This window comes from Manihot esculenta, chromosome 2, assembly GCF_001659605.2.
Source record: "Manihot esculenta cultivar AM560-2 chromosome 2, M.esculenta_v8, whole genome shotgun sequence".
In the NCBI taxonomy this organism is placed as follows: Eukaryota; Viridiplantae; Streptophyta; class Magnoliopsida; order Malpighiales; family Euphorbiaceae; genus Manihot; species Manihot esculenta.
Window position 1 is genome coordinate 19,400,725 of NC_035162.2, and position 72,089 is coordinate 19,472,813.

At 31.6% G+C, this 72,089-nt stretch overlaps 3 protein-coding genes across 8 annotated transcripts; 1 reads left to right on the forward strand and 2 right to left on the reverse strand.

Annotated features, from left to right (window-relative positions):
• Positions 1–4,373: 4,373 nt before the first annotated feature.
• Positions 4,374–31,623, reverse strand: LOC122723138 (disease resistance protein RPS2-like). Of its 6 annotated transcripts, none has more exons than XM_043954391.1 (9): positions 31,437–31,622; positions 31,203–31,269; positions 15,932–15,987; positions 13,245–15,864; positions 11,714–12,277; positions 11,058–11,576; positions 9,400–9,943; positions 5,551–5,679; positions 4,374–4,698 (listed from the first exon to the last, which is right to left on the reverse strand). In XM_043954391.1, exons 4-9 carry the CDS (start codon positions 15,846–15,848, stop codon positions 4,670–4,672), a joined length of 4,389 nt encoding a protein of 1,462 aa, XP_043810326.1. In that variant the 5' UTR covers positions 15,849–15,864; positions 15,932–15,987; positions 31,203–31,269; positions 31,437–31,622; the 3' UTR covers positions 4,374–4,669. The 6 variants fall into 6 exon arrangements, with proteins under 6 accessions (XP_043810326.1, XP_043810327.1, XP_043810332.1 ...); XM_043954392.1 differs by having other exon boundaries at positions 31,418–31,622; XM_043954397.1 differs by lacking the exon at positions 11,058–11,576 and having other exon boundaries at positions 31,437–31,623.
• Positions 31,624–42,646: 11,023 nt separating this feature from the next.
• LOC110607673 (receptor-like protein 56) lies at positions 42,647–53,333 on the reverse strand. Its single transcript, XM_021746822.2, has 11 exons — positions 53,300–53,333; positions 53,089–53,163; positions 51,049–51,195; positions 50,079–50,948; positions 49,775–49,955; positions 49,554–49,681; positions 44,342–44,580; positions 44,080–44,156; positions 43,731–43,981; positions 42,862–43,206; positions 42,647–42,765 (listed from the first exon to the last, which is right to left on the reverse strand). The coding sequence occupies exons 1-11, from the start codon at positions 53,331–53,333 to the stop codon at positions 42,647–42,649; spliced, it is 2,466 nt and encodes an 821-aa protein (XP_021602514.2).
• Positions 53,334–57,049: 3,716 nt separating this feature from the next.
• LOC122723067 (secreted RxLR effector protein 161-like) lies at positions 57,050–57,606 on the forward strand. Its single transcript, XM_043953815.1, has 2 exons — positions 57,050–57,259; positions 57,382–57,606. The coding sequence occupies exons 1-2, from the start codon at positions 57,050–57,052 to the stop codon at positions 57,604–57,606; spliced, it is 435 nt and encodes a 144-aa protein (XP_043809750.1).
• Positions 57,607–72,089: the final 14,483 nt, after the last annotated feature.

A 72,089-nucleotide genomic window follows, 5' to 3' on the forward strand; every position in this document is an offset into this window, starting at 1 on the left:
GAGCATCATGATTATCACACCAAAGTTTCACGGGTGATGCAACATCCATACCAACTTCCTTTAGCATATGATTTATCTATAGAATCTCACAAGTGAATTGAGGCATGGCCTTATATTCTGACTCGGCACTGGATATGGATACCGCATTTTACTTTTTAATTTTCTAAGACACTAGATTTCCTCCAACAAATACACAGTAACCTGTAGCCGACCTTCTATCACTTTTAGATCCCGCCCAGTCAGCATCAGAAAGAAAACTCAAGTGCAGTATGCCCATGATCACTATAGAGTATACCGAGTCCAAGAGTCCATTTTAGATAATATAGAATTTGTTCTAGAGCAATCCAATGTTTCATCATAAGTGCAAATATGAACTGACTTACAACGGTTACTGCAAAAATAATATATGGCTGAGTCATCACCATAAGGTAGTTCAACTTTCCAACTAACCTTCTATATCTATCTGGATCATTATAAGGGTCTCTATCATCCTTCGTGAGACATATATTAGGAATCATTGGTGTGCTACATGGTTTAGCTCCCATCTTTCTAGTTTCTGCAAGTAAGTCAGGGATATACTTCCTTTGAGATAGGAAAATTTCCCTTTTACTCCTCAAGACTTCAACTCCTAAGAAATACTTAAGCTGACCCAAGTCTTTGGTATGAAAACTCTCATGCAAGTAATTTTTGAGAGAAGAGATATATGTACTATCATTTCCTATAATGAAAATATCATCAACATATACAACAAGGAGAATAATACCAGTATCTGAATTTCTATAGAAGACTGAATGGTCACACTTGCTTTTTTTCAATCTAAATTTTTGAACAACTTCACTGAACTTGCCAAACCATACACGAGGACTCTGCTTCAAACTATACAAAGATTTCTTCAAACAGTAGACTTTTCCATATTCCCCCTGAGCAATAAATCCTGATGGTTGCTTTATATACACCTCCTCCTGGAGGTTACCATGTAAAAATGCATTCTTAATATCTAACTGGTGTAAAGGCCAATGCTGAGAAGCAGTTAGGGAGATGAACAAGCGAACTGAGGTCATTTTTGCCACAGGAGAAAAAGTGTCATAATAGTCAATGCCATAGGTTTGGGCATAACTTTTGGCGACAAGACGGGCCTTAAGCCTTACGACGGAACCATCTGGATTGACTTTGATAGTAAAAACCCATTTACAGTCCATAATATTTTTGCCAGAGGATAAATCAAATAGTTTCCAAGTATGATTTTCATCTAGAGTCTTGATCTCCTCAAACATTGTATCATGCCATCCAGAATGGGTCAGTGCCTCTTTAACTATCTTAGGCAAAGAAATGGAATCTAGATAGATAATTAAGGAGGTAGAAGAAGGAGACAGGTGATTATAAGACAAAAAGTTATAGCAATAGAATAAAAACAGATTTACACTGTCGTTTACCTTTACAAAAACTAATGGAGGGGTCAAGGTCACTCAGTAGTGGATCCGATGGCGAAGAAGATTCTGGTGCAGGACATATATCATCAAGTACTGGTCTTCAAGAGTAAACTTGAACAATTGACGGTTTAACAGGAGGCTGAGTATTATGAGGAATGTTACCATCAGATTGTACAACATAAGGCATACTCGAAGAGGTCACACCATCAGATATGATTCTATAGATGAGCCACTCATCATCCTCCTCTTGATTAGGAGAGATTTGTGTAACAGGATAAAAAGAAATTTTTTCGAAAAATGCTACATCTGTTGAGACCAGATATTTGTTGAGGTCTGGAGATTAATAACGATACCCCTTCTGAAGGCGAAAATATCCCAAAAAAATACATTTCAAAGCTTTAGGTTCAAGTTTAGTCACATGAGGTTTGACATTCCGAACATAGCAAGTGCTGCCAAGAAGTCGTGGTTTTAGAGGAAATAATAGTTTCTTAGGAAAGAGGACATTATAAGGAGTATTATCATTTAGTATTGTAGAGGGGATGCAATTAATGAGAAAGCATGCAGTAGAGACAGCATCGGCCTAAAATTGCTTAGAAAACTTGCATTTGAAACAATAGAGTCCAAGCAGTCTCAAGGAGATGTCGATTCCTTCTCTCAGCTATCCCATTTTGAGCGGGTGTATCAATACATGACGATTAATGAAGAATACCATGTTGAGTCATATAAGCCTAGACTGATTCTGACATATATTCTTTAGTATTGTAGCTTTACAAAATTTGCACAGAAATATTAAATTGAGTCTTGATTTCAGAACAAAAGGCAGAAAAATAAGAAAACACTTTCGAACATTGTTTCATAGAATAAATCCAAGTTATTCTAGAGTTATCATCCACAAAAGTGATAAAATATCTGAATTCAGTCTTAGATCCAACCGGACATGGGCTCCAAATATCTGAATGAACTAATTCAAAAGTAGACTCAATTCGTTTATTGACTCTAAGACCTAAAGAGTTTCGATGATGTTTTGCAAAATCACATGATTCACATTCCAATGAAGATACCTCATGAAATTAGGGGCATAGCTTCTTCAAAACCAGTAAAGAAGGATGTCCCAACAGACAATATGCTTCAAATGGAGACACGACAATAGAGCAGACAACAGATCGAGGTACCCATGCATCCAAAATGTAGAGACCTCCATATACATGTCCTTTGCCAATAATCTGCTTTGTCACAAGATCCTAAATGGGACAATGATCAGGAAAAAAGGAAACACAACCAATTAGCCCTTTGGTAAGTTTACTCAAGAAATTAAATTAAAGGCAAGATTAGGTAAACTTAGCACGGATGATAGGGTAATAGAAGGAGTGGGTTTAACAGTCATAGAACTCTCAACATTATAGGTTGACCCATCAATTATAATAACAGAAGAAGGTACTTTATGAGATCAAAAGTTAGTAAAAATATGAGGATTACCTGTCATGTGATCCGTGACACCAAAATCAATGACCCATTTATACAAAAAGGAAATAAGATAAGTTTTACCTGTTTCAGCCGCTACTGAAGGCATTGGGATAATTTTAACAATATGGGTCTTACTATCAGAAACCATTTCAACCAAAATCCTATACTCCTATACCCCTATACCAGAATGCGATCCAAACCAAAAATACCTCCACCCAACATCCAAATAGCAAATGGACCATAGATCTGCTGAGGGGACTTCGAGGTGAGTGAGAAACAAATAACCCTATATAGGTAACCTAAAAGGAACCCTAAGTCTCCAAACATAACAGAAAAAGAAAAATTCAAATCTCTACGGGAGAGACTCTGATACCATGTAATAAAATAAGAAATAATTGGGCAATTTTAGTGTATATTCTATATTGAAATATGTATATATACAGATTATAAGGCTTTATTAAGGCAACTCCTAAGAATTCTCTATCAATTAATTAACTTATGATTATGTAATCTCCTATAATTATATACAAATTATATTCACACTCTAACATTAATGAATCGGTCCCTGTATTTTTAAAATCTTACTCTTAAATCTCTTTATGGTCAGTCCATCCTCATTTATTATAATTTAAATATTTTGATCCTTCATTTTTTATTTGAAAAAAATACTTAGGTTTTCATTAACTTTTATCTATAATATCTCATTTAACTAATTTTTAACACTTTTTGAGCTTCAATTTCCATTCATTAAAATACTTCTAACACTTATAATTTTAAAAATTTTATAAAATACTTACAATTTTAGTTATTTTTAAGTGGTATCAAGTAACCTTTAAGTAAATTGTAAATTTTTATAAAGAGTATTTTAGGAAGAAATTGTACTTTCAGAAAAATTTTGACCATACACTAGTTTTGAACTAATGTCTATAATGGATGAAATAACTGTAATTTTAGACAAATTAAATGTAGAGGGATTTAAAAATTTAGTTTTAAAAATATAAAGACTAATCTATCAATTATACTAAAATTTAAGGATCAATGTGTAATTTATATAATATAAAATTCTCACTTATATTGAAAAGAATTTAAGTGTTTATGATGATATTTTAGGTATTTGAAATGTTTATTCTCTTCTGACCAGTTGACTAATGAAATTATGGAGAGAAAAACCTCCAATTTAGACGGAATAATTATATAGGAATTTAAGTGTTTGATTTTAAAAATACAGAACTAATTTATTAATTATATTAAAATTTAAAAATTAAAATATAATTTATCTTTTTTTATTCATAAACAATAAAAATATTATCAGAATAGAAATTAAAAAAAACAAAAAAAAATTGAACCAAACAATTTCACGCGCTATACAACTAGTAACCACAAAATAATAAAATAAAACAAAGAAGTTACCTTACTAATGATAGACAATCCATATGAACTATGGACATAATTGTCTGTCGTCCCATTGAAAAACTAAGAAAAAGAACTAAACATAGCATGACAATAACATGAACAAATCTTTCATATGTCTTTAATAGCAGCAAAGCTATTTCACACCTGCCTTAGAATTTCAAGACTCAAAAAATAAAAGCCAGCTCCAGAATTTATAAGCGACTTATGAAATTTTGTTGATGAGAAATCACGGGAGAAGGAAATTATTTAGTTTTTTCAACTTCAAGACTGAGAGAAAAAAAAAATCCTAAATCTTCAATCTTCATTGAACACCTTGATCCCAATGCTATTCTCCATTAAAAGCAGCTTCATCACTTTCCTCTTCACCACTCAAACTCAGCTACCCTTCTATCTGAAATTTGAAATAATCAAAATCACCATTGCCAGTGGCATCAAGTTCTTGTGTAACAAATAAATTATTTATCATATTTAATTATTTATAAGATATTCCTGAGATTATACAAGTGTGGGTTATTCACCAATAAAACTAAATTCACAATTTCAAAAGACATATGATAACTAAAGAAAAGCAATGCTTAGATAGAGGAAGAGTCAAATCTATTCCCCTTCTTTAGAATACAATTTTTTTTCTATTTATAGAAAAATTTTTTTGTTTGAAATAAATTTTAAAATGATAGAATTCAATTGATTTTATTTTATTTTGAACAAATTAATAATAAATTTAAATTAATTTATTTTTTATTATCCTTATTATTTTTAAACTAAAATATAAATATTTATTTCATAAATAACAATCATTTTATCATATTGAAAATAATTTTGAACACCATTATTAATATTTTGCAATATTTAAAATATGATCTTTACATTACTTTTTTACTACTAAAAAATTACATTAAGATGGATAATTTAAGAAAAAAATAAAATAAAATTGTCCATATCAATTATAAATATATTAAATATTAAATTAAATTAAAAAAAATAAACAAAAAATAGAATAAAAGAAGAGAAAAGTGGAGTTCTTAATTAAGTAATTTTAATGCAAATAAATTTAAATAAAATCATTTATTATAAAATTCTTACAAGATTTACTTTTTAATTCAAAATCAATTCTCACAAAAATTTTAAAGAGTTCTTATATTCTTAATTTTTCTAAACACAAAAATTAAAAAAAAAAAATAATTCACTTGAATTCTCTAAAAATTTACCATTCTAAATAAAGGCATGAGGAAATGAATCATACCTCTTAATAACTCACTCATTTTTGCATTAAGGTTTGGATCAGATCCCATTAATTGATGCCGCCTTTCATTTATCATAACCTTCTCTAGCTTTGGCATGCTTAATGATCCATAGGAGAATGTCTCCATCCTTTTTGTAACGACCCGGAAATCCGACCCGTTACCGGCGCTAGGATCCAGATCGGCTTAAGGCCGCCGGGACCCGTAGCAAGCCTACATACATCCTGTGTACCTGTTTAATCCCATACATGATCAACAAACATACATAAGAATAAAAACTTTTCTTTTCCTTCATACACCAAACTCAACCTGTGCATGCACTGTATTCATCATATACATAAACATTAGTCCCTCTGTGGGATTTCATCAAAGCCTCAATGGCAATATATAATCTGTGTTGAGTTGGTTCACATATACATCATAAAAAAAAGATCATGTACATACCAAGGGATTAACACATACTATGGTCAAGCACAACTCTATCCTCAATAACATAGTTACATAACATAGCTGTTCAAACTTTACATTACATTCTTATCACATGTCATGTCCACATACTCTAGCTATTACATACATATAACTTGACTTCACTCTAGCCGACTTCTTGATCTCTCCTGTACCTGCAACTCTGGGGATAATGGGAGTGGGGTGAGCTAAAAGCCCAGTGAGTAGAAACTAAAAACATTTGTTTTAATTCCACCATTTTTTGGTATATTATTATTCATTTTTATTTTTTATTATCAAATAACTTTTATTTTCATTTCTTTTCTTATTCATGCTTTCATGTATGCGTCATAACACAAACATTCCACAACAAGGATGAACTTGTCACCATTTAGCCCCTATCCTTCTTACTTATACGTGCCGGGGGCGTAGAGCCGTAGCAGGCACACCCGGACTTCCATAAACAGTCATAGTGCCAGGGGCGTAGAGCCGTAGCAGGCACACCTGGACTCACATAGGCTATCATGACATACAAGGGCTAATGGATCATTCAATGTTCATCCACATCAACAACAAATTATGCAATGCAACATATTCGTGCATTCTAATGCAAACAACCTAATATTGCATGGCATAATGATGCATGGGCAATGCTTTATGATTCATTCATTTATTCATTTACTTTAAAACTTAAGGGGTGTTCCACTCACCTGGTAACTGAAGCTTGACAACGAACTCTGAACAACTATCTCACAACCGGGGGTCTCGGTTCCTCGGGTCCGAACCTACACAGGTGGACTCAAATGAGGCACCAAACATACATGAACGTGACTCTGAAAAGCTCCCCAAAAACCCCCTAAAACATCCTGAAAACATCACATGAAAACATGCAAGAAATGGCTGAACAGGGCACTTTCGGCGGCAGGTTCGGCGGCCGAAAGTCCCTCTGCAGCCGAAAGTCATGCAGGTTCGGCGGCACTTTCGGCGGCCGAACCTCCCAGACAGAGACGAACCTTGAGTTTCGGGGGCAGGCTTCGGCAGCCGAAACTGCCTCCACAAGGGGGTTCGGCGGCCGAAAGTCACTTTCGGCGGCCGAACCTGAGTTTCTGCCGAAGGGCAGAAACTTGGCTCCCTTGTGTCCACAGCCTCCAAAACGCCTCAAAACCTGCATAAACTTGCTTCTACTCATGCATACACATCATACAAGTTCCTAGGGGCCTCAAACAAACATATACCCCTTCTACAACATTTCAAACACACATCAAACATGCAACATTGTTCAAAAATCACATAAACCTAACATATGCTCAACTAATTCTAACATGCTTCTCTACCCCTTAAAACTTCATGAAACTCATTTAAAACATACATTGAGCTTAAGATCGGCTCTTACCTCTTGAAGATCGAGAAAGAGACGACTCAACTAGGAGATCCAAGCACGAGAGCTCCTGAGTTTCCAAAGCTCCAAAACTTGCCTTTAAAGCTTAGAACTTGCAATGTGGGTTTAAAACTCAAGAAAGATGGAGGAGATCTAGTGAAAGAACACAAGATTTGAGGAGAGGGAGATCGGAAGCTTGCTGTGGCCGAAAATGGGAGAAAACCTCGCCCATTTCGGCTAAGGGTCCCTTTTATAGTGGCTGGCCAGGCCACGTTCGGGGGCCGAAGGTGCCTCCGTATGCATGCAAGGTTCGGCGGCCGAACTTGGAGTTCGGCGGCCGAACCTGCATTTCCCTCACTCAAAACTTTCGGGCGCCTAAAGTCCCTCCGAAAGCATGCATGTTCGGCGGCCGAACCTCAAAGTTCGGCGGCCGAACCTGGGTTTTCCTCCAAAGATTTTTCATGTAAAAACTCATTTAATTCTTACTTAAAAACATGAAATACATGAAAACATTTCATAAAATCATGGTTTTACCCTTCTAGAGATTTCCGACATCCAAGGTCCCACCGGACGGTAGGGATTCCGATACCGGAGTCTAGCCGGGTATTACATTCTCCCCCCCTTAAGAACATTCGTCCCCGAATGTTCCTCAACTAACATATAAAGCATGGCATAATGATGCATGGGCAATGCTTTATGATTCATTCATTTATTCATTTACTTTAAAACTTAAGGGGTGTTCCACTCACCTGGTAACTGAAGCTTGACAACGAACTCTGAACAACTATCTCACAACCGGGGGTCTCGGTTCCTCGGGTCCGAACCTACACAGGTGGACTCAAATGAGGCACCAAACATACATGAACGTGACTCTGAAAAGCTCCCCAAAAACCCCCTAAAACATCCTGAAAACATCACATGAAAACATGCAAGAAATGGCTGAACAGGGCACTTTCGGCGGCAGGTTCGGCGGCCGAAAGTCCCTCTGCAGCCGAAAGTCATGCAGGTTCGGCGGCACTTTCGGCGGCCGAACCTCCCAGACAGAGACGAACCTTGAGTTTCGGGGGCAGGCTTCGGCAGCCGAAACTGCCTCCACAAGGGGGTTCGGCGGCCGAAAGTCACTTTCGGCGGCCGAACCTGAGTTTCTGCCGAAGGGCAGAAACTTGGCTCCCTTGTGTCCACAGCCTCCAAAACGCCTCAAAACCTGCATAAACTTGCTTCTACTCATGCATACACATCATACAAGTTCCTAGGGGCCTCAAACAAACATATACCCCTTCTACAACATTTCAAACACACATCAAACATGCAACATTGTTCAAAAATCACATAAACCTAACATATGCTCAACTAATTCTAACATGCTTCTCTACCCCTTAAAACTTCATGAAACTCATTTAAAACATACATTGAGCTTAAGATCGGCTCTTACCTCTTGAAGATCGAGAAAGAGACGACTCAACTAGGAGATCCAAGCACGAGAGCTCCTGAGTTTCCAAAGCTCCAAAACTTGCCTTTAAAGCTTAGAACTTGCAATGTGGGTTTAAAACTCAAGAAAGATGGAGGAGATCTAGTGAAAGAACACAAGATTTGAGGAGAGGGAGATCGGAAGCTTGCTGTGGCCGAAAATGGGAGAAAACCTCGCCCATTTCGGCTAAGGGTCCCTTTTATAGTGGCTGGCCAGGCCACGTTCGGGGGCCGAAGGTGCCTCCGTATGCATGCAAGGTTCGGCGGCCGAACTTGGAGTTCGGCGGCCGAACCTGCATTTCCCTCACTCAAAACTTTCGGGCGCCTAAAGTCCCTCCGAAAGCATGCATGTTCGGCGGCCGAACCTCAAAGTTCGGCGGCCGAACCTGGGTTTTCCTCCAAAGATTTTTCATGTAAAAACTCATTTAATTCTTACTTAAAAACATGAAATACATGAAAACATTTCATAAAATCATGGTTTTACCCTTCTAGAGATTTCCGACATCCAAGGTCCCACCGGACGGTAGGGATTCCGATACCGGAGTCTAGCCGGGTATTACACTTTTACAGTTCCGAAACTCCAATGTTTCTAGAAATGGAAATTCAAGAGCATAAATCGTATTGCAGAAACTGTTGAGGTTGGGTAAATCCTCAAGTGTCAGAGACCTTAGTTGAGGGAACACAATTTTTTGCATGCTAATTTCTTCATCCTCTTTTCCAATAATTTCCTCCATCCTCTTGCACCTTCTAATCTCTATTGATTGTAGCTTTCCTACAAGTTTGGCCGAGCAAATTGAGAAAAGGTTTATTAAATTATCACAATCTTTTACAATCAACTTTCCCAGGTTTTGGAAGGCTGTGATTTCTGGTGGAATCTTGAACCAAAGGTGCTTCAAATTTGGTAAACTAGCTAACCATATCTCTTCCACTGAATTGAGCACTCCATTAATCAGCCCTTCAAATGAAAATATTACTTCCACTGAATCGCTGCCGTTAATCATAAGGTGTTTCACATTTTGCAACTGTTGAATCAATTTGGATGGAAATGCACAACTTTCATCAATATTGCTAACAGATGGATCCCTCTGATTCTTTATTAATGAAACCTGCCAAACCAACATATATATTTTATAAAAATACAAAACATCATTTAATAATATGATTCACTTTCATAAATCAGTAATTAGATTGGTAAATTTTCCTCATAAAACAACATAAACAGATAATTTTTTTAATAATAAAACTAAAATTTTAATATTAATTAGCTAATAAACTAAATTGAATTTTAAAAAATTAACGATAACTTATATTATAAAATTAAAATATGGACATTTGAAATAAATATTTTTATTTTGATAATATCATTTTTTGTCATTATTAAAGTCAATTGTGTACTTTTTCATCAATTATAATATTTTTCTCTTCAATAATTAAAACATTATAGAAAATAAGTTTTAAATTGAATTCCACACATTTTAAAAGTTACATGCATGATTTTCAATATTATTGAGTATCAATAAGTTAATCTATCAAAAGTTGTATTCAATATTTATGCTCATATTCCATGCTTAATAATATTAAAAATTATGTACATAAGTTTTAAAAATTAAAAATAAAATACTGTTAAAATTAATTTAAAAACATCATTTTGTTATTTTAATATATGTTAATAAAAATTAAAATACATTAATTTGATTTGAAGTTATTTTTCACAAATTTTTAATTATTAAGAAGCAAAAATAATAAACTAATAAAAAAATATGAATGAATTTAATAGACATGATTAAATAAAAATATTTAGTTCAAAGGACTATTTTATTAATAAAATAAAACTTTAAAGCCTTAGTATATATTCAGTACTAAATTTTAATATTTTACCTTTATCTTAAAAAAAAATTATATAAATATGAATTTGTGTAAATATTTATCTATTTTTTTATATCCAATATAGCAGAAAAATAATTATACTGATAGATATTGAATAAATTTTTATAAAATATAAAATTTGAAAATATATCATGTGTGTTGCATAAAATAGTTATAATATGTTACTTAGAAAATGTGAATTTTTTTATTTAACTACAAAAATATAAAATTTTTAAATAAAAATAAAATATATAACTGATTTGAAAATTTTAATAAATGAAAATTGAGAAATTAAATAAATACTAAATTCAAATTCACATTTATTCATTTCAAATAATTATAATTTATTCTTACCTCTTTGCTGAAATTATTATCTTGCTTTTTCCTTCCTCGTGGTATTAATGTGGCACAAAAGGTAGTATCAAGGTGATCAACCTCAGCACTCGTACTCAATGTTGATGATTCTGGAATTGAAACGCAAAATGTCTTCATTTTCCGACATTCACAAAACCAAAATTTTTCTAACAAAGACCACTCAAGAGAAACATTATTATCTTTGCAAAAACCCATCAAATTTGGCAGATCTGAAAGGTGAAGATCAGTTAGGCTAGGAAACAATACTATTTTGCTTCTTCCCTTATCTTTTGCAACAATGTATTCCATCTTCTTACATGACAAAATGGTTAAGTGTTTAAGCTGCACCAATTGTTGAGCTACATAGAGAGGAAAGGCTGCTTCTTGAAAATCACAGTGACAGATATGAAGCTCTCGCAAATTTAATAATGGTGAACTTGGTGGAAAAAAAAATGTAGAAATCATTTCCATTGGTCCACTTTTCATTTGAGATGTGCTTGGCTGCTCCATCTCCATATCCTGCCAAATTTATTAGGGAGATCATCTAATTCATTCATTGCTAATGTAGGTGTAATTAATGCTTCTAACTCCCAAACCCTAAAGTAAATTTCAACAATTTCAATGGCATTACGTTATGAAATTCAATGAGTACATACCTTTTTCTTGGAAACATCTTTTGGCTTTCCTCTTCTTAGTAAGCGTTGAGCAATTGAGCTTGTTGGGAACATGACTTTGAGCTCACTTTGATTGTAACTTTTGTTCAAAGTTGATGAGTCTGGAGTTTCACAATAATGTGTCTTCAGTTTAGGACAAGACCATATCTTCAAATATACTAATGAGTACAACTCAAAAGAAATATCATTGTCCGCAAAGAAAGCCACCAGCTCTGGTAGATCATCAAGATTAAGCTTAGTTAGATTAGGAAACGCTATTTTGCTTATGCCCTTGTTTTTTTCTTCTTCTTTTGCTTTTGCAACTATATATTCCATCTTACAACATGCTGAGATATTTAATTCTTTAAGCTGCACAAATTGATAGGCAACAGAAGGATGAAACAGTGTTTTTACCAAACCACAATTACGAAAGGTAAGCTTTTGCAACTTTGATAGCCGTAGCCAAAGAGAAGAAAAAAATATAGAAATCTTTTCTACTGGTTCAGTTTTAGATTGAACAATTTCCATTCTATTGTTTATTTCAGATGCACTCGACTCTTCTATATCCTGTCAAACACGAATATATATATATTAGCCATTGAAACAAAAATTAAAACTCAATTTATTCTATATAAAATGAAAACAATTAGCAAACGTAGAAGGTATGGATGAAAATAATTATAGAAAAATAACATATATCAGTAATGGGCAGATAATTTTGGGTAAATTTTTTTTTTTTAAATGAGAATTTAAAAATCGGAAAAGTAGAATCTGAAATATCTCAAATTTACTCAGATACATTTACCATCAAACTAAGTCTGTGAGTGCAATTTTGAGTAAATTTATAATGTGTCAAGTGAGTTTTATGAAATAATAATAAAGTAAATTATGCATTGGAGACATATACCGATTAAGGTTTTATTTATATGTAAAAAATAATTTGTATTTAAAAAATATTTTTTATAAAAAATATTTTTTTAAAAATTTTTTTTAATGAAATACTTATTTTTTATTATTTAATTTTAAATTAAAAAATAAAATTTTATTAATAAATTTATATATAAATGTCTTGATAAATATTTTAAGATGTGAAAATTGATTTTATTTTTTTAAAACTAAAAATTATTTTCTTGGTTTATTTTTTTATTAGAAAAATATTTTTTTAACTAAATTTTTTAAAAAAATGAAAAATATTGTTTTAAAAATTATTTTTTTTGAAACAAATAGAGCTTATTAAAAAGTTTTAATTTTTTTTTTCAGTCACGCTATGAAGCAAGGGATTAATATGTCAGTGTGAGGGCTTCACATGAAAAAATTTTCTCATTAATTTGTCGCCAAGTCATATTAGTGATAAAAAAAAATTATAAAAATACTATGTTTTCTTCAAGGGATTACTCATACATATTTAAAATAATGAAATATTTTTTTAAGTAATAAAAATAATTACTAAAAGTTTAAAAACAAGTAAAATTATAAAATGGTCTTCATATTTAAACTAAAATTTTCTTTAATTATAAAAAATATAAAAGCTTACCTTGTAGATAAATCCAATAAAGTTTGGAAGGTCATCCAAGCAGAGAGTTGTAAGTGGCGACTCAATCTCATCATTCACTTTGTTTCTGTAGAAAATTCCCTCCATCTTTTTGCACAAACTTACGGTCATGCTGTAAAGTTGCCTCAACTCTCTAGCCATGGATAGTGGAATAAAGTACTTCAACTCATCACATCCATATATTTCTACTTTTCTTAAATTGCTCAAGTATGAGAGGGGACTTTTTGGAGACTCTGGAATTCTCACTAGTGCATCAACACATTCATCTCGCTTCAAATACGCATAACTATTATCTTCTATCTTATTTACAATTTTCTTCAAATTTTTCACTTCTTCCAAATACAAGACTTCAACTTCCTTCAACAAAACACATATCCCACTCCCTTTAATATCACTTGCATCTCCTTTAAGATGCAACACATTCTCTGAATCTTTGTGCACAGTAAAAAGCCTTGATTTGCCTACAAAAATGTGGAATCTTATTAAGTTTCTAAAGACTGAATCTTTAGGTGAAATGTAGGCATTTACTACAGTAATATGCAATGCAGTTATATGATGAGTCTCTAGCTCGCTGAGGCTTGCATTGGTTTTCTCTTCGTCTTCCTTCCATTCCCATTTCATCATATATCTACGTGGAAGATACAACTCTTCTAGTTTGGACAACCTTGATAATACAACTGGTGGAATGTATCTAAGGTTCTCGACCCTGCGCAGGTTTAGCAACCTTAGATTTTTCAGTAATCCTATTTCTGCAGGCAGCTCTCCTAAGCGATAACTACGAATTTCAAGTATTTCCAGTTTAACGAGAGCTCCAATTGTATGCATCTCGTTTAGCCTACCATTCAAAAGACATAAGGTTTGAAGATTCTTCAAGACATCAATTGATTGTGGCAGTGATGGGATACGGGAGGCTATAGATAGAACTTTGAGTTCTTTCATCCCTTCTAACACGTTGGTTGGCAGGCGTTCTAACTGACAATCATGCCAAAGCTGTAAGAGTTCAAGCTTCGGACACTTTAAATGATGTTTAAGTTTTTTGATGTCTTCACACAGAAGTGAAATTGCAGTGCAATTTTTGTACCCATCATCATATTGCCACTCATTTATTCTAGCTTGACTTTGTAATGTGTGCCACTGCTTATTTCTGGAGGCAAGTGACATGGCTACATCACGGACAAGGTCATGCATTTTGACAGACTCGTTCCGTTTGTCATCACCTTCAAGCAACAAATTTGACCCTTTGAGCATATCAATAAGCTTATAGATCCTATCTCTTCCTTCATGCACATATTCAACACCTTTAAACAGCCTTAGGCCCATTCCATATTCAAGCAAATCTTCAACCAGAATATTGAAATCTTCAGGGAACAAGCTACAAAGCAAAAAGCATGACTTGGCCTCTTCATCTTCCAAATAGTTGTAACTTAATTCAATTGCAGAAAACACCTTTGCCTTCATTCCTGATATATATTCCAGCTTAGAATTCTTTAGATGTCGAAGCACATCATTCCAAATGTGTTTGTTTTTGTTTTTTAATGCCTTGGAAAGAGTTACAATGGCAATTGGTAAGCCTTCACATTCATTTACAATCTCATTCACCGTGTCGAGTAAATCATAGACAATTGAGTCTCCTGCTGTCTCTTTGAAAAGAACGAGAGCTTCTTCATCATTCAGAACTTTCATTAGGAAATTTCTTTGACTTCCCAAACTAGAGCACACAAATTCATTTCGTGAAGTCAACACGATTTTGCATCCATTGCTCCTGCAACCTAAAGGAACTCCAATTTCTCCTAAACCATCCTCCTTCCAAACATCATCCAATATTAGAAGGATCCTCTTATCACAGTTGGTAAGCCTCTGACGCAGTTTGCTTGCTCTTACCACCTCACTTTCATCATTCTTGAGTTCCAATCCCAAGCAAGATGCAATTTCATCTTGGATCTTTCTGAAGTCAGGAGTATCAGACACGGCTACCATAGCAAACTCATCAAACAATTTCTCTGTTTCCATGTTTTTCATAAGCTGCTTTACCATAGTGGTTTTACCGATACCACTCATTCCGCAAATCCCAATCACACAAAGATCATCATTCTTTAAGGCCATCAAGATGTCATTTAGAATTGATTCCCTTGATTTAAAATTCTTGATGCGTTCATCACTGAACCATAATTCTATCTTTTGACAAGGATCAGGATAGGCTATTTCACCAAAATTCCTCGCTTCTTCGAGCAAAGCAAGCATATTTTCTGTCATCTTCTTAGCTTTTCTACTGAAGGAATAACGGTTCAAACACTTGTTCACGTTCATTTCATTTTGAATGAATTCTTTACTCCTCCTATCAATGCCATCTGCTTTCTCTTGCCAACGAATTACAGAATCAACAACAACCTGCAAGTTGCTTTTGGCGTTATTCACACGTAGCCCCACCTCAGTTCTCTTGTCATCCAGTAACTGAAGCTCCTCTTTCAAATTCTCGATGTTATGTTTGTAGTAAATCAGATAATAAATCGGTCGCCAAATAGGAGCCACCAAGTTTTTAGCAATTTCACCAGCAATTGTACCTCCAATGGCAAGGAGAACCTCCATTTCTCTTGTTATATTTCTACAATTGCACAACAAGAAAAGTAAAACACAGTTTAAATTAAACAATAAGTATATTAAAATCTTACAAAATCCAAGGATGGATTGCTAATAGATTTGCAAAGAGAAGTATGCGTACACTAATCTGCAAAGAAAATGAGCCAATCGTTTAAAAACATTTTATTTTCATTGAATTTGAACATTAAAAGCAACAGATAACCAATAAAATAAACACTAGTTAAATAATAGCAAAGATCAGGAATATCATTGATCTCCAAATTAATAATTACCAGCGACTGAAATTAATCTTTAAAAAAGAGTTAAGGAGAAGAAAGCCAATTTTTTTTTATATTTTCTTATCCTATTCCCTTTAAATTTCAGTACTTTTGTAGTTTAATGTATCTTGTGTTGAAATTTATTACTTGAGATATTTTTGAATTAAATTGAAGAATCAACTCCTTAATTTTCCTAATTTAAATTGTGATATCTTACTTCATGGTACTTGAGTTGAAAATTAATCGCGTATTTGCTAAGTTGGTTGCTTACATATTGCATATTTAGCTATGCATAAACCACAAATATGCCCTAATCGTAGTTCGATTTGGTTTAGTACTGAGCTTCTCAGTGCTAAATTGAAAAATCAAATCGAACTAAATCAGTTAAATTTAATTCTACAATTAAATTGGTGTGGTTCAATTAATATCTCATAGAATTTTCAATTTTCAGTTTAATATTTTTTTTAGTTAAAAACCAAAAAATAAAACCAAAATGAAATTAGTAAAATACATGTAGTATATATATGTAATATTTCTTTAAAATTTGCGTTTTATTTTGTTGAAAAATTCCTTGATGAAAAATTCAAAATCTATGATCCTGAAGCATGTGATATGCACTATATATTTTGCATTTTTAATTATTACTTGGAATTGGATTGTTAGATTCTATTGTTTCTTTGATAAATTCAAATGATATCGAGGTTGTATATTTGTATTTCAATTTGATTGAGAATTGAACACAAATTCACAAACTATATATATACATTTGAGTAAATCGGAGAGATCTCATGTTCTACTTAATTTCCATTTCAACGATGAAAAAAAATTATTTAAATTTTTTTTTGTTTATTTAAACCCCTAATAAATTTTTTATCTATTAAAGTCCCTAACTTATCGATAATGAACAATTAATTCAAAACATCTATTTTTGTTATACCTACTGTTACTCATCTTTACTCATTACATATTCCTCTTTCCCATGGCAAAACTCTTCCTCTCTAAACCATGGTTATCAAGTAATAGATTTCTCTCTAAACATCATTTCCATTCTCAATCAAATATTCGTTTCCTTTAAAAATCTCAATTTCCTCTACAAATGCCAATCCTCTCATCACCTTCACCAATAACCGATCAGTTGTCATCCTTGATCTCAATAACCATCGAGATTTTCATTTATGGTCCATAATTGTCAAGTCACCATTGCTCATTGCTCCCCTAACCGCGAATGTGTCATTTTTGCTAATGTCTTTAATACTGTCAAAATTTGAAAGTTTATAATTATCATGTCTTAAAGAAGAAATTTAAGGTTTTATCTAATTAGATTGATTGTCTTTAGTAGTTGCTTGATGGATTTCGTCTATTTGGTAATGCTTTATTTCTTTCACCTTTTCAATCATAATATATTTTCTTTTTCTCAATTCTTTCTCTGCAGTTTTTTTCTTTTCTTCATAAAAATTGATAAACAACTTTCTTGCTAAAGAAAAACACTTTAAGTTCTCAAAAAGTATAACAACGAAAGCATAACAATTCTTTCTCTGCTTAATTTGATCTCCTTTAATTATAATTAAGTGTTAATTATTTATTATCGATAACTTAATGTCTTCCATAAGTCAAAAAATATTATTAAGATTTTAAGTAAACAATTGAAAATTTATCAAAGACCTTTAACTTATATAGTTGTTTCTTTGGTAAGCTTAAATATTGAAATAGAGTGTCATCATAATTTGATTTTTATTTAAAATTATGATATTGTCTTACAGTAATTTTACTGTTGGAAATCTTGATTGCATATGATTGCAAATTTCACTTTTTATCAAACCGAACTGAATTATTATTTATTAGTTTGATTTGATTCGATTATGGTTCAGTAATTTAAGATGATTCAATTTTTTAGTTTTTTAAATTTTGTTCGATATGGATCCAAACCGATCGAATACTCTCTCTTAATTTGGACTATGAAATAGACAAGAACCAGACTAGTCAAATTCGAAACCAGAATAAAGCCAATCCCTTTTTTGAATTAAAATTAAAATCAAACTAGAATCGATTAGTTTAAACTAGCAAATCCGATTCATATTCGGTTTGATTTTTAAATTTTTAAAATAAAGCATACATAAATAAATTAATTATCAAATAATTAATTTAAGTTCATTCTTTTTTATTTGTGAAAAATATTATTTTTCTAATTTTATTTGTTAAGTATTCACGTCCAAATCTATTTATATAAATAATTATTTTAATATAAATATATATTTTGTAATATAATTTAGAATTTTTCTTTTATATATTTTTATTTAAAAATAGATTATAATTTTTTTGAAATATAACTTTTTTAAAAAAAATTATTAATTAAAAATATTTTTTATATAATTTATTAATTAAAATATATAAAATAAAATAAATTCAAATATTAAAAATATTAATTGAGTTCGACATGATAATTTTTATAAGTAATCTACCTGTTCGCGTCCCTACTTTTTAACTTCGATGATAAGTTAGAAGTATATGTTTATAAAAATATTAAATTATTTAAAAAATTAATTTGATTAATATTTATTTATCTTATAAATATTAAATTAATAATAAAATTATATAGAAAATATATTAATTATTGATATAATTAAATTTATATCTTTATATAAAATGTAAGAATTATAAATTCAATTTTTATAACAAATATTTTTTTCCTATTTTCATATATTTGTAATTTTTTTATTTAAGGTAAATTATTAATAGCTCCTTATTTTGTTAAAACTAACTATATAGTTCTTATTTATAAATCACACGATTAAAATATTTATATATTTTATAAAATTAAATTTTTTAATCTTTAGCTAATATAAAATTTAGTCACAATTAAATGCTAAATTAATAACTATTAAAAAAATATATATTTTTAAAAAATAAAAATATTTTAAGAATAAAAAATAAAAATATATAAAAAATTAAAACGAGTAAAAAAATGTGTTGCACATAAATAAAATTAGTATATATAAAAGAGGGAAGAGGAGTTGTCGTCCCAAAACAAGTATCCAAAAGGGAACAAATAGAATATAAGGCCAATTTTTTAATTTTTACTTTAAATTTTATGAAAAATTATAGTTGAGCAAAATTAATAGTTTATTAAAATTAAAATTAGATAAAAAAAATGAATATGACTTCCCTCGCTCTCCCGATTGAAAGGACCTAGTTGATTCCAATCCTTACTCTAATCGCGCCACAAAAAAGGTGAAGCATAGGGATCACATCCCTTTTGTGCAATTTGATGTGTCTTTCAAAAACAAAGTTATAGGAATTGCATATATGGATCATGGATCGTTTGCATATATGGATCATGAATCGTTGAAAGGTGGGCTTCAAAGCCCTTGAGACAGGTCTCAAGGAGCTTTGGAATATGACGAAGTTCAATCTCCTTGATATAGGCAACGACTTCTTTTCTAGCCAACTATTCTGATGATGAAGGGTACTGCAGAGCCCTTGTAAAGGGACCTTGGGTGATGTTAGGAAGCTACTTATAGATTCAATCATGGCATCCCTCCTTTGATGCTTCGTCCAATGTTATGGAATCTGCAGTGGTTTGGATCAGATTATCTGTCTTACCCTGCATCTTTACAATAAGAAAATGATCCACAGAATTGGCTTGTCAGTAGGTAAGCTTGTTAAAATCGACGAAACTACCTTTGTGGCTTTAAAAGGAAATTATGGGAGAATGGTTGTGTCGATGAATCTCACCAAGCTGCTTTTCTCTAAAGTGGATATTAGGGGTAGGGTTCAGTTGATTGGGTATGAAAACCTACCTCAGATCTGTTTCCAATGTTAATGGATAGGACATTCTATACCTACTTGTGCTTTCAAAGAAGGTTGCTCTGAGAAATCTAAAAGCTCAAATGCAAAAGAGTAGACTCCTCTGATCCTGAAAACCGCCTCTGGGGAATGGATTGTTGTGACTAGCAGAAGTGCAAACTAGAAAGTTTCGAAGAGCATCAATCAAGCTGGTAATGGATCTCGATTTGATTCCTTAAGAGAAGATGTTGAGATGAAAACTCTGGCTTATGAGAATCAATCAGTTGACGCCCTATTTGTGGCTAGTATTAAGCCTATCCCTACAATGGATACTCGCGAAAAAAGGAAGGTCAAATCTGCTAAATAGGCAGACATACCTCGGGTAAGGGGCACAATCGAAGTAAAAAGGATAAGGTGGAGATCCCAGAAAAAAGATATGCTCCTTCAGACCAACACACTAGCAGATTCCCCACGTACAACAAATCCCATGTAGAATCCGCATGCAAATATCTCTTGCATGAAGACTTCCTTAGACCCTAGGAATCATTCTGTCATTATTGTTGAGCCCTCGATGAAAACTGTAAATAAAGAGGCCTTTACCCAAAGCCATAAGAGTGGGACATCGACTAAAAATAAGAACATTATTGCGCACAATAGACCGCCAGACACAGGCCTTAGCTCCTATTCGATTCCTTTTTCCTTCATGCCAAGCTTGCTCTCTAGTGATGGGCTCTTATGTAGGAAGCTTTGCCATCCATCTCGACTCAGCTAGCCATGGATGAGGAAATGGGAGAAGACCAAAATGGTGACAACGAATATATGGATCTGGTCAACATTTGTAGTGATTTTGAGAAGGAGCCGTTAATGGATCTTCACCTACGGGACTGAGGTTTGGTTTCATTGGTTTTCATTCTCTCTTCTCTTACATCTTTAATATGTCCATATTTATATGGAACTGCCAAGGAGCAAGAAGCTCTCCTATCTTTAATGCTTTCAGATTATTTATGGAGAAATATTGGTCGGATCTAGTCGTGTTGCTGGAACCATGAATCAGTGGCGATAAAGCAAATACGTTTATAGAAAAAACGGGTTTCCCTTATTCCCACAGAGTTGAAGCTTAGGGTTTCTCTGGGGGTATATGGCTGTTGTGGATAGGAAATTGGGATATTCAGATTATTCTCAATAACGGGGAATTTGTGCATATGGTTATTTTTTAGAACAATACATTTCTCATATATCTAATAGCTGTGTATGGGAGTCTAGTGGCTCATTCAAGGAAGCTTCTTTGGATAAATCTACAGTCAATTCTCTTGCTTATGAATGGGCCTTGGCTTTTAGCCAGTGATTTCAAATCTCTTCTAAAGTCTAAAGAAAGAAGGGGTGGCTCATCCCACAGGATAAGGATTTCTTGTGATTTTGCTAACTGGTGTTACAACTCTCATCTTATTGATTTGGGTTATAGGAGTCCCACGTTTACTTAGCAAAAAGGTACTCTGCTGCAATGGTAGGACAGAGCTATTTGTAATGAGCAATGGTAGTTAAGGTACCCAGAAGCCTGTGTTTTTCACCTCCCCTGAATTCAAAGTGATCGTAGACCTCTTCACATTAAGTTTCAAAGTTTTTTGCCTGCTTTAGGTACTAAACGACGTTTGGATTTTAGGTTGTCTAAATGACTCATAATGATTTCCACTCCCTACTGAAAAATAATTGGATCCCTAATGAGTCAGTTATGAATAATCTCGGCAATCTCACGGCTAAGTTGAAATATTGGAACATGAGTACCTTTAGGAATGTGTTTCGACAAAAAGGCCTGCTCTTTGCCAGCATTAATGGAATCCAACATACACAAGAAGTGAGATTCTCTGATGCCCTTCAAAAACTTAAGCTTCATCTTTGGCGAGAGTTAGATATCATCATGCTTCGAGAGGAGATCATCTGGTACCAAAAATCTAAAGCGGATTGGATTCAATGAAGGGATAAAAATAAGACGTTCTTTCACACCAAAACTTTGATGAAAGTAAGCTTGCTCGCACCATTTTCTGTTAAGCACATACTCGCGTGTTCTGTTTTCTGTTTTATTGATAAAGCACGTAACCACGTGTTTCTGCATGTTTTTCAATTTGTTAAGAGTCTGTTGCCCACGTGTGCTGTAATTCGAATCTTGCGGGATGTGGCTTCAAGATCGGAGTAAGTTTCATTTTCAGTTTGTAATGGTTGATTTGATTCAGTATAAATAAGAATAAAAAGCTGAAACAATGTGATAAGCTAATTGTAGAAGAAGGAGGTTACACTTTGCACAGAAAAATTTTGCACATGCTCGTAAGTTTGTTTTGAGAGAATTGCTGGAGCTCGGCAGTTCGACTATTGTGTTTGCACAAGAGAAGAAGAGTGCTCACACTCGTTAAAGCTGATCTGCTGCAGAATTACAGCAGGTCGGAGAGCTCGGCAAGGTCTGCTGCAGAACTACAGCAGGTCGGAACTCAGCAAGGTCTGCTGCAGAATTACAGCAGGTCGGAACTTGTCTGATTTGTTGCAGAGTCACAGGAGATTGGAGCTCGGCTCCTGTGTTCACTTGCTTTCGGGAGAGCAGACTAAGAGGTTACAAGAGATCAACCTCTCAGCCTACACTTGGTATCAGAGCCCAGGACCTTGTTTATGCCCAAATACATGCCTCAGCATGAATCATCATCGTCTAGTACTGTCCGTAGTGGCAATGGCGGCAATGGCGGTCAGACGGCAGAAACTGGTCAGACAGTAGAAACCGTGGTGAGAGCGCCCGTAAGAGAAGGGGGTGTCTCTCTACAATATCCGCTCCTAACAAAGACAAATTATGCGGCTTGGGCAATCAAGATGCAAGTCTATATGCAAGCTCAAGGTGTATGGGATGTCGTTGAGTCGGAAGATCCTATTGATCCTCGTTCAAACCGAATTGCATTGGCAGCAATCTTTCAAGGGATCACCAAAGATACCCTGTTACAGTTGGGGGTAAAGAAATTAGCTAAAGAGGCATGGGATGCTCTCAAGGTTATGAACCTCGGTGCAGAGAGGGTCAAAGAAGTACGAGCACAAGCTCTTAGATGGGAGCTCGAAAGCATGAGAATGGAAAATGGTGAGTCTGTCGATGATTTCACAGGAAAAATCTCAACTGTTGTCAACAAGCTCCGAGCACTTGGAGAAGTGGTTAATGAAACTTATGTAGTAAAGAAAATGTTGCGATCAGTGTCCCCTAAGTATCTTCAGATTGCCTCAACCATAGAAGAATTCGGGAATCTGTCTGTAAAGACGATTGAAGAAGTAACCGGTTCTCTCAAAGCTCGTGAGGAGAGGTTGCGGAGCTACGACTCCATAATAGATGAACACGTGCTACTCACTAAAGGAGAGTGGAAAGCACGAGCTGAGTCCTCAAAAACTAATGAGAAGCTATCCCCAGGACATGAGTAGAGGTCAAGGACGCGGAAGTGGGCGTGGTAGAGGACGCGGCAGAGGTAGAGGAGGTGGTCGCGGCAGGGGTCGTGGCCCTCCTGGAACAGGTTGAGGTCAGGATGATGAAGGACAACACCGTCAGAAGTTTGACATTAAAAAGGTTAGGTGTTACAATTGCAATGAATATGGCCATTTTCAATCTGATTGCAAAGCTGAAAGAAAGGAAAAAAATGAGGCACATTTAGTGGAGCAATTCGAAGAGGAGTCAATGTTGTTGATGCTAGAAACTAGTGAGCTTATTCACATTGGTGAAGAGAAAGGAAAAGTGCTAATGCTGAATGAAGAACAGATGCATGACTTTGAAGGTGTAGAAACAAAAGGAACCATGTGGTACTATGATACGGGGGCAAGCAACCATATGATCGGCAACAAGCAGGCCTTAACCGAACTCGATGAAACAATAAAAGGGAATGTCAAGTTTGGTGATAGTTCCGTCGTCAAGGTAGAAGGCCGAGGCACTTTAGTGTTTCAGTGCAAGCATGGAGATCATTTTAAACTAACAAATGTGTACTACATTCCTCGATTAAGATCCAATATTATAAGCCTTGGTCAACTCGATGAATCAGGAGCAAAAGTGGTGGTGAATGGAGGAATTCTCAGAGTATATGATGCAAAGGATAGATTGATAGCCAAGGTGCAGAGATCTGAAAATCGTCTGTATATGATGAAGATGATACAAGCTAAATCGGAGTGCCACTTGATAAAGTTGTCAGAAAAGTCTTGCTTATGGCATGCACGCTTTGGGCACCTGAACTATCAAGCTTTACGCAAGCTTGCACAAGAAAGCTTGGTGAAAGGTTTACCAGAGATAGAAATAGTGAAGTACGTTTGTGAATCTTGTGTGATCAGCAAGCAGCATCGCACAAGTTTCCCGAAAGCAAGAGAGTATCAAGCAACTAAACCTCTGGGACTCATGCATGGTGATCTGTGTGGGCCGATATCACCTACCACATGCGATGGAAACAGGTATTTTCTTTTGCTTGTGGATGACTACAGTCATTATATGTGGATTGAAATGCTTAGAAATAAAGATGAAGCTTTTAATGCTTTCAAGAAAGTGAAAGCTCAGATCGAAGTCCAGTCCGAATGTAAGCTCAAAATGTTTAGAACAGACAGAGGAGGTGAGTTTGCATCGAATGAGTTCGAAGAGTACTGCAAGTTACATGGCATCAAACGCCAGCTCACTGCACCTTACTCCCCACAGCAAAACGGTGTAGTAGAGCGGAGAAACCAAATCGTAGTGGAGATGATGAGGTGTTTATTAAATAGCTCCGGGGTGCCAGCTACATACTGGGGAGAAGCTGCACGTACTGCAGTATACATATTGAACAGATCACCCACAAAAAGTGTCCAAGGCATGACTCCGTATCAAGCGTGGCATGGAAGACTCCCAAGTGTTCATCATATGCGTGTTTTTGGTTGCATTGCATATGCCAAGAACACAGCTCCTCACTTGAGAAAATTAGATGACAGGAGCATGAAGCTGGTCTTATTGGGATATGAGCCAGGGTCCAAAGCATATCGATTATTGAATCCAAATTCTAACCGAATTGTGGTAAGTCGGGATGTTGTGTTTCAGGAAGAAGAGAAGTGGAAATGGCGAGGCCAGACGACATCAAACTCCTCAACAGAAGGACCATTTGTCATCACATACAAGGAAGCACAAATACAAGAAGACAAAAACTTTCGAAGTCAGGAACTGACGCCGGTTTCCTTATCACCTATAGCCGGGTCAAGTCTAGAACATTCAGAGACAGGAGAAAGCAGCTCGGAGGGACCAAGGAGGTTCAGGACTCTTCAAGAAATTTATGACAACACAGTGGAGGTCGACCAAGACTACGGTCTTTACCTCATGTCAATTGAAGAACCAGCATCTTATCATGAAGCTGCCTGCAGTGAACATTGGCGACAAGCAATGATAGAAGAAATGGAGGCTATTCGGAGAAACGGAACATGGGAACTGGCAGAACTCCCAAAGGACCAGAGAGCTATTGGTCTGAAATGGATTTTCAAAATAAAGAAGAATCCAGAAGGGGAGATCATTAAGTATAAAGCAAGACTAGTTGCAAAAGGGTATGTGCAGAAACAAGGCATAGACTTTGAAGAAGTCTTTGCTCCCGTAGCCAGACTGGAGACTGTGAGAGTCTTACTTGCTATAGCCGCTCAAGAAGGCTGGATAGTGCATCATATGGATGTCAAATCCGCATTCTTGAATGGTGAGATAGAAGAAGAGGTTTACGTGACACAACCCGACGGATTCGTTGAACAAGGGAAAGAGAAAAAGGTTCTGAAGCTACGGAAGGCCCTGTATGGTCTTAAACAGGCGCCTCGTGCATGGAATATAAAGCTAGACAAATGTCTCCGTGAACTAGGGCTTCAAAGATGTGTGATCGAACATGCAGTCTACAAGAAATACAAAGGAGATGAAGTGCAGATTGTGGGAGTGTACGTAAATGATCTTATAATCATGGGTTCAAAGCTGAGAGCAGTGGAGGATTTCAAAGCCAAGATGAGAGAGAACTTCGAGATGAGTGATCTGGGAAAGCTAAGTTATTATCTGGGAATAGAAGTCAAGCAGAGGCCGTATAGTATCACCCTTAACTAGGCAGGGTATGCAGAGAAGATATTCGAGAAGCTTGGCATGGCTGAGTGTAAGCCGTGTCGGGTTCCAATGGATACACGGGTAAAATTGAGCAAATCAGACGGAAGTCCTCTAGTAGATGCAACACTTTACAGAAGTGCAATCGGAAGTTTAAGGTACTTGGTGAACACCCGTCCCGATATCGCATACTCAGTTGGGATGGTAAGTCGCTTCATGGAAGCCCCAACAACGAAACATCTAGCAGCTGTAAAACAGATATTATGCTATGTAAAAGGCACTTTGCATCATGGCTGCAATTACAATAAAGTTGAAGAGGAGGAGTTCAAGCTGGTAGGCTATAGTGATAGTGACTTAGCCAGAGACGTAGATGATCGGAAAAGTACGACAGGGGTAATCTATTTTCTCAGCCAAAGCCCAGTCACCTGGATGTCACAGAAGCAGAAAATCATAGCCTTATCTTCATGTGAAGCCGAGTATATTGCTGCAACAACAGGGACTTGTCAAGGCACTTGGATTAGTAGACTGTTACATGAGCTGATCGGTTGGAAGACAAACAAGTTCGTGTTAAGAGTGGACAACAAATCTGCAATCGCGCTCACAAAGAATCCCGTTTATCATAACAGAAGTAAGCATATAGACATTAAGTTTCATTTTATTCGAAATTGTGTTCAAAGAGGAGAAGTTGAAGTCGAATATGTCAAGACTGAAGAACGACTGGCTGACATTTTGACAAAGCTATTGTCTCGGGACAAGATCGACGAGCTGAGCATGATGATCGGGATCGGAAATGTGAAGAACAAGCTTACGGGGGAGAAATGATGAAAGTAAGCTTGTTCGCACCATTTTCTGTTAAGCACATACTCGCTGTTCTGTTTTCTGTTTTATTGATAAAGCACGTATCCACGTGTTTCTGCATGTTTTTCAATTTGTTAAGAGTCTGTTGCCCACATGTTCTGTAATCCGAATCTTGTGGGATGTGGCTTCAAGATCGGAGTAAGTTTCATTTTCAGTTTGTAATGGTTGATTTGATTCAGTATAAATAAGAATAAAAAGCTGAAACAATGTGATCAGCTAATTGTAAAAGAAGGAGGTTACACTTTGCACAGAAAAATTTTGCACATGCTCGTAAGTTTGTTTTGAGAGAATTGCTGGAGCTCGGCAGTCCGGCTATTGTGTTTGCACAAGAGAAGAAGAGTGCTCACACTCGTTAAAGCTGATCTGCTGCAGAATTACAGCAGGTCGGAGAGCTCGGCAAGGTCTGCTGCAGAACTACAGCAGGTCGAAACTTGGCAAGGTCTGCTGCAGAATTACAGCAGGTCGGAACTCGTCTGATTTGTTGCAGAGTCACAGGAGGTCGGAGCTCAGCTCCTGTGTTCACTTGCTTTCGGGAGAGCAGACTAAGAGGTTACAGGAGATCAACCTCTCAGCCTACAAACTTTGTTGAGAAGAAAAAGGAACTGCATTGAGTTATCACAAAATGATCAAGGTAGGTGGATTGATGATCAAAATGACTTTAGCAGCCATGCTTGTAACTTTTTTCGTTTGGTTTTCTAGGCTGGAGATTCTGAGCCCCCTTTATGGAATCACAGGTAAGTTCCTACTCTCTCTCAAGTTTCTGTGATATATCTTGTCTCCTTAGCAACCACTAATGAGGTCAAGAAAGCCCTCTTTAAAATGAAGCCCTCCAAAGCTCCTGGCATTGATGGCTTTCACGCAGGATTCTTCCAGAATCATTGGTCCCTCATTAGTGAGGACATTTGTATCGAGGTAAACCAAGTTCTACAAGGGGTGCTCTTAATGGTAATATAAATAATACTCTTATCTCCCATATCCCCAAAGTCCCAATTCCTATTTCTATCAAACATTTCAAACCTCCTTTGCTCCCTTTTATGATTGGCCCCAACCAGACCATTTTTGTTCCTGAAAGAAGAATTACAGATAATATCATTATTGCGTAGGAGATCATTCACTCTATGCCCCAAAAATAAGAGCTAAAGGTTCCTTGGATTTGAAAAAAGCCTATGATTGAATTAGTTGGGCCTTCCTCTAGGAGATGCTTTTTGAAGTAGGTATCCTTTCAAATTTCATGTGTATAATAATGAACTATATTACTTCAATTTCTATGCAGGTTATATGGAATGGAGCTTTGACCGAAGAATTTTATCCAATCATAGGTTTAAGACAAGGAGACCTGCTATCCCTTTACTTATTCGTCCTTTGTATAGAAAGACTGGCTCATGGCATTTCTGATGCGGTGAATAAAGGAGACTAGGGAACCATAATTCTTGGTAAAGGTGGCCCTCCAATTTCTCACTTATTTTTTACTTATGACCTTATTCTTTTTGCAAAGGCCTCAAGTGCACAAGTAGAAACTATTCTTAAAGTTTTAAAGGATTTTTGCACTAGTTCTGGCCAGAAGGTGAATTTGAAAAAAAAAAAAAATAACTCACGTCTATTTTTCTAAAAATGTTTCCCTACAGGACAAGAGAGCCCTTAGCAACAAATTGGGTGTCTCTAAGACTGAGAATCTGGGAAAGTACCTTGGGGTTCCCCTGCTGCATTTTCATGTCTCCAGATAGACTTACCAATACATCATCAATAATATCAAGAACAAATTTGCCAAATGAGATAATAGAAAGCTCTCGCTTGCAACTTGCATTACTCTTGTTCAATGGATTATCTCAACTATTCCATCTTATGCCATGCAAACTTATATTCTGGCTAGCCTTATCTATGAAGAAGTGGATAAGTTGTGTAAAAAATTCATATGAGATAGTTTGGATGGTTCCAAGAAAGTCTCCCTGATTCCTTGGGAGCAAGTCATTGAGCCCAAAGAATGTGGTGGCCTTGCTCTTAGATGTGCAAGAGTGACTAATCAAGCATACATGATGAAACTTGCTTGGGCTTTGGTCATAAATAAAAGTGCCATATGGGTTAGGATCCTTCACTCTAAATACAAGTTCAAATGTGAATACCCAACTGCTCCAACCTTTATAGAGGCATATATTTTTTATACTATGTAGTAGTCAAATGTTCTACATTTGACTTGAGAGATTAACTTTAATTATATATATATTTATACCATATATAAAAAAATAGAAGAGGAATACTCAGATTGCCAATTATGCTACTAGATTATTTACCATTGAATTTAAATTTAAAAATAGATAATGATTTTATTATTTAAAATAATTTAAATTTAATAAATTACTCCTCTATTTTATAATTTTTATCTATTTTTTAATTTTTAATTTTTTTATTTTATCTTAAAATTATTAGTTACCTTTCCATATATATATATATATATAAATTGATTATTATAATCCTATTTAATTTTATTTTATATAAAAAAATCTTTCAATAATTATCAAAATATTTTTTATTATTTAATAAAATTTAATATTTTAAAATGAATATAATTGAAAAGTTAATAAAAAAATATCAATTTTAATATGTATCGAAAAATAAAGTGAATAAAAATTATAGAATAGAAAGAATATTAACTATTTAAAAATTTTTATTTTTTAATTTAATTAATTTTATTTGGTATTAATATTTAAATATATTTTAATAATTCTTGTCTTAAAATTTTAACCTTGATGTATTTTTGAGCATTCAAAACTTTGACACTTTTAATAAATCTAAAAATATATTAAATGATAAAATCATTATCCATTATTATATATAGGTTGTCATATAGAGAGAGAAAATTATTAAAAATTAATAATTTCGATAATATTTAAATTTTAATAAATTAAAAAATAAATTTTTGATATACGATTATTAAAATAATAAATTCAAATATTAATTCAATGTATTAAAATATTAAAATAATTATCACAATACTAAACTATTAGATAATAAGTTTAAATTTAAAAAAATAAAAATTATAAGATATACAAAATAATCATCAACATATTAATAATTTTAAAACTAATAGTAAAGTGATTATCATAATTTTAAAAATTATTATTTTAAATGTTAGTAATTTTAAGATTATCCAAATACTTAAAAAAATTTAAAAATTTTAAATATATTATCTTATAAAAATGTCTCATTTAATAAATTAATTATAGAATAATAAATTAATTATATAATTTTTTAAAATTATCCAAAATAATTATATATTTTAAACTCATTTATATAGCATTTTTTTGGATGGCTAAAGAAAATGTCTTCATCTGCTTAATATTAAATTTATTTTTCTAAAAAATTATAGGATAATAAATTAATTATCCTCTATTTCAATAATATTAATAAATTTACTAACAAAAATAGAAATAATGCTAAAACTAATTGATAATTATCATAATAAAACATGTTAAATAATGATTCTCTCTTATTTTACATTATTATTATTATTATTATTATTATTATTATTATTATTATTATTATTATTATTATTATAAAGATCATACAATATATGACAATTATCAATATAATGGTAAATAAAAATAATAAATTTAATTAATAAAGAAAATAAGAAAATAAGTTATTTTACATGGTATGCTGTTTCTTAATATATTGTATATATTTATATAATTTATTGTAATAGTCTTTTAAATTCATAATTTCTGAAAGTGTTATTAACTGCTTTTGTAAGAGATATATATATTTTGAAATAATGATAGTGTGAGGTCACTCATATTTTTAATTTGAATAAAATATTAATATAATTTTTAATTAAATTAAAAATTTTAAATGAAAATAAATTTATAATCATAATATAAAGGTAGGGGTATTTTTGATAAACTTAATATTCCCCTCTTTCCTACATTTAAATGTAGATATAAATTATAGATGGACAATTATTTTTTATTTAAATTATAAATTATAGATGGATTATTTTTCAAACAAGATTTTTAGTAAATTCTAAATTTTATAAGTATTATAATAAATATGGTAAAGTATTATTAATTGCACATTAAAAATATATATTATCTCATCTTTGTTATGGTATATTATTTATATAAAATAAAAATTTTAATTAAGAATTATTAATTAAAATTTAAATTATCAAACAGAAAAATTTGAAAAAAAAAATAAAGAAAAGCAAATATATATCTGCATGAATTACCTAGAAAAAAAAAAAAATCATGCAAAGACATCCAAATTCATCCTATAATACAATAAAGACAAAAATATCAATTGAGTGAGACTATATCAATGGAAGTAAACAAAAATGATAAATTATTTGGGGCGAGAAAGTAATTTTACCAGCAAATGTACTGAAATGACAATGAGAATCTCAATTTTCTCACTTTGTTACTGGAATAACCAAGAGCTGGAACACAAATAATTAAGCCAAAAAAACATAAAAAACGAGTTAAAATTAAAAAAAAAAAAAAGAAATAAAAGGAGGGCAAGTAAATAAAAAATAATTAAAAATTAACTTATAACTAATAAAATTAAAAATAATAATAATAATGAACCGAGATCTGAAGAATAAACCAAGATCTGCAACATGTAGAGTCCTTTGGAGCGTTGATTTTGATGAGAATGATCAGCAGGCATGGGATGAGTAGCTAGCTAGCAAGCAGGAACTCTTCCATCTCTTTACACACAGCAACGGCAACGGCAACGGCAAAAGGATCAGCCAGTGCAGAAAGTTCAACCACAGGCGGGTATCCAATGATAAAAAAATAGATATTAGCTTAGAAGATCGATGCATATCAGAGAATATAAAAGCAAGGGAAGGGAAGGGAACAAATAATACTGGTCATGTACATTCCACGTCATTGCGGTTGCTTCATACACGTTTTTCCAAGTCAAGTCAACCTTGGGTCTGACTATTCTAAAATTATTAGTGTTTTGCTAATAAACTCCTAATAATTAGAAGTTAAATAGATAGAGTTAATTTTGAATTAGTTTGTAACAAACACCACGAATTGTAAGCAGTTGTTACTAATAATCTTATCATGTAAAGGCTATAAAAGTCTGATGTTGCTTAATAAATAAAAGATTTTTTTTCAGATCTCTGTGTATGATTAAGAGTCTTTCAAATCTGGTAATAGAGTCACAGAAAGGTCTGTAGTGCTCAAACACTGCGAGTGTAGGTGAGTGTGTGACAACGACTAAAACTTTTGCACAAGTATGCATCCCCAAGTTTAACAGGATTATGGTCATTGGAGCTTGATCATGGAAAATCTCCTTAGATCAAATGAGTACTAGAGTGTCGTCCAAAAAGATTACACAAAACCAGCTGATGAAGAAGTACTAACACCAGTTCAGAAGAAGACCTTAGAAGAAACGAGGTTAAAGGATTTGGAGGCCAAGAATTATCTCTTCAGTTCCATTGACAAGACCATTCTGAAGACAATTTTTCATATAGGTTAATGATAGATAAGTAGTTTATTATATTTTTTCAAAATTTTTAATTAAAATAATAATATTATAAAATTTCAAGAATTTTAATCTATTTAAACGTATTGAATATTTCTTTTTAGATAACTATCTCAATAATTTATTAATTTCATAAATCAATATCAAATGTGATATATTATTCATTCAAAATTTCTTAATTACCATTATGTGACTAAACTTTAATTATGATTTTATTTATTTTTTTTTAAAAAATACAATAAATATATTAATGAAATATATTTAAAATATTTTCATATTAAAATTTAACAGTTCCGTTTTAAAAAATAATTAAATAATAATTTACTTTAATCTAAAATATTATTAGTATAAAAAGCAAGTTTGAGACATCAAATGGGGTCCCATATTTATTCAAAATTTCCAAATTACCATTCAGTGGCCAAACTTTATAATCAACTTCAATTTAAATGGCCCACCCAATTACATATTAGAAAATTCAGACCATCTTTGGATCCAAATCTTAATCTAAACGAGGTTAATTATGTTTTATAAGATATAGAATAACTATAAAATATATGAGTATAAAAAAATACTAATTATTAGTGAGATTGAAGCATTTTATAAATTTCTCATCTCACAATTATTTTCTTCTTTTTTTTCTTGTTAATTACTAGTTGTAAAACTCATAAACTTATTATTTTTTAATTTATTAGGACTTCTAAAATTAGAATATATATTTATTAAAATTTACAATAAAATAAAATTTTTTGTTATATTTATTAAAATTTACAATAAAATAAAATTAATTTTTTAAAAATTATATTTATTAATGGAAACTTAATATCTCTTTTCAGATTCTTTATAATAATTCTTTTTCTAAAAAAATGGAAGGAATCAATAAAAAAAATTTAAAACTATATTTTTAAGAGAAAAAATAGTTTATCTAATGAAGGATTTTTAAGAGGAAAAAAATATTTAAAAATTAAATTAATATAATTTCACATGAAAAGTCATAAAAAACATAAGAAGTTAAGAACGTAAAAGAAAATGGACTTGGAAAACGAAAATAGAAGAGACAGAGATGAAAAGGAGTGCAATTTGGTGTGATATATAGACCACAGGCACTTCCAATTTGGAATTCCGGATTTGAAATGATTTAGATTTTTTCATCAAATTGATTCATCCACTACTTTTTATTTTTTTTTTTATTTTGATATTATGCGAATTATCATTAATCATTAGGATTAAGTTAGGTAAAATCTTCGACTTCGCATTCAGTTTATCGAATTACTTTGTGATTGGTCGTCAACATTTTATGGTTTTATTAGATTTATAGTTTTTTTTTTTGGACCACTGTCTCTAATTTTCCTTAATTTCCTTATCGATCGTGGATAAATTTAATTTATGTGAGGGTTTTTATATGACTCCAAAGAAGGTTTGATTTGCTCGAACTCTATTTCGGTATATTATTATTTAGCTGAGCTCTGAATGCCTCCCTTTTATAGTAGTACTTAAATGATCAATACTCTTATTTTATTTCCGTTTATAAAATTTTAAAAAGAATTAAATAATAATTTATTTTATGAATAAATTTAAAATATTACTCTGGAACCATATTGTTGCTAATATTTTTAATGATATGTTATATTCCTCTTAAATTTTCATCAAGACAACTATATATCAAAAAAATTTTGAGAATTTTATTCTACTCAAACTTATTGACTGGGATATTTAAGTCTTGCACAATAATTTCAATGAATTATTAATATTTAACAACTATAGTCAATGATAGATGAGTGATTTATTGTATTTTCTCAAAATTTTTAATTAAATTGATAATATTATTAAAATTTTAAGAATTTTATTCTATCTAAACCTATTGATTGGATCATCAAAATTTTCTTTTTAGATAACTATCTCAATAATTTATTAATTTCTTAAATCAATATCAAATATAGTATCGTATGCATTCAAAATTTCTTAATTACCATTCTATGACTTATATTCTCTCAAAATTAAATATATAAGTACAATATAAAAAATATTAATTATTAGTGAGATTGAAGCATTTTATAAATTTCTCATCTCACAATTTTTTTTTTTTTTTGTTAATTACTAGTTGTAAAACTCGTAATCTTATTATTTTTAATTTATAAGGACTTCTAAAATTAGAATATATAAAATTGAAAAACAAAAGTAAAACCTAATGAATTTTTATTTTCAAAATTTATCTATGCTTAATTTTATTTTTAAAATTTACAATAAAATAAAATTAATTTTTTAAAAATTAAATTTATTAATGGAAATTTAATATCTCCTTTACAAATTCTTTACAATAATTCTTTTTTAAAAAAGGAAGGAATCAATAAAAAAAATATAAAACTATATTTTTTAAGAGAAAAAATAGTTTATCTAATGAAGGACTTTTAAGAGGAAAAAATATTTAAAAATTAAATTAATATAATTTCATATGAAAAGTCATAAAGAAAAACATAAGAAGTTAAGAACGTAAAAGAAAATGGACTTGGTCCACTTGGAAAACGAAAATAGAAGAGACAGAGATGGAAAGGAGTGCAATTTGGTGTGATATATGGACCACAGGCACTTCTATTTTGGAATTCCGGATTTGAAATGATTTATACTTTCCGGATTTGAAATGATTTACACTTTGTAAAATGACTTGATTTATCGACTACTTTTTATTTATTTTTTCTATTTTATTTTTTTATTTTGATATTGTGCAAATTATCATTAGTCTTCAAGATTGAGTTTAGTAAGTTTTCGACTTCACATACAGTTTGCCGAATTATTTTGTGATCGGTGATTTTTTACATTTTATTGTTTTAATAGATTTATAGTTTTTTTTTAACCCCTATTTTGAATTTATCTTGCCGATTGTGGACTTCTTTTATTTTGCATGTTCTAGTCTTCTCCAATGAGGGATATGCTCGATAAATTTAATTTACGTGACGATTTTTATATGACTTCAAAAAGGATTTGATTTTAGTAACATTGGACTATTGAGACCGCGCTATCATGTTCGACGATCTCTACTTCGGTATATCATTATTTAGCTGAGCTCTGAATACCTCCCCTGTATAGTAATGCTTAAATGATCAATGCTCTTATTTTATTTCTGTTTATAAAACTTTAAAAATAATTAAATAACAATTTTTTTTATAAATAAATTTAAAATATTATTTTAGAACCATGTTGTTGCCAATATTTTTAATGATGTGTCATATTCCTCTTAAATTTTCTATCAAGACAAGTATATATCAAAAAAATTTTGAGAATTTTATTCTACTCAAACTTATTAACCGGGATATTTAAGTCTTGCATAATAATTTCAATGAATCATTAATGTTTATTAACTATAATCAATGATAGATGAGTGATTTATTGTATTTTTTTCAAAATTTTCAATTAAATTGATAATATTATTAAAATTTCAAGAATTTTATTCTATCTAAACGTATTGATTGGATCATCAAAATTTTCTTTTCAGATAACTATCCCAATAATTTATTAATTTCTTAAATCAACATCATATACCAAATTTTAATTGGTACCACTGTTTATTTGGTATTGATATTTACTTTTTTTTTTAAAAAAAAATGCAACAATATATTAATGAAATATATTTAAAAATATTTTCATATTAAAATTTAACATTTCCATTTAAAAATAATTTACTTTTTAGTAATATCATCAAAATTTCAAAAAGCAAAATCCTAATTATCATTCAATGGCCAAACTTCATAATCATTTTAATTTAAGTGGCCCACCCAATTCTCTATGAGAAAATTTAGACCATCTCTATATGCAAGTCTTAATTTAAAATGAGATTAATTATGTTTCATAATGCATGGAATAACTGTAAAATATATTTTCATTTATTATACTTTTAAAATTAAAATTTATAAAATAGAAAAACAAAAGTAAAATTTTTGTTTTATTTTTAAAATTTACAATAAATAAAATTAATTTTTTAAAAATATTAAATTTATTAATGGAAACTTAATATCTCTTTAAAAAAATTTTACAATAATATTTTTTAAAACAATTTCGAATCAATATCCAGTGAAGGATTTTTTTTCCCCAAATGACAAAGAACGTGAAAAATCCATTTAAGGGATATTTGATTTAATGTGGCCAAGTCATAATTTAATTTTCAATGCAATAATAGGGGTTGAAAAAAAATTATTTTTCAGTTTTTATGATATAAAGAAATTTATTAATTAATTTTTTTATTTTAAAAAATATATTAAAATATTCTGAACGTTTAAAAAAATTTACTAATTAATTCTTTTATTTATTTATTTATTTTTATTTTGATATTGTCCAAATTATCATTAGTCGTCAGGATTGAATTCGGTAAGGTCTTCGACTTCGTATGCAATTTACAGAATTACTTTGTGATTGGTGATTTTTTACATTTTGTGGTTTTATTAGATTTATAGTTTTTTTAATCTCTATCTCTAATTTTCCTTACTGATTGTGGATGGCTTCTATTTTGCATGTTCTAGTCTTTTCTAATGAAGAATTTGCTCGATAAATTTAATTTAACATTTTCATTTTAAAAAATAATTAAATAATAATTTACTTTATGAATAAATCTAAAATATTATTATTATTGTAGAAAGCATATTGAAACACATACACATGCAAGTTTCAAAAAAGCTTAATCTGTTCAAGTTAAAACCTATATCACTTGATTTCCAAGGCTCAAATTCGACATAATAAAAAAAATTAAGATATATATATATAAAATTAATAAAAATTTAATTAATTTTTATTTTTAAAATTAATTTTTTTTTGAAATCAATAAAAAAATTTAAATATATTTATAAAAAAGAAGTTTATTCAATGAAGGGATTTTTTTTTCCCAAATAAGAGAGGAAAAACATGATAAAGGACGTTCAAACGTGATAGAGGACGTTCAAACATGATAAAGAAGTTTATTCATTATTAAAAAAATTTTGAGAATTTTATTCTACTCAAACTTATTGACCGGGATATTTAAGTCTTGCACAATAATTTCAATAAATCATTAATGTTTAACAACTATAGTCAATTATAGATGAGTGATTTATTGTATTTTCTCAAAATTTTCAATTAAATTGATAATATTATTAAAATTTCAAGAATTTTATTCTATCTAAACGTATTGATTAGATCATCAAAATTTTCTTTTCAGATAACCATCCCAATAATTTATTAATTTTTTAAATTAATATCAATTATGGTCCTGTATGCATTCAAAATTTTTTAATTACCATTTTATGATTAAATTTTAATTGATACCACTATTTATTTGGCATTGATATTTACTTTTTTTTTTATAAAAAAATGCAACAATATATTAATGAAATATATTTTAAAATATTTTCATATTAAAATTTAACATTTCCATTTAAAAAATAATTTACTTTTTGGTAATATCATCAAAATTTCAAAAAACAAAATCCTAATTACCATTCAATGGCCAAACTTCATAACCACTTTAATTTTAGTGGCCCACCCAATTCTCTATGAGAAAATTCAGACTATCTTTATATGCAAGTCTTAATCTAAAATGAGATTAATTATGTTCCATAATACATGGAATAACTATAAAATATATGAATATAACAAAATATCTTAGATGGATTAAGTCTTTACAATTTCCTTTCAATCCCTCTTTCACTATCATTTTCATCCGTCTCTCCATGTCTTTATCTCTCTAAATATTATAATTATAAATTATTTCATATATTATTATTATTACTTATTTCAGTAATTTAGATTTTATTTGTTTATAAAAAATAATTTATATTTAAAAAATATTAATCAAAAAATATTTTATAACAAAATAATTTATTTTTTATTAATAAATTTTAATTTAAAATATAAAATATATTAATAGTTTTATATATTGATATTTTAATTAAATTGATAATATTATCAAATTTTAAAAAATTTTATTATATCCAAACGTAATGACTGAAATCATCAATATCATATTTTCGTGTATTGTTGAGCGAGAGCTCAATTACGTGACCAGTGGTTGAGTTGCAAATGACACACTCCCATTCACAACAATTGCTGATTGGATCTGATTGGATCATCAATTCATGAAGGAAGAAGATGGTCTGCGTCGAACCCATTTGATCCAACAAATGCCTTCGAAATCTAAGAGAGCCAATCTATCTTCTTCAAAGCAACCTTTGTTTCCATGAAATCTAAGAGAGCCAATATTATATTTTTTTTCTTTTAACAAAAAGGCAACCTTTAAAATCTAGATCAATAAATAAATTAATAAGACATTTAATTTTTTGATGTATAATTAATAAAACTATTAAATTTTTAAAAAATATCAAATAAATTTTAAAAAATAAATCAAATAAACCTTTAAAGCAAAACATTCTCTCTTTTCTATAATTTTTATTCACTTTTTCACATTTATTAAAAAATATAATTTTTTATTATCTTTTCAATTATACACTCTAAAATACATTTAATTTTATTTCACACATATTAAAAACTTATGTTTTGAAAATACGATCCTACCATCCATCACTCTTTTTTTTTATATAACTTTTTTATATAACTTTTACTTTTTAGAATTTCCAGTTGAAAGCCTATCAAATTCTAAAGATTACATTGCCAATTTCAATATTTTTAATAAAAATTTGAGAGGAAGTGTTTAGAACGGCCATCTTAGATATTTTCATTCTTAAATTTGAGTTAAAAATTATTAATTGATTTCCATCTCGAGCTTAATTGAGCTAATGGTCTAATTTCAAACATAACCGTACTTGGATGGAAATATTTTCAATCCTAAATTTGAGTTAAAAATTATTAATCGATTTCATCTCGAGCTTAATTGAGTTAATGATCTAATTTCAAACATAACCGTATCTTGAACGGAATTTGAAAATGAAAATAGAAGAAAACGAAATGAAAAGTAGTATAATTTGGTATAGTATGTGAGACCACAATCACTTTCACTTTGAAATTCCGGGTTTGGAATAATTTATACTTTGTCATCAAAATGACTTAATTCATTGATTTCTTTTTATTTATTTTTTATTTTGATATTGTGCAAATTATCGTTAGTCATTAGGCTTGTGTTTAATAGGATTAAATCATTTACTTTTTTTAATTTATTTTTCTATTTTGATATTACGCAAATTATTATTAGTCATTAGGCTTAAATTTTGATAGAGTTTTCAACTTCGCCTACGGTTTACCAAGTTACTTTGTGGTTGGTGACTCTTTGTATTTTGTGGTTTTATTAGATTTATAGTTATTTTTTTAATCTCTACCTTTAATTTTCCTTGCAGATTGTAGGCGGCTTCTCCGGCGAGAGATTTACTCGATAAACTTTATTTGCTTGAGGGTTTCTATATGATTTCGAAAAGGGTTTGATTTCAATAACAGTGGACTCTCGAGACCGCGCTGTTACGTTCGGTGATCCCCGCTCCTGCATGTCATTGTTTAGTTGAGCTCTGAATGTCTCCCCTTTATAGTAGTGCTTGGATGATTAAGGCTCTTGCATTAATTAAGATTACTATTTGCTTTGCATTGATATTTTACTTTTTTTTAAAAAAAAAATAAACTTTCCGTTTATAAAAATTTAAAGATAATTAAAAATAATTTACTTTATGAATAAATTTACAATATTACTCTGAAAATCATATTATTACCAATATTTAATTTATTATTAACTGTATTTAAAATTTTATTGATTAAATTTTAAATTTTTATAAAATAATAAAATAATAATAAATTTATAATAATTCATAGCATAGCAAAATTTAAAATACGGTTAGTATTATGTGATCAATTTTTACTTTTTTAATAAATTATTAATATTATAATTAATTATTTATAAAAAATAATATAATTAATTTGTATTTAATTAATATGATTTTTATAAGTTTTAATGTTGAATAAATTAAAATTTTAATGCAGATTAATCACAATTAATATAAAATATAATTATATTTTAATTTATAACAAACTCTTTGTTTCATAATTTAGTGGATTACAATATTTTATTATGAATTTTCTATTTTAATGATGTGTAATATTTCTCTCAAATTTTCTAGTTTGAAAATTAATTTTATTGTATTTAAATTTATTGATTGAGATATTTAAATCTTTATGTACAGACAATAATTTCAATGACTCATTATTATATTTTCTCAAATTTTTTAATTAAATTGATAATATAATCAAATTTTCAAAAATTTTATCCTATCTTATCTAAACGTATTGGTTGAGATTTTTTTTAAAAAAAGAAAAAAAAAATTCTTAATTACAGCCAAACTTCATTAATTTAAGTGGTCCACCCAATTTCATATGAGAAAATTCAGACAATCTTATATGCAAGTCTTAATTTAAAATGACATTTATTATGTTTCATAATGCATGAAATAATTGTAAAATATATTTTTATTTATTAGTACTTTTAAAATTAGAATATATAAAATAAAATTAAATTTTTTTTTATTTTTAAAATTTACAATAAATAAAATTAACTTTTTTAAAACATTAAATTCATCCATTTAAAAAAATATTAAATTTATTAATGAAAACTTAATATCTCTTGGCAGAATCTTTGCAATAATATTTTTTAAAAAAAAATTTTTGAATTAATATCCAATGAAGGGACTTTTTCCCCAAATGACAGGATGTGAAAAATCCATTTAAGGGATCTTTGATTTAACGTGTCCAAGTCACAATCTACAATCTAATTTTCAATGCAATAATAGAGGCTTGAAATAATTATTATTCAATTTTTATAATATAAAAAAATTTACTATTTAATTTTTTTTAAAAAAATATATTAAAATATTTTGAATATTTAAAAAAAATTATTAATTAATTTTTTTATTAGTTTTAACCGTTAAATATTTTACTAAATTATTCTTATAATTTTAAAAAATTTATTTATTAATCCTTTAAATTTTTAAAAAACATATTAATTAGTTTCTTTATATTAGAAATACTTTAAAATTTTTTACAATATTTAATGATTAAAATCAATAGAAAAATGAATCAGTAGACTTTTTAAAATATCAAAAATTTTTATTTGTATTTTTTAAAATTGAGAGATAAATTAATAAATTTTCTCTTATCATAAAAATTAAATAATAATTTTTTCTTCATAAATAAAGTAACCGATTCTATTAAAAATTTATATTTTTATTTATTTATTATTATTATTATTATTATTATTATTTATATATAATTAAAGTGGTGAAGTGATAAATGCAGCTACCGACTATATGAGAAGTGATAAATTTCTATTATTGGAAGTAAAATGGGTTAAATTATAGATGGCTTATCAAATTAAATTAATATAATTTTGAATGAAAGATCATTAAAAAAAATATAAAAAGTTGAGAATGCTAAAAAAAAAATCATAGTAGTGGACTTAGAATTTTATTAAATTTTTATAAATTTATTTTTTAATATTTTTAAAATTATTGTCCGGAGAATGACTATTAACGAATGTTATTATTAATACTTATTATTAATATTTATTCAGTGATTTAGATTTTATTTGCTTATGAAAAATAATTTATATGTAAAAAATATTAATAAAAAAAATATTTTATAACAAAATAATTTATTTTCTATTAATAAATTTGATTTAAAAATTAAAATATATTAATAATTTTATATATTGATATTTTAATAAAATTTTTAAAATACAGAAAATAATATATTTTTATTTTGATTAAAAAATATTTTTTGTTAAATATTTTTTTATTGACTTAAATGTTAAAAATGTAATTTTTTTTTTCTGAAAAAAGATTCTGGAAAACTAAGATCGCTCGCATAAAAAGTAAATATAATTTTTTATGATTGACATAATAAAAAAATACAATAAAAATAATAACAGTGAGACTTGGAATTTTTTTTTTTTTTTTTAGTCGAAGAATTAAGTTGAGCTTTCTTTGAAGAATATCATGTTTTTAAAATTCTGGTCCTAGAAAAGAACTTTCATGCTTGGGATGAGTGTGTTTTCATAAATTCATTTTAATTATTTTTTATAATATGTAATTTAATTAATAATGGAATTAATTTAATTTCTTTAATTAACATAGATACCTAAACTAAATATTATTTATATTTTTATCAATAATATTAAAGTATAATATTATTTTTTAATAATATATAATTATATTTTCATTTATATTATATTTTTTTTGAAAGCAAAATTACTGATTGTATTAATAAAATTTTATCAAACAAAGAGAGATATTATCCCAAATAGAGAGACGATCATGCCTAATAGATTCTCCAGCCAAAGTATGAGTATTTAGAGTGGCATGACGACGAACTCATCTAACTGAAATATTAGTTCTATAATCTAACAAAGATTTACAATCATTCAAAATCAAATTCAATTCAGAAATATCTAAATGTGTAGACTGAAGAGCTTGAACTATATGCAAACAGCCTGTAAGAATGCAGCCATTAAAATGCAAAAATTTCATCGCAAAGAGCAAATAGTGACGGAGAGTTAAAATTTCAACAATTACCGACGTACCATTACCTTCCAAGAAACTAAAAACACCACATTTAAATATACTATCAGAGTTTTCCATAACAAAACTGTAACCAATAAAATCTTGAACTTGAAACAAAACCCCATCATCTTGACAAAACCAACTGAAATTGCCCAAACTTGAAGATGACACACGAATTTGGAGAGGAATGGCTTCAGGATCACGAGCAGAGTTGGAGAAATAAAACAAGTTTCTGCCATGATATAAAGTAGCAGTGGTATTTCCATGCAAAGCACCAGTACGTTGAGCAGCTTCCCAATCCAAGATATTATGCAGGACGTCTTCCACAAGGTCTGGTTTCATAATAATGAGTTCCTTGCTGACCATAATCTCTATGCACAGACCATTACAAAAGTAAGTTTTTCGAACCTTGTCTTAGGACTTAAAAATTTGTAGTAAAAAATTAAAAAAATTATCATTAAAGTGCAAATCTCTCACTCTCCCTAACCTCCAAACTTCCTTGGACACAGGACAATGCAACAAAATATGATTGACACTTTTATTTTCATGACACTAAAGACATCTAGCATCCACATCCACACCCTTTTGCCTTAAGTTATCCTTTGTAGGCAATATATTTCTATAAGCTCTTCAACAGAAATCCTTCACTTTTGGAGGGATCCAAAACATTCCACAAATTAGTCCACAACTCACCCCCACATTAAAAGATGATCTTCCTAGCAAGTCCATATATACAAAGTATGTGAACTTCACCATATATACATTTCTTTTATCAGAGTGCCATAAGAAGGAATCTTCCTTAGTGGTAATATTAATAGGAATACTAATAATAGTTCTGATATCTCTTGAAAAAAAACCTCCATTAAAAGAGCAATATTCTAAACCCTTCCATTACCTTTAAAAAGATCACAAACACGCAAATGTAGTTCAATAAAATCGGGGCCATCATTCGCAAAAAAAATATCCTCCTTAGGAATCCAGGGAGCTGAAGCCACTAAAATCTTCTCTCCATTACCCACCCTCCACCTTGTACCCCTTCGAATCAACTCCCTTGATGTCATCACACTTTTCCAAACAAAACTAGCACCATTACTTACATTGGCTGAAAATAAATCACCATTTGGGAAGTACTTTGCTTTAAACACTCTATAACAAAGAGTATTAGGATTTGTTAAGAACCTCCACAGTTGTTTGCCAAGTAAAGACAAATTAAAACTTCTAAAGTCCCGAAACCTCATACTCACTCCTTTCTACTACACATCTTCTCCCACGCTAGCCAATTAGTACCCCTCCGCCCTTCTCTTTTACTCCCCACCAAAAGCTATTGACCATTCTATTCAATTCATTCAAAATAGTAATGTGAATCAAAAAAATATTCATACAATATGCAGGTATAGCCTGCAACACAAATTTTATGAGAACCTCCCTGCCTACTCTAGATAGGAATCTGCTGCTTCATGAATTAATCCTCTTCCACATTCTTTCTTTCAGAAAACCAAAAATTACTTTTTTGATCCTCCCAATAAGAGAATGTAACATCAGATAGACATTATGACTCAATAGTGAATGAACATTCAGAATATTACTGATATTAGATCTTACAGAGGAGACCACATTGAAACTGAAGAAAATGTCAGATTTGTTGAAGTTCACCACTTGTCCAGAAGTAGCCGCATAGGTATTGAGAATAGATTTAATACTATCTGCTTCATCCAGTCTAGCATTAAAAAATAGCAGAGAATCATCTGTAAAAAATAAATGTGAGATCTTTAGGCATCTAACACCTGCCCTACAGCCCTACAACCAGCCCCTAGATTCAGTATCTTTAAGTAGTAATGATAAACCTTCCGCACACACCAAATAGAGATACGGAAAAATAGAATCCCTGTCGAAAATCTCTACCAGACACAATAGGACCAAATCCAATCACCACCAAAATATAAAAATTTATATTATAATTTTATAAATTAATATTTTATAAATTATATATTATATATAGGATTACATTAAGCAATTAAATTGAATATTTCAAGTTGATTTTCAAGATGTGCATTTACAGATAAAAGAAAATTTGTCATCGTAAGGCATTGGTAATTAGTCAATTGATAAAAAAACCAATTAATAAAAAAAATAATTTTTATATTGTCATCATTTACAATGAGTATATATGATAGTCTACATATTTTAATTAGGATTACTATTTACTTTGCATTGATATTTTACTTTATATTTAAAAATATTTCATATTAAAATTTAACATTTTCATTTATAAAAATTTAAAATTTTATATATTATATATATAGGATTACTAACTGCATTTAAAATTTTACTAATTGAATTTTAAATTTTTATAAATGATAAAACTATATTCATATAACTTTGTCAATTTATAATAATTCATTTAAAATATAGTTAGTAATATGTGATAATTTTTAACTTTTTAATAAATTATCAATAATATAATTAATTATTTATAAAAAAAATAATATGATTAATTATTATAAGTTTTTTTGTTGACTGAGATATTTAAGTCTTTCTGTATAAACAATAATTTCAATAAATCATTAATGTTTAACAGATAAGTGATTTATTGTATTTTCTAAAATTTTCCAATTAAATTGATAATGTTTTCAAAATTTTAAGACTTTTATTCTATCTAAACATATTTATTGGGATTCTTTTAAAAAAGAAAAAAAATTCTTAATTACCATTCAATGGCCAAACTTTATAATCAATTTAATTTAACTTGCCCACCCAATTCCATATGAGAAAATTCAAACCATCTTTGTATGCAAGTCTTAATCTAAATGAGAATTATAAAATAGTTCTTTTAAAATTAGAATTATAAAATAGAAAAACAAAAGTAAAATTTAATTCTATGCTTAGCTTTTTTTTTTCAAATTTACAATAAATAAAATTAACTTTTTAAAAAAATTAAATTTATTAATAGATAATTAATACCTCTTTACAATAATAATTTTAAAATTTTTTCGAATCAATATATTTTTTAAGAAAAAAAATAGTTTATCCAATGAAAGGAAAGAAATGATAGTGTTAAGGGATCTTTGGTTTAATGTGCCCAAGTCACAATCTAATTTCCAATGCAATAGTAGGGGCTTCATTAATAAAAAGGAAAATTACTATTCAATGATATTAAAAAAAATTTTAATTAATTTTTTAATTTTAAAAAATACATAATTATTTCTAACATTTTAAAAAATTTATTAGTTAGTTCATCTGTTAATTTCAGTGGTTAAAATGTCAAAAACGTTTTAATATATTTTTCAAAACTAGAAAATCAACTAATTAATAAATTTTCTCATACTGTAGAGATTAAATAATATTTTTTCTTTCGTAAAATAAAATATTTTATTTTACCAAATTACCTAGAAATTTGGTAATATAATTTCGAATGAAAGATCGTTGAGAAAGAAAAAATACAAAAAGTTAAGAACGCTAAATAAGGAAAAATGATAGCAGTGGACTTAGAATTTTATTAAGTTTTTATAAACTTATTTTTTCCGATTGTGATGTTTTTAAAATTGTGGTATAGAGAATGACTACTAACGTATATAATAATTTAAATAATTCTTTTTCTTTCCGTTTCTCTCTCCATTATTTTTATTCGTCTCTCCATGTCTTTATCTCTCTTCAAATATTATAATTATAAATTATTTCATATATTGTTATTAATACTTATTTCAATGATTTAGTTTTTATTTATTTGTGAAAAATAATTTATATTTAAAAAATATCAATCAAATAAAATATTTTATAATAAAATAATTTATTTTTATTATTTAATTTTGATTTAAATATTAAAATATATTAATATTTTAATAAAATTTTAAAATACAGAAAATAATATATTTTTATTTTGATAAAAAAATATTTTTAGTTAATTTTTTTTATTGACTTAAATGTTAAAAATGTAAAATATTTTTTTGAAAAAGGATTGTGGAAAACTAAGATCGGTTGAGTAAAAAGTAAATTAATATAATTTTTTATGATTGAAGTAATTAAAAAAATACAATAAAAATCATGACAGTGAGACTTGGATTTTTTTATTTTTGAGTCTTTGCAACGAAAAATTAAGTTAAGCTTTCTTTGAGCTCCGTGTTTTTAAAATTCTGGTCCTAGAAGAGAACTTTCATGCTTCGGATGAGTGTGTGTTTTCATCAATTCATTTTAACTATGATATCAGTAATGTGAATAACTTGTGGCTATGCCTAGAAAAGGAAATCTTTTAAAGAAAGATAACACGGTTTCTACTAAGTTGAATTGCATTTCGGCTCCATGTTGATGGTCTGTTGTTCTCTGCTTTTCTGTATTTGCTTCGTCGCTTCTCGGCTGCTGTTTTGTGGAGGCTTCACTTGGTTCCTTGCTGCTCTTTATGAATGCATGGATTTTGTTGTTTTGATTTTGGTTTGTTTTCATTGTTTTGAGTAACCTTTGGTATCTTTTTTATAGCTGGTTTTTAGGAGGTTTTGTTGCATCTTTGGTGATGCTGGTTTAATTTCTTAGCGTTGTTTGTTTATATATTGCATTGAGGTTTTCCAGATTTTTTCACTTAGCATGTTGGGGCTAAGTTTGTTCTAACTAGTGCCGCTGGCTTGGCTGTGGGGATTTGGAAAGACGAGGAGATATTTGCTACTGGAGAAAAGGCTAAGACGGATACCATTTTCCGCCCCTTAATAGATGAAGAGCTAAGGAAGAAGAGGACGGATTCTTGGTTCAAAGCCGTGGAAAGGACTTTTAGCTTGGCTGATCTTTCAATATGAAAAACTTCATGGTGGTGCCGCTGTATGCCCCTTTTCTTTCCCCTTGACTTTCCATTTAAATGACCAAGATAAATCCTTAATAAGTAAATTGTTAATTCTTATGTTAATATTGACGTGGATTCTGAAATAATAAATTTGATTAGCCAGTTGTTTTACCTGCTAATATTATGCACATATTCAATCTTATGCATTATTTACTAAATTAGAAATCACATGTTAATGTGTTGTCCCTCTTGGTAAATTTATTGTATTGAAACTTTCTGTTTTGTTAATGCTTGGCCACCAAAGATTTTTTCCGCCAGCTCTCTGCCTCTTTGGCTTATGATCACGGGAGATTTTCGGTTCTGAATCTTGATTGTCGCTGATTCAGAAGGTGAATAAAGGATATTTTAATTTTTTAATTACGAAAGAAAACAACTTGTTTTGTTTAGTTTAGTGAGGAAGTGAATAGAGAAACTATTACACTAAATCAATATCAAGATCGGTTAATTCAATTTTCAAACAAGTGACTCGTAAGTATGTTGTAATTTTGACCTAATCTTAGAAAATAGTTACTCAGACTTAAACTTGTCAAGTATTTACTCATTGAAGAGTTTTATTGAGGGAGCACACTAGCCTAGTGGATCCTCAATTTTTTACTTTTGAATAATACAAAGGAAATTTAACCAATCAACATAATTGGGGACAAAGTACAAGTAACAAAAATAAAAAACCAATGTATGAATTTGACTTAGTTTTCCTCTTGTATTATGCGACAAGTTGACATAACTGAATTGGAATAGTACCAGCCAAATAATTTCCTTTCAACAAAAAAACTTATAAATTGGGAAGTGAAGTTATTGAATCAAGAATCTTACCGGACATATTATTGTCTTTAATGTCCAATGTTGTTAGTATTGAAGAGTTGACTATAGATTTTGGTACAAACCCTATGTATTTTGTATTTTGTAGTTTCAGGTAGGTAGGTATTAATCTTGTTAAATAGTTGTAAAAAAGTCTATAAGACTGGGTGAGAGAGTAATAAGCAAGTTCCAGTTCAAGTCTAGATGCTCTAACTTGTTCATTATTCTTTTAATTAGACTATTCACAATTAAAAATTCTAATATAAATTAAATCACAATCAATTTTGCATATCCGATTTAAAATTAATTTGGTAATTAATACTCAAAATTATTATAAATACAATAATCGTAAATTCACATTACCAATTCAAGCACTTTAGCTCCAGATGATCTAAGAACTAATTACATTAATTAATGATATGAAAATTAGACAAATAATTTCACTAAATTATCATACAAAAAGTAATAACACGAAAATAGATATTGTCTAGTATGATAGATCGATCTCTGTTGCCAATAAGAATTGACATATAAAATGGTGATGGCAGACAAAAAAAATATTATAAAAGTTATTGAAAAACTTGCAAGGAAAATCTCGCGATCAATTTCATATCATTTCCCACTTGCTTCTTGTGGTAACTTTGGTGGCTCCATTTGTGATGGAGATGGTTCATCATTATCATCATGGCATTTTCTTCTAACTTAAGTTCCACAAAAGAAATGGATTCCCTTCATAACTTTTACTATCAAATGTACTGAACTGTCCTTTCATATATGGAATTCTATCTGATAAATTATTGTGGGCCACACTAAATACCTCTAGAAAGTTTAGATCAATCAACTCTACAGGAATTTGTCCGCTTAAAATGTTGTAAGAGAGATCCAAACTTTCTATTTGGGATAAATTTGAAAAAGATCTTGGGATAGATCCTGTCAATTGGTTGTGTGATAGGTTTAATGCATGAATATGAGATAGCGCTCCAAGTTCATATGAAATTTTACCCGTTAGGTTATTATCCGACAAATTTAATCCAGACATATAGTTAAGAGCCTTATTCTTATATGTATGGGCTCTATATTTTGTAACAAACTCACTTTTTTCATCAACCTCAGCATCAAAAGAAGCTGTGTTATCTAAGAGAATTTCGCTGCCGCCCCAATATCCTATCCCCCATTCAACAAGTTTGTCACTTAATGGACCATAGAGAGGTCCTTCTCCTTCCCTTCCAAATGAGAGATTTTATAAGCAGTGGAGTATAGACCCAGGAAAGGAGTTCCTTAAGAGATCCAATAAGCTAACAATATTCAGCTAACACAGCCAATTTGGAATGAAGCCACTGAAATGATTTCCTCGTAATAAAAGAACTCGTAAACCACTTAAATTCTCACCAGATTTATTAAGAATGGTGCTCGACAACTCATTGTCGCTTAAGTCTAATGAGTTCAGTGTTGAGATATTAAGCAAAGTTTCAGGTATTGAACCACTGAATCTATTACCTTGCAAATTTATTTGTTGCAAAGAATTTCCATTGAAGCAAGAAGGTAACAACCCAGAAAGAGAATTATAAGAAAGGTCTAGATACTTTATTCATGTTGAAAAAAGTTGGCATGAAATCTGACCTTGAAAAAGATTATCGCGCAAGTTGAGATATTCCAATCCTGTGATGTTACCCATCCAGTGTGGAATCTCACCGTGCAATTGATTGTTGCTCAAATGTAGCACCTTTGGGCCATAGCTTTGATGACTAAAATTGGTGAGCAAACTTGATAGGGTTCCTTCGAATTGGTTGTCATTCAATTGCAAATCAGCAATTCGAGTCAAGTTAAACAATGCTATCTGACCATGAAAATTATTATGAGATAACCTCAGAAATCTCAAGGAAATGCAATTTGAAAGCAGTTTCTCTGGAACTTTCCCTGAAAAGTTGTTATGAGACAAATCTAAAGCGATCAATTTACAGTTATCGCCTGAAAAAAGAAGATCACCTTCAAAATGGTTTCTGGCTAAATTAAGATATGTCATGCTCGAAAGCATCTTTGCCCCAATTTCAAGCTGGCCATTGAAAGAATTATTCATGAGATTTAGGATCTCAAGTCCTCCATTGTTATGAAGTAACCAATAAGGAAATCTTCCTTTTTGTTTGTTGTGAGAAAGGTCAAGTACTTCCAATTTGAATTGGTGAAACAGAAACTCAGGAATACTTTCGAGACCACAATCTTGCATTATAAGAGTCCTTAACTGAAATGATGGAATCCAACCATTCTCAAGGCTGGAATAATTAAAAGAGAATAGGCCCTCGAGATGATTATGGCTAAGATCAACATATTGGAGCTTAGGTGGCCAAAATGAAGGAAGATACCCTGTTAGTTGGTTTCCAGACAGATCTAGGATTGTGAGAGATGTCAAATTGCCAAGGCATCGAGGAAGAGTGCCTCCAAATTCATTATAGCTGAGATCTAAATGTTGAAGATCTTTTAAACTACACAAACCTATATTATAACAAATAAAAGAATTATTAACATTAATATCTTCTCTTTGCAAATGATTATCACAAAATTGAAATTTGGCTGTGTTTCAGGTAAAACTTACTTTGTTTTAATAAAGAGCCACTGAATTTGTTACCATATAAATGTAATGCTTTCAAAGAAAGTAGAGCCCATATATCTTCCAGAATACATCCAGTAAAAGCATTACCCTCCAAATTCAAAATCTCTAACCTTTTGAAAGTCGAAAATTCTGTATAATGAAAGAAATTAAGTTGACTAATTTACAATAATAAAATTAATGATTTTAAATAAAATAATTGATATATATATTGATTTTTGTAATAAATTAAAAATAAATGGCAACGTTTTATGTAAAATAAATTAAAATTAATCCAAATAAGAAAAGGTTTATGTTATTAACACTATGTTATTATACATTAATAACAAGATTTTGTTTATTCTAATATTTGATTTCACTTATATATTATTTTCATAACTATTACAAGATTAACATTATATTATTTTAGAGGAATTAAATTGCAATATTAATTTTTATTGCATCACTAGACTGATTTAATTCATTGCTGATAAATTATATAACATTTTGAACATTAAAAAATTATCAAAAGTTATTTAAATTTGATAAACTTAAAGTATTATTTTTAGATTTTTAAACTTTTTATAATTGCTATTTAAGAACTTAAATTTTAAGAAATAGATAAAACAATAAAAAAAAATCAACATCATTAAATCTCTATTAAATAAATGTTGGATATTAAACCGTAGGTTAACAAATTCTTGGTGGTTATTTAGAGCCTTGAACAAATAAATTTTAATAATTAAGTTTTAAAATAAATATGGTACCTTACACTGTTAATAAATGAATAAAACAATAATAAAATATTACTAAAATAATTTATGAATATTTAATCCTAATTATAAAAATAAGTTAAAAAGTTTGGAATTTTTAGTATTCTAATAACTAAAAGTTTAAATTTAAAGTGATTTGCTAAATTTGTAAAAGTTATTAAAAAAAATAGAGGTATATAAATCAAAAATAATAAAAAAATAATCTTAATTATCTCTCAAATTTTATTTTATTAATAAAAGAGCTTTTTAATTAAAATTTTTAATTAATTTAAAAATATAATATATATTAGCCCAGAGTATACTAAATGTAATGTTTTTATTATTTTTCGATATGAGTTACACATTCAACTTGTAAGAATAATTTTATTAAAATATTTTTATATATAATTCATTCATTAAATATGTCTAGCTAAAATAGGTGAATTGAGTAATTTATCTTAAATTTTTATAAAGAATAAATAAAAAAATATCAAATTGTATAATAAATATTATACTTTATATATTAAGCAAATTATAATTAAGTATCTACTTTATATATTCTTATGTTTCTTAATTATATATTCTTATGTTTCTTAATTATATATATTCAATTATAATAAATATTATACTTATATATTGTATTATTTTGACATGTTTATAATTATCTTTCAGTTATTTTTAATTTTTATTTTTTTAGTTATTATAATTTTGCAGAACTATTAAAAACATTTACAACTCCACTTATTTTTTACAAAAAATAATTACATTACAAATGAAAAGACAATTAAGTAATATAATTAAGTATTTATCGATTTTAATATTCTTAATTTAACTTGCTTTATATATGTATATAAATCAAAAATTTTAAAATAACGATGATGAATAATTTATAAAAAAATAATGTGGTTTGAGATTATATTTCTCAATTATAAAAAAGATATTTAGTTATTTCGCTTATTCACGTTAAAAATATTTTAATAAAATTATGATTTATATTTTATTTATTTTAAAATTTAATTTCAGTTATATTATTTTAATGTAAAATATGAATTTATGTATATATATAATATATATAATAAAATTTAAAATTTAATTTCAACTGTATTATTTTAACACAAAATATGAATTTATGTATATATATAATATATGTAATAAAATCTTAAAAATAATAAAGAGAAATATTTTAGTTTATACATAATTTTATAAAATCATATATAAAAATATTTGAGAAATCTATTTATTATTTTTAAAAAAATCAATTTATACATATAAAAATAAGGAATTTAAAGTTTACCTTTAAATGATAGGGTGCCGTTGAAATGGTTACCACTTATATCCAAGAATGTTAAATTCTTCAATTTCTTTAATTCTGCAAAAGTAGCAGGACAAAAAACAGAATGTTGTGGAAAACAAATCTAAAATTAATCAAACATACATTGGATAGAGAATGAATCTCTCATATTATACATGTATCTAAGAATTAAAGTGTTGAGTGATGTAAGAACTCCCAATGAAAAATTGTCTATCCACGTGAATCATGTGAACCGGCGGCGGATTAATCGAAATTATACTGGTCACTTTTAATAAAAATAATTGTCGGTTAGAAAGAAGTATATATAAACCCCATATCCATTCCTATCACTTTGACGTATAATTTTAATTTTCACTCCAAATCACTTAAATTTTATACTTTTTCAGTTATGTTATTTAACTCTAATTTCTTTATTAAAATTACTCAAACTTTCATTTTTACGTTTTTTTTTCTTATCTATTGTTTCAGGTTTTCATATTAATATATATAAATAATTTTTTTTTCCTTTTTATCATCCATTTTCTAATTATGTTCACTATATTAGGTCTGACTATTTCAGAATTGTTAGTGTTTTGCTAATAAACTCCTAGTAATTAGAAGTCAAGTAGATAGAGTTAGTTTTGAATTAGTCTGTAATAAACACCACTGAGTTGTAAGTGGTTGTTACTAGTAATCTTATCATGTAAAAGCTATAAAAGTCTGATGTTGCTTAATAAATAAAAGATTTTCTTTTAGACCTCTATGTGTATAATTAAGAACTTTTCAAATTTGGTATCAGAATCACAAAGAGGTCTGTAATGCTCAAACACTGCGAGTGTAGGTGAGTGTGTGACAATGACTGAAACTAACAGCTTCGCACAAGCATGCATTCCCAAGTTTAACGGGAATTATGATCATTGGAGTTTGATCATGGAAAATCTCCTTAGATCAAAGGATTACTGGAGTGTCGTCCAAAAAGGTTATACAAAATCAGCTGATGAAGAAGCACTGACACCAGTTCAGAAGAGGACCTTAGAAGAAACAAGGTTAAAGGATTTGAAGGCCAAGAATTATCTCTTCAGTTCCATTGACAAGACCATTCTGAAGACAATTTTGCAAAAGCAAAGGCCAAACAACTGTGGGACTCAATGAAGGTTAAGTATCAAGGGAATGCTCAAGTGCAGCGTGCTCAACTTCAAACTCTTCGTAGAGACTTTGAGCTACTAGAGATGAGACCGGAAGAGACAATCAATGATTACTTCGGGAGAGTGATGGTGGTGTCCAATGACATGAGAAACTGTGGTGAAGACATACCAAATGTCAAAATTGTTGAGAAGATTCTACGTACTCTCACCGAGAAATTCAATTACATTGTATGCTCAATTGAGGAGTCAAAGGACATTGATAGTCTCTCAGTTGATGCTTTACAAAGCTCGTTATTGGTTCATGAGCAGAAGTTTAGAAAGAATGGTGGAGAGGAGCAAGCACTAAAGGTTAGTTATGATGAAAGAGGAAGCAGAGGTAGAGGAGCTGCAATTAGAGGCCGAGGGAGAGGCAGAGGGAGACAAATTAACAAGGACACCGTGGAATGTTATAAATGCCATCAACTAGGGCATTTTCAATACAAATGTTCTAGTAGGGACAAGAAAGCCAACTATGTTGAGGTTGATGAGGATGAAGAGATGCTCCTGATGGCTTTTGTGGAAACTAACAACACAAAAAGGGAAGAGATGTGGTACTTAGATTTCGAATGCAGCAATCACATGTGTGGGAAGATGCAGTACTTCTTAGATTTTGATGGTACATGAATGGAAGTGATAGGAAAAGGAAACATACGACTGAAAATCAAGGGCACAACTTAGGTGATGATGGATGTTTATTATTTGTCGGATTTGAAAAATAATTTGCTCAGTATAGGCCAACTTCAAGAAAGATGATTAGCCATTCTTATAAAGCATGGAGCATGCAGGCCTTATCAGCCAAGAAGGGGTTTGATTATCGAGACATGGATGATGATGAATAGGATGTTTGCATTGTCAGCTAATGTGATACCAAAAAACTCTATTTGCTTATAAACAATGATGGAAGATGAATCACAGCTGTGGCATCGGAGATATGGATATCTGAGCTATAAGGGGCTACCAATATTAAATATAGAGGTATGGTAAACGGTGTTCCACCTCTAAAAGCTACAACTAAATCATATATTGTTTGCTTGGTAGGGAAACAACACAAAGAGGCAATTGTAAAAAAAAGTCAATGGCGTGCTTCCAAGAAATTGCAACTTGTACATGCTGATATCTGCGACCCAATCACACCATCCTCTAATAGTGATAGAAGGTACATTTTAACATTCATTGATGATTATAGTAGAAAGTTGTGGACATATTTTCTGAATGAAAAGTCTGAGGCATTCACAACATTCAAACATTATAAAAGTCCTATTGAGAAGGAGTCTGGAGTACCTATATATTGTTTACGCACTGACAGAGGAGGAGAGTTCACCTCCAATGAGTTCAATACTTTTTGTAAAGATAATGGTATAAGCAGACAACTCACAGCAGCTTACACTCCACAACAGAATGGGATAGCCAAACGTAAGAATTGAACTATTATGAATATGGTTTGTTGTATGCTATCTGACAAAGAGGTACCAAAGAGATTCTAGCCAGAGGCTGCGAGATGGACAACACATGTTCTCAATAAGTCCGACGTCGATTTTGAAAAAGAAAACACCGGAGGAATTGTGGAGCGAAGTTAAACCTAACATGGATTACTTTAGAGTTTTTGGATGCTTAGCTCATGTTCACGTGCCAAACTAAAAAAGAAAGAAGTTGGATGATAAAAGCTTCCCTTGTGTGTTATTGGGAGTCAGCGGTGAGTTGAAAGCATATCAGTTGTTTGACCCAACAACCAATAAAATATTGATAAGTCGAGATATGAGTTTCGAAGAAGATAAGGGTTGGAATTGGGGAAGAACAGCGCAAGAAGTGAGACAAGATGTATTGGTTTGGGAAGGTTGTGATGAAGATAAAGCTGAAGAGTATGGGAATGAAGAAGAAGCTGCAACTGAAACTAATAATGAAGACCAAGAATTCATTGCACCAACAGTCAATCAAGAAGCACAAAGAGATGTACTTTCGGCAGCAAATAGATCTCGGAGAGCTCCTCCATACTTGCAAGATTATGTATCAGGAGAAGGACTTTCGAAAGAAGAAGATGAGTCAAACAATCTTGTGATGTTTGCTTCCTATGAAGATCCTTGTTCCTTTGAAGAAGCAACAACAGAAGAAAATTGGAGAAAAGCTATGGACTACAAGATGGAGTCCATTGAGAAGAATGAGACCTGGCAGCTTACACAACCAACAGTTGGGGCAAAGAAAATCAGTGTCAAATGGGTTTTCAAGACCAAAGAGAAGGAGAATGGTGAGGTGGACAAGTACAAGGCTCGGTTGGTTGCAAAAGGTTACGCTCAACAGCATGGGATCAATTACAATGAGGTCTTTGGTCAATTGCAAGATGGGATACAATTCGGATGATTCTAGCATTAGCAACACAAAAAGGTTGGGGTGTGTACCAACTTGATGTTAAAAGTGCGTTTCTTCATGGTGAATTGAACGAGGATGTGTATGTAGAGCAGCCGATGGGATATGTTTGAAAGGGTGAAGAACAGAAGGTTTACAAACTTCGAAAGGCACTTTATGGATTAAAATAGACACCACGTGCTTGGTATAGTACAATTGAGGCTTATTTTCTCAAAGAAGGCTTTACACATGCAATTATGAGCATACTCTCTTTATTAAGTCAGAAGAAGGAGGTAAGAAAGTTTTAATTGTAAGTCTGTATGTTGATGACTTGATCTTTACTGGTAATGATTCTTACATGTTTGAGAAGTTTAAGAGCTCTATGAAAGATGAGTTTGAGACGGATTTAGGGAAGATGAAATACTTCCTTGGTGTAGATTATGCAAAATTCAGAAGGTATCTATCTAAGTCAAAAGAAATATGCTAGTGAGTTGTTGGAGAGGTTTCACTTGCATAATGGAAATCCAGTTAAGAATCCAATTGTACCAGGTTCTAAATTCTCGAAGGATGGAGGAGGAGCTAAGGTGGATGCAACCTTATTTAAACAATTAATTGGGAGTCTCATGTATATTACTGCTACAAGGCTAGATGTAATGCATGTGACATGTTTGTTAAGTAGATATATGGTCGGTCCAACAGAGTTCCATTACAAGAAGCAAAAAGGGTGTTGCGTTATTTTAAGGGTACTGTGTCTTTGGGCTAACTTTACAAGAGAGGTGATACAACAGAACTAGTTGCCTATATAGATAGTGATTATACAGGGGACATCGATGATAAGAGGAGTATGAGTGGTTATGTGTTTTTGATGAATAGAGGGGCAGTTTCTTGGGCCTCAAAAAAGCAGCCGGTGGTGACACTATCAACCATAAAAGCTGAATTCATTGTGGCAGCATCTTGCGCCTATCAATGTGTCTGGATGCAAAGGATTCTGCAGTAACTTGGTTGTCTACAACAACAGCCCACAACTATCCTTTGTGATAATTATTCAACAATTAAATTGTCCAAGAACTCAGTTCTACATGGCAAGAGTAAGCATATTGATGTCAGATTCTATTTTCTAAGGGATCTTACGAATGAGGGAGTTGTGAGGCTTGTTCATTATGGCACAAAGGAGCAGGTAGCTGATATAATGACTAAGCCCCTAAAGCTTGATGTGTTCATAAAGCTACGAGAAGAGCTTGGAGTGTGTGAAGTACCTCTGAGCTTAAACTGAATGCTACTGCGTTCAGTTTAGGGGACGCATTGTTGGGTTTGACTATTTCAAAGTTGTCAGTGTTTTGCTAATAAACTCCTAGTAATTAGGAGTCAAGTAGATAGAGTTAGTTTTGAATTAGTCTGTAACAAACACCACGAGTTGTAAATGGTTGTTACTAGTAATCTTATCATGTAAAGCCTATAAAAGCCTAATGTTGCTTAATAAATAAAAGATTTTTCTTTCAGACCTCTATGTGTGATATTAAGAGCCTTTCACATTAGACCTTCTTTTATTATTTTTTTTGTCAGAAAATAAAATTGTTATATTAAAGACTTAAAACCTATAGAACTTACACTCATGATCATCACAAGAAAACATGCTAAAATTACAGAAACCTAAAAAACTAAGCCTAAGTCACGTAGGCTGAAGTCCAGCTCAACATCCAAATCCTAGCTTGCAGGAGGTAGGAAGATCTTTTGGATTATGTTGCATGATACAGTCAAAAGTTTTGTCGGTAGTCAAAATAAGAAGCAAATACCTTGTGAGTATCAAACCCTTCCCATCCAAAAAGAAAACCAACCTCAAAAGGACCACATAATCCTAGGAAGAGCAAGGCCAAAAGAAATGCCTAAAGAGCTGTGGAGGAGAGCTTGTTGACAAAACAATGTGCCTTGAGGATCAGATACTCATCATAGAGAGAGAGCAATAGAACCTAGAAATTCTCTACAGAATAAAAAGATTTAGATTCTTCCACTACCAAGAAAGTAAGTTGTTACCATTTGAAGCTCCAATAGGCATCAAAGGGTGAGGCTGGTTAAAAGGGAGGACATCCAAACCAAATCATCCACTCTTTTCCAGTGCATGCAGAAAATAATCTTCAAGAAATTCTGAAATCCACCTATATACAAACAACAAAAAAGAATAAAAAAAAAAACAGCAGCAACAACAAACAAAGCAAATTAAATATAAACCCTCCTCTATAGCTCAGATCTACTTAAAACTAAGAGAAAAACTTATTTAGTCACGCTACCCTACTTAGAAAGTAGAGAGAAAAAATCCACTGCTTTGGACGGGAGAAGGACGATTGTCTCTGCCAGGGTATGGCCACACGAGAGATGGCAAAAGAAAATGGATGAGCCATATAAAGAAAAAAGAGTAGACAGAGAGATTCCCTCTCTAGAGAAAAGTTAGAGAGACTAGAGTTTTTTTTCACAGTAAAAACTACCCTCTTTTATTGTATTTTTCTTTTTTATGTATTTACTCTTGCAATTTGTTGATTATTTATTTTTTATTTTAATATCTTAATTTATATTTTTATATTTTATTTTTAAACTTCACACAAAAATTTTTATTAATAATAAAAGTATAAATTAGTTATAATTTTATTTAAAATATTAATGAATAATATTTAGGTAGTAATTTTTATAATTTTATACATTAAAATGAATTTTAAATAGCTATTATTATATCCTATATAAGATAAAATTTTGTTATGCTTAAAATTTAAAAATACTTTTGAATGTTAAATTATATAGCTATAATTCACTAATTTATTTTTATTAAAACAATATATAAAAAATATTATAATTATATAGATTAAACATATTATAAATATAAAAATATAGTTATAAATATATTAAATACTTTTATATATTTATATATAAAAAAAAAATCCTTTTCTTATTTTTAATTTGTTCTACAGAGATTTAACTACTCTAAATTTTATAAATATTATTCCTAACTGAAAGTTGCTACCATATAATAATTAGAATTAAAATAAAAAATTATATGAATTAGCTACTTCCCGTAGATTATTTATTAATTTTTTTTAAAATAAAATTTAATACTTTTATATCTAAAATAACAATATAAAATTCTATCAGCAATAAAATTATTTATTAATTATTATTTTAATGAATAAATGTTTAAATAATAATTTATATAAGTTACATATATTTATAGTAAAATAAAATTTAGATAATTATTATTCTATTTTATATGAAATAGGATTCTAATATTTAATATTTAAAAATATTTTCAGCTAATAAATTATAAAAATTGGAATAAAAATAGAAGATATTACATGTTACTTTTTCATGTATATGATAAATTATTGTGAAGTGAAGTCATTTTTAAGGCTTGACTTATAAACATATTTACTCCTTGCAAGGAATCACCCCATAGCATTATGGGCAATATATACATAAGGAATCACTAGAGGTAAGCATTCGGTCAGTTCGATTTAAAATTTAACCGAATTAAATTCATGACCACCAGGCTTCCTCTACCTGGGGACAAGGCCGGGCTCGAAAGAAGAATACAGGCTCAAGGCCCATCAGGTCCTTCTCAAGAAAAACCAGCCCCATGACGCGCGTCTCAGCCTGGTCAGAAGAGTCGGGTCGGGGATACCTCACATGCAGGCCCACCTGAAGGAAGGCTAGCCTAGTAACATAACAAGAGGAAAGAGAGCAGGCCAAGTCACCTTGCAGCCCTGCCCGTATGCGTTGGGGAAAATTAATGGCCACTTGGAGTTGAGAGAGACTTTGACGCACCCTTACATACGGATTTGAGTGGCAAGGACAAGTGGCACTATAGGAGAAAAGCGGTTAGACGTCAAAAGGGGATAAAAGGAAAAAGAGGATAAAAGGGGAGGAACATTTTCCTCTCCATCTAAGTTGACACAACCACTGTAAATCCTATTTTTTGGATCTCAGAATATTAATTGACGTCGTCTGTGGAAACGAAGGAGATCTTCTCATCGCCGGAGTTCCGCTCTCATAATATCCACTAAGATCCACATGGAAAACCACAATGAAAACCACACCAATAACGTCCTAAATGATCTGAGCTCTGCTCAAGAGGGTCAATAGTTCTCTTTTTTCAGTCCTTCAAACCCCTCCAACCAACCACCAGTATTATTCAATCCCTCGCCGAGCTCGGCAGGGAATGTACCAAGAGCCACCATATCCAACCAAGAACTCCAAACCATGACGCTTCAACTACAGAATACTGCCTATTGGTTGGGGTAGATGTTGCAGCAGAGGAGTCTCAATACCCCCATTAAACACACCCCATGTAGCTGAAGGGGTCCATACCACTGAGGCCCAACCCACTTTCAACTACTAGATCCCTCAGAAAGTAGCAGGAGGACCGGAGAAGGGAGCGGGGGAGCTAGTAGAGAGGAAGAGCCGGCAACCAAAGCCCGAGGAAGAAGGGTGAGAGAACACATTGAAAATGACGAAGTAGAGAGCTACTCTATAGGGACAACTAGGAGAACCGAGAGTGAAGAATGGGGAAAAGGGTACTACCTAGAGAAGAGGCCGAGACAAGAGGAGGTGGACGTGGAACAGAAGTTACAAAGAATGAAGGAGCAGTTCTTAGCCGAGCTGGGGGAGAAAGACAACAGCTAGACCCTCCGACCCACATCCTCACCGTTCTCTGGATGGATCCAATAAGGAACCATCCCCAAAAAGTTTATGATGCCACCGATGGCCACATATTATGGAGCAGGAAACCTGCGGGAGCATATCCTTAACTGCAAGACATTCATAGAGCTCCAAACTCTGTCGGACGCCCTGATGTGCAAGGTCTTCCCCATGACACTAATAGGACCAGTAAGAGCTTGGTTCAACAGTATGGAAGCGGGGTGTATTAGAAGCTTTGGGGACCTTACCAATGTTTTCATTAGCCGGTTCATAGCAGGGGTTCCAGCTAAGAGGAAAACTAGTTATTTGGAGACCATCTGACAAAGGAAGAATGAATCCTTAAGGGAGTACGTGGACCGTTTTAATACAGGAGCCTTGCAAATCTCGGAGGTGGATGAAAGTCGGGCTATGGAGGCCATGTAGAAGGAGACCACAACCTCTGAGTTCTTTAGGTCATTGTGCAGAAAGCCACCCACTACCCTGGCTGAACTGATGAAGAGAGCCGAGAAGTATATAAGGCAAGATGACGCCTTGACAACCAGCAGGTTCGCTAGAGAAGTTGCAGACAGAGGGAAGGCGATAGAGAAAATGAGATCGAAGAGATCGGAGAGGAGACATAATAAGGGGCCAGAGGTGTATAGGCAGCCCTAGGACAGGAGGGAACAGAGGCCGTATCCACCTCGGGTCCCTGAGGCAATAACCCCTCTCAATGCATCCAGAGCCGAAGTGCTCATGGCAGTTCAAGATAAGGATTTCCTTCTATGGTCTAAGCCTATGAAAGCAGATGCAAGCAGGAGGGATCTCGACAAGTACTGCCAGTATCATCGTACCCACGGCCATGACACCAATAGCTGCTACCAACTGATCAATGAGATCGAGAGGCTGATCAAGAGGGGGCATCTCTGAAACTTTGTGAAGAATCCAGAAGGGGAGAGGCCCTAGCAGAACCCCACAACAGAGAGGCCCCATAGACAGGGGGTAGGGCCCATGAATGACGGCTCCAACGAAACCATCAATATGATTGTCGAGGGGACTGGAGGTCAGATGAGCAGGAGAGGCAGGAAGAGAAGCTGGAGTGGGGAAGGGAACAGTAGCGAAGTCCTGCAGGTAGTAGAACACTCCCCAGTAACCATCTTCTTCTCCCCTAAAGATGCTCATGGGATTCAGATGCCCCATGATGACGCTCTTGTCATCGAAGCCGTCATTCACAACTACTGGGTTCGCAAGATCCTGGTCGACGATGGAAGCAAAGTGAACTTGCTGCCCCATAGGGTTTTTCAACAGATGGGGATACTGGAGGAGCAGGTAGTAAGGGATCAAGCCCCGGTGAAGGGGATTGATGGGACCCCGGTGGCCGCAGAGGGAAAGGTGAAGGTAGCTCTGACTTTCGGAGAACTGCCCCTGTCTCGAACTCACTACGGAGTATTCCTAGTGATGAGGCTCTCGTTAAGCTACAATGCAATCCTAGGAAGGCATGTGCTGTACGACTTTAAAGTGGTGACAAACATCAGATACCTAACCATGAAGTTCCCAACTGAGGCGGGGGTGGGAGTAGTCCGGGGATGACAGAAGGAAGTAAGAGCAGTGTATCTAGCCACAGTGGCGGAACTGAGCGCAGTAGCTGAGGGGATAAAACCGGAGGTCATGGAGGTCCGGGATGAAAAGAAGGAAGCCAGGACAGAGCCCGTTGGACAACTGGAGACCTTCCCACTATCAGAAGAAGAATCAGACAAGGTCTTCAGCCTTAATGCGAGCCTGAGCAAAGAATAGAAAGCGACGACGATGGCCCTGATCTGAGGACATGCCTCGAGCTTCGCCTAGAAGCCCTCTGACATGCCGGGAATTGACCCCAAAGTGATGACTCACAAGCTCAATGTCCTCCCTGGAACGAAGCCAATAAAGCAGAAAAAGAGGGTATTCGGGAAGGAGAACAACAAGCCACGAGGGAAGAAGTGCAGAAATTAGAGGAGGTAGGATTCATTAGGGAAGTCATGTACCCACAGTGGTTAGCCAACCCTGTGTTAGTAAAAAAGCCAATGGCAAGTACAGAATGTGTATAGAATTTACCGATCTGAATCAGGTCTGTCCAAAAGATTGTTATTCCCTTCTCGATATTAATAAAATGGTCAATTCCACTGCCGGCTTTGATTATATGTCGTCCCTTGATGCAATGTCTGGTTATCATCAAATTCCAATGGACAAGTCGGATGAGGAGAAGACCTCATTCATAACTGAAGACGAAACTTATTATTACAGGGCCATGCCTTTCGGGATGAAAAATACAGGGGCGACATATCAAAGGCTGATGAATAAGATCTTTAAAGGTCAAATAGGAGGAATGTGGAAGTGTATGTAGACGACATGGTGGTGAAAAGCCAGACCTTCCAGCAGCACTTGGCAGATCTAAAAGAAGTATTTGGGGTACTGAAGCAGTGTAGAATGAGGCTGAACCCGACGAAGTGTGCTTTGTTCATCAGAGGAGGAAAATTCCTAGGCTATATGGTCAGTGGAAAGAGCATTGAACCGAATCCAGAGAAGGTAGAAGCCATACTGAAGATGCCAGAACTGACATGCGTGAGAGATGTGCAGAGACTCATAGGAAGGGTGGTAGCACTTAACTGTTTCATGTCGAACTCTGCAGAAAGGTGCCTACCATTCTTCAAGAAGCTAAGAAAAATTCCAAATTTCGAGTGGATGGAAGATTGCCAACAAGCCTTTAAGAGCCTCAAGCAATATCTCAGCTCACCACATGTGCTCAACAGTCCATTAGCCGGGAAAGAACTCCTGGCATCTTCAAAGTATCGTTAATGAATCTGGTTTTGTTCTTTGATTGTAACGCCATTTTCATCGCTCTAGCCCAAGAGTGATAGTTTGGTCCAGGGAGAATTGGAGACACCATTATATGCATTGATGAATTTTCATTTGGATGAAGAAAAAAAAAAGGATTGGATGGATTGGTAAGGTAATCGTTTGTTAGATTTGTGGCTTTTGACGATTTTGCCGTCATAGTTAGGGTTTGGAAGAGAAGGTAAAGAAGAAAAGATAAGGAGAAGAAAGGACAAGCGTAAAAGAACTGAAAAGAAAGACTCAAGAAGGGTCGAAGAAAAAGAGCCTCGAACGAAAGAAAAATTATTACTAGATACTATATTGATTTACAGAGAGAAAATGAAATCTTTCATATATTAAATATTTTGAGAGAAATCCATATATATACAACTTAGCAAATAATTTACTAAAGAAAGGGGAAAAAAAAAATCCTTATAGAATAATCTAGAATTAGTTTTGATTCTCTAAATCCTATAATATGTATCACCTTTCAAATTTCCTTGATTTCATAGTCCAATTTATGTTTGTAATAAAAAATTTCATAAGAATTCAATTCAATTTATTTCTTTTCTAACATTTATCTTTTTTTAGAATAAAAAAAAATCAAACTTTTTAAATTAAAAAATTAAAATTATATATTATTTTGTAAAATAAATCATACGAAACAGAAGATAATGAATTATTAACCTACAAGGTAAGGTAAGTGAAGAAAATTATCCATCCATGACCGAGTCCATAAGTAAAAGGCCCAAAATAAGGTATAGTGCATTGTTACTCAAAATCCATTTAAAGATTCACTTTTAGTTAAAATTAAAAAAAAAAAATTAAAAAATAATGGGCAGCCCACCATCCCATGAATATATTTATATTTATTTATTTTATTTTCTCTTTGAAATTTGGTTTTAAGAGAAAATCAATCAATCTTAAATTTTGGTTTTAAGAAAAAATCAATCACACTCGAACTTAAAAAGAGCTAAGATAAAAAGGTCAAAGAAGATTTTGACTTTGAATGAGATTTTTATAAGAGAAAAGGATAAAATTTCTCTTTAGAGGAGCTACTTTATTATACATTCTCAAAGTAAAATTTTGCGTTTGTATGAAAAATGGTAGTTAATTAACTGTGAACTAGACAATCTAGTGAAATTGTGTGGAGATCGATTAATGTATTTATGGTGAACTAGAAATTGTTTAAAATATTTGAAAGCTTTATAAAAATCAAATTTATCATCCAAACCATTCGAAAAGGATAAAAAATAAAGATTATGAAAATGTAGATATCATGGCTTAGCATTGAGAATTGGCCAAGTCTCATGGCCTAGCATTGAGACATGGCCAAGTCTCATGGCCTAGCTATGAGAAATTACCGAGACGCATAGGTGGCCATGAGAAATAGTAAAAACTTATAGCTTGATCATGAGACATACTTTAAAAGCCCTCATAAGCAAAAGTTCTCATGGCTAGGCCGTGAAGAAGATCTCTCACACACGGGCTAGCCATGAGACAAACTAAAAACTCGACTTTTCTCTATTTTAGTCTAAGTACTCTAGATTAAAACACTAAATACTATTCTCATTTTCTCTCATTCTCCAGCGGCTAGCCACCTTTAGACACCTAGGACCTTATTTCCAGCGCACACAACCCATTCCTATCAAGGGGAGATAGTGAGAAGCTTTAGGGAGAAGAAGAGAGCTGATGGAGGGATTAAAGCTGCTTCCTTCACTTAGAGTTTAACTTTCTCCTTTCTAGCTTATTTTCATTTTATTATTTTGTGTCTCACAAAGGATTTAGCATTGAGTTTCATAACTTTTATTTTTTTTTATTTTAAACTCATGTGTAATTAAACTTTAGTCAAAGATACTTGATATAACTTGAACACATTGATACTTCTTATCTTTGTATTACTTTTTTTTTATTAATACAATTGTTTATTATTTATACTTAATGCTTTAAAGTGTTTTTTTGTTGAGAAAAAGAATCTCATTAAAAAATCAATATGGCATATAGCCAAGTACATCATCCATATGGGCTATCGAGTTCAAAGAAAATGTTAGATCTCGAATAGCTTTAAAAGCTAACGAATTCGCATTTCTTTTAGTATGCATGAAGGAGATTGAATGAAAAGAGTTGGACAAAAATGAAACATCCTTGACCAAACCAGCAATGTAATAAGTAGTTGCTTGGATCACCATTAAGGATTCTCTTTCAATAGTACTAATTGAAAAACTTGCATTTAAAGCTATAATAAGAGCCTCTCTGCATGCTAAGCCTTTGAATACCAAAAGGTCAACAATGTTAGTGAAATCTTACAATTCCAAAGCAAATTTTGACTACTCGAATTCCTAGCAATCACCGCAATTGAACCTTTTCCTCCCTACTTACTAACAGCTACACCAAATTTTAATTTGACCAAAGGTGAGCGAGGAGCATCCAAGAAACTGGTGGAGATAACATTTGGCGAGGGGAGTGAATCTTTACATTGTGGTCAATAGAGGCTGTCCAAAAGTCTTCAGTATGAGTATTAGCAGCTAAAATAACATCATCCATTTCTTGATAGGAACCTCTGAAGATCAAAGCGTTTCTACTCTTCGTCAAAGTAGCTGGGAACACTCTCCAGCTACTGGCTAAAATTTTGGATTTATTAATTTAAATCAATTTCTTTATTTTTGAGTTAAATTTCTTAATTTTAATTTAAGCTAACTTGAATTGAGTACAAAAAATCTCCAGACTCACTTGGATAAAATAAAAATAAAAATGAGCTAAATTAACTTCCTATGAAATTGAGCATCAATCTCAAATTTTTAACAGATAAAATGAAAAATAAAACATTATGAAATCAGTACTCATTTGTATTTCCATATCTAGATTTCATTCCCTGTTTAAATGGAAAATGATAGTGATATAATTAGCTCACCATCTGCATGCATGTATTTAAAAGAATACATAGCAACCAAAATATTGATCGGTGGATTGGTCGCTAATCAACGATTAAATTTTGGATGATCGCTAGTTATGGCAGGATAAAATAATGGAAAACAACCGTCGATGAATTTAGCAATCAAGTTACTATTTTTTTTAAATTAATATGGAACCGTCTTAAATTTTATAGCAGATTTGAATCAAACCTAACTTTTGCTGCTGACGTTCGAGGAGACCCATAATAACTTTTTAGAAAAATAATTTCGAGACGCACGACTTTTAAAAGTGTAACGAGAGCCGAAGACCTAATCACAAAATTCGTGACAAAAATTTTACTATTTAAAATTAATTTTATATTTTAATTATTTTTTAAATATTTTTATAATTTTATATATTATGATTTTTTTATTATAAATAACTTTTTTTTTACTATTTGAGGTACTTTTCAATTTTTTAAGAATTTTAATAATACTTTCGGACTTCTAGACTCCTGTTTCTATTATTTCGTGTTAGTTAAACGTTATTGATTAAAATTCATAATGGATTCTAATCAGTCCTATATCAAGAATATAGCACCATAAATTACGACAATTTAATAACTATTTTGCCTCAATATAAGCAATGAATCAACAACTAACGTATGGTTGTTAAAAGATTTTTTTTTCCTTTCATATACATTAGTAAAATAATGTTATTGGTGTGGATAACAATGAAATAGCGCCAAATGTTAGCTAACAGTCAGTGACTAAAGTATGGCTGCTAAAATGTTGTCATTTTTAATTAGCAACCAATTGTGTAGTCGTTGAATTACAATTTAAGATTTTTAATTTTAATTTTTAATTAAATATTAATTTAATTTTAAATAAATTAATTTTTTATTTTCTTAAAAAAAAACTACATCGTTTCAAATTTTAAGAGAAAATCAAATCTAAGTAAACATTATTTTCTTCCTCCCCATTTTTTTTGAGAAGTCGTTTCTACTGTCGTTGCATCTAGTCGCCATTTCAGTCTTGTTGCAATACATGAACTCTGTCGTCTTTGCTAGCTCGTTTAAGGAGGTGGAACTGCCAAGAAGTTAAGGTTCTGATTGCAAGTATGGACCAAATATTGTTATTAAGTCTTCAGATTTCTTAAAAATGACTAGATATTGTTCTTGTACATGCCTCTTAGGAGAAAAGCACCAGCAACAACAGTAGCAACAGCTCACCACATTGGAGGCCTTACATCATCATTTTAACTACTTCGTAAGCCAAGGTTGCTTACATTAACTATGCTTATCTTTTAAATTCTTCTAGATTGGGTTAGATTAGGAATGATTTTGTTTCTCTCTTTTCCATTGCCTTCTTGATTGTGCTGTATTGATTTCATACATTTCTTGTAAATTTTCCTTTTGGGTTGTGTTTGACCGGAAATTTAGCTGGCTTTTCTTTTCGAGCTTAAGGACATCACATAAGTGATTAATGCTCTAAGTCTTATTGGGAAAAAAATGAAATACGTTTATAAGATCTAATAGCAATGCAATATAGTTGATTTTTATAGCTGTTGAAAGTTTTTTCGCCGCCTCAATCAAAAAATTGAGGTTAGTTATGGCTTATACGCCATTATGTTTAATCACTTCAAGTTAGATCTCTATGATTTGTAATTTTTTTATTTAAGAACTTATTCATAATTTACTTGAATTTTATAGAGGTTTGGCTTTAATTTTCTTTTATACTGATTATTTTTTTGGCATAAATTTGATTAAAATTGAGTTTTAAGTGAGCCTAAAATAAAAGTTACTTTCTAATTTAGGCTTGTAACTTAATTTGGTTGTAAGTAGACATTGGCCAAGTTTAGAATTCAAATTAATTTAATACAAAATATAATAATTTGAATAATTTAGGAGATAATTTAAATTAATCTGCTGGTTAGTGGATGCAAGTGATGCTTATACGTGCTTATCTCTATTCTATTATCTAAGTCCAGATGTTAAACTGGGGTATTATTTTTTTATATATATTTTATTTTCTTCCCTATTCAAAACCTCTCTCCCCTTATATTTTTTTGGTCCTTATCTTGCCACTAATCTTTCTATGTAGTCTATCTTTCTCTGACCTTCTACTGTGTCATTCATTTCTTACCTCTTCAACTTCTCTTCTACTCATTCCATTCTCTTCTTTCTCTTTCTATATTTTCATTCTTTATTAGATATCTTGTGATGGAAATATTCTTAAGTTCTTAAATTGTGTTGTGAATAATGAACAAGGTATGTTTACATATTTCTACAATCAAACATATATATACAATTGATGAGTTAGATACATCAACTTATAATCACTAAAATTTCTTTTTATGTCATTAAAACTAATTAAAATTAATTACAACTAATACTTTGTCCGCATGTTAGACATGTATTAAAATATTTTATATTACTATTATATAGAATAGTATAATTTTATTTTATAAAATAATATATTTTTTATTAAATTCAATCGCTTATCAAATGAGGAAAATATTTTCACTTTTATATTTAGATTTTGAACTTGAAACTATTAATTAATGGACAATATTTTATTTTATTCATAGGATTCAAAATAATATAAAAGAATTATTAATTAAATATTATCATAAAACAAGGAAGATAACTGTAGACAAGAATTAAAAATTTAACTAATATATATAATTTTCAATTTTAAAATAAGAAATTTAAAAACCTCAAATATTAATTAAGTACAAAATTATACATCAATAAATTTAATTGTATAAAAAAATTTAAAAATTTTAGTACTTACTAGTATATATTATTAATATCCAATAATAAATTTCATTCCAATAATTATATTTAAAAAAAAAACAAATTTGACTAAGCTTCAATAGTAATAGATAGCGATAGCAGCAGTGGTAACGACGGTGTAGGAGGAGAATTACTTAGATTGAAGAATTCCAACATTTGAATAACTCTTATCCAATTTCTATATATTTAAAGGGTTGAGTTGGTTAGTAAGAGTTATGCAATTTTAGGTACGAAGAGAAAAATAAATAAAAAAAAATTTAATACAAGACAATTGAAATTGAAGGAGATAAAATCGTATAAATGAGATTATGCACATGCGTTTATGTAGAATGGACATATGAATGTTGAAGTGGCTAAAATGATCACAATCATTAATATAGTAAATGATGACCGCTGAATTTCCTCACTCCGGACTGGGGTCAGGCCCATGTCGAAAGTCCATTATCCGGAGGCTCCCAGGCGTCCCCCGTGAACCGAGTCTAGCCCATCCCCCTCCGGACCAGGTCCCAGTCGGCTCCTTCAATCAGGCCGGCCTAGCTCTTCGGGCCTAACGAACAAATCCTCTCTAAGCTCAGCCTCTATTCTACCTCCTGGCTCGACCCGTAACCCGGAAGGAGGCCTATCCATCCGTCACATGGATCCATCCGCATGCGCGCCCAGGAAGAGTCAGAGGCCGTTACGCACGGAGCAGAGATCTGATTCCCTCGTACGTCCGTATCACCGTGGCAGGGACAGGTGGCCCAATGGCAGACAGTCTGTTCTACGTCACTAGCAGACAAAATGGAACAGATAAAAGGAAAAATACTCCCCTCTAGGCCTGAGTTTTTCTTCAAGTTTACAGAACCCTTGTAAAACCCTATTTTTCTGGATCTCAGATCATCAAGTGGCGCCGTCTGTGGGAACGAAGGAGATCTTCTCATCACTGGAGTTCCACTTTTACAATACCCAGTGAGATCCACGATGGCTAATCATGATGAAGACAATATTATTAACACTCCCAATGACCTGAGCTCTGCCCAAGAGGGGCAACAGTTCTCTTTTTCCAATCCCACAACTCCGAACAACCAACCGCCCATTCCTTTCAATCCTTCACCAAGCTTGACAGGGAATGTGCCCTCTGCTGCTTTGTCCAACCAGGATATCCAAACCATTGTCCTCCAACTACAAAACACCACCCACTGGCTGGGGCAGCTAATGCAACAGCGGGGCCTCAGTATCCTGGTAAACGCGCTCCCAGTAATAGAAGAACCCCAAACTAATGGACCCCAGCCTACCCTCAACCGTCCTCAAACTAATAGCCGAGAAATCGGAGAAAGGATGAGAAGAGCTGGGGAAGAGGAAGAACCAGAGGCCAGGGTTCATGGAAGAAGGGTGAGGGAAATGATAGAGAATGATGAGGTTGATAGTTATTCCGCCGAAACTACTAGGTGGATGAGAAGCGAGGCGGAGGAGGAGGAGCACCGCCTGGATAAAAAACCCAAGCAGGAGGAGGAGAATGTGGACCAGAAGCTGCAAAAGATGAGAGAGCAGCTCTTGGCCGAGCTGGGTACGAAGGACCAGAATCAAGCTCTCCTGCCCACCTCTTCACCCTTCTCAAAGTGGGTGCAGCAGGAGATCATCCCCAAAAAATTTATGATGCTGCTTATGGCCGCATATGACGGAGCTGGGAACCTTCGGGAGCACGTCTTGAACTACAAGACTTTCATGGAGCTGCAGACTTTATCAGATGCCTTGATGTGCAAGGTATTCCCAACGACGCTCTCCGGGCCAGCACGAGCGTGGTTTAACAGCCTCGAGACCGAAAGCATTAAAAGCTTTGGAGATCTGGCCACTCGCTTCATCAGTCGGTTCATTGCCGGGGTGCCCGCAGACAGGAAGACGAGCTACCTGGAGACAGTCAGGCAGAGAAGGGATGAATCGCTCAAAGAATACATTGCCCGTTTCAATACAGAGGCCTTGCAAATCCCCGAGCTCGATGAGAGAAAAGCAGTGGAGGCCATACAGAAAGGGACGAGCTCGCCTGAATTCTTCGGCTCGTTGAGCAGGAAGCCTCTGACCTCACTGGCCGAGCTGATGAAGCGGGCTGAAAAATTTATAAGGCAGGATGATGCCTTGGTAGCAAGCAGATTCGCCGGGGGAACGACAGATAAGGGGAAATCCCCGGAAGAAAGGAGGTCGGAGAGGTATGAAAAGAAGCATGGCAAGAGGCCTGAGCCTTACAGACAACCCTGGGAGCGAAGGGACCAAAGACCTCTCCTTCTTTGGGTCTTAGAACAGAATTCACT

Excerpts from the sequence above, each read along its gene's own strand:
- LOC122723138 (XM_043954395.1), bottom strand. The coding sequence starts at position 15,848 with ATGGAGGTTCTCCTTGCCATTGGAGGTACAATTGCTGGTGAAATTGCT. Across the intron at positions 12,278-13,244 it reads TTATTGGATTTATCTACAAG|GATATAGAAGAGTCGAGTGC; the intron begins GTAAGCTTTTAT and ends CGTGTTTGACAG. Across the intron at positions 11,577-11,713 it reads AAGATGTTTCCAAGAAAAAG|GATATGGAGATGGAGCAGCC; the intron begins GTATGTACTCAT and ends TAAATTTGGCAG.
- LOC110607673 (XM_021746822.2), bottom strand. The coding sequence starts at position 53,333 with ATGATTCACGTGGATAGACAATTTTTCATTGGGA. Across the intron at positions 51,196-53,088 it reads CGGCACCCTATCATTTAAAG|AATTTTCGACTTTCAAAAGG; the intron begins GTAAACTTTAAA and ends TTCATTATACAG. Across the intron at positions 42,766-42,861 it reads TGTTTTTAGTTTCTTGGAAG|GCTGTTTGCATATAGTTCAA; the intron begins GTAATGGTACGT and ends GCATTCTTACAG.
- LOC122723067 (XM_043953815.1), top strand. The coding sequence starts at position 57,050 with ATGCAAAATTCAGAAGGTATCTATCTAAGTCAAAAGAAATATGCTAGT. Across the intron at positions 57,260-57,381 it reads TTACTGCTACAAGGCTAGAT|AGAGGTGATACAACAGAACT; the intron begins GTAATGCATGTG and ends TAACTTTACAAG.